This window comes from Helianthus annuus, chromosome 15 (genome assembly GCF_002127325.2).
Source record: "Helianthus annuus cultivar XRQ/B chromosome 15, HanXRQr2.0-SUNRISE, whole genome shotgun sequence".
Taxonomy (NCBI): Eukaryota; Viridiplantae; Streptophyta; class Magnoliopsida; order Asterales; family Asteraceae; genus Helianthus; species Helianthus annuus.
The window spans coordinates 28,646,185-28,718,273 of record NC_035447.2 but is presented as its reverse complement, the minus strand read 5'-3'; the positions used below and the strand labels follow the sequence as shown (position 1 = coordinate 28,718,273).

Sequence of the window (72,089 nt, the reverse complement as noted above, 5' to 3'; positions counted from 1 at the left end):
GACGCCACGCCTCTATTTCGACAGAATGTGTTGATGTTGGTGCTGCATATGCCCAGCTATAGTTTTAATCGAAAAACGAACTTCAAAGTGTCATAACTTTTTGTCTACTTATCCGTTTTACGCGATTCTTTTTCCTACGCGTTCGTAATTTAATTCTCCATCTCATGGAGTAAAAATCCGACATCTGAATTTACAAATTTTAGATTTCAAGCTCTTGGCTTGAAATTCAATTTTAACACTTTTGACCCGTTCGTGATTTTATCAATCAAACTTGTTTATTATCTTTAAAATACCATGGACATCATGTTATATTCACTTACCAATGTTTAAGGTTCAAATTACGGGTTTCTTATGAAATCTTAACCCGTTTTGCATATCTACTCATTTTGACCCATTTAAAGCGATTTTCATGCATTTAAGCATCAAACTCGCACTTCTCTTTCTACACTTCGTGTTTCCATTTTTAAATAGCCTCTTATATTCCACCACAACTATTTTGTGGTGGATTTAACATAATGGATCGTTATCCTTAATTTTACCTTTTGGATAGTCATTCTACGTAATTGACCCGTTCTTAGGCATTTGACCCTCAAGGTTTATACTTACAACCCTTACATATATCTAAGAGTTACATAATCATAATACTAGCATCTAAACGACCTCTAAGGGTCGTTTGCCCGCTTTACCTATCAAGGGCGTTTTGGACATTTTTAGTCCCTTATTTACGGCGAAGGACTCTCACTAATTATTTGACCGAAATTGCATGTTTAACTAACTTATTTATGCGTACCTGGCCCGGGTCATAATATCGACCCATTACAACCCTTTCACTATTAATCACTAGCTAATAGTAACGCGAGCCTTATGTTAATTCCTGTGAATCACAAAACTCAACAAGCGATTGTCAAATGTTATTGTCAAATGGTGTTAACAACACCATTTAACCCATTTAGTCTAATTGACCATTTGTCCGTATGAGATGGTATTTAATTACCATTTCATCCCTTTAAACCTATCCTGGTTTTCTCTTTGAACACTTTTACTTAAAAGTCGTTTCTTATTAGTTTGTCATTACATGACTTAATTTACCCTTTTTACCGTAATCCATGATTTCTTACCATTTTCCCTTGTTCCAACTTTCATTAGATCATATCGGAACATCATATACCAACCACTTAATAGCATTCATATACACTACTTACAATTAAGTATTTTGTAAATAATGTAAGGGGGCGTAAGCTTTACTTACCTCTCGTCCGGTTTACGCTTTTCTTCTCGCATTTGATTCGTTTGACCGCTTCTTTCCCAAGCCTCCACCTAGCTCGTTAAGCGTCAAACTATTGTCAATATCTACAAGGCGGTTAGATTAGTCATTAACAATCACGACTATTCCACCTTACTTATTTTCTGTGTCGAAACTATTATTCGACTTTATAATTAGTTAACTTAACTTATCAAAAGTTAACTACTTTCGATCACTTGGTTTGCACAATTAAGTCTAAATCAACATGATATTTAGAAGTTTTATCGTTTCATATTTCGCATAATTTGCCATATTATTCAAATGTGCGTTTCACTCGAAATTTCAACAATTTAGCTTTCGTTTAGGCATTTTAACAAACATCTAATGGGCATAATTTTACATCTTTACTAACTAGTTCATAACTAATCATTTTTACCAAGATTAACATCAAATTCATCCTCTATTATGTATGATCAAATACTCGAACTTGCAAATTATTCAAGTGTCTTCCTTCAACTATCATTTATGATGACTTCTAGCACAAACATATCATCACCTTCACTATTTAGTCAAAACACACTTTCTAGTTTTTACTTGTTAATCATCTTCAAGTAATATTACATCAAATTTTTCATAGTATCATCCTAACTAACGAAATTAAACATACATAGACATTCAATTTCGACTTTGGATCGTAACCCAACCATCTATTTGCAAGTAACATACTTGTCTAAATTTTCAACTTTAACCAATCTAGGTTTTATGATATACCTTGTGATCCCGATGACTAGGTGATCCTTTCTATGTATTCATGCATCGATTTTGCCCTTGAATCAAGCTTCAATTTGATGATTTGTTGAGTTTTAGGGTTTGAACTCTTGGGAGCACCCTCCTCGTCGATCTTCACACACGCACACACTCACCTTAAGTGTGTGTTGTGTTATATTATTATTTTTTTTGTTTATAAAACCCTTTTTCAAGTTATCCAACTTTGGTCCCTCATGTTTTGGTTTGTTATTAAGTAGGCTACCTATTTCAAGTTTCTTTATTATTTTAACAACACTCATTTAACTAGGTTGGTATTCCTAGTTACATAGTGGGTTCGGAGAAGTTATAACCCGTTTTTGTTTTAAGCCCCGTTATATCGGGCCTTCTATATACTTTGTTTTTCTCAAAGTATTTATCCTCCTTTTAATTAACATCAAGTTTATTTATTTAAATTCTAATATTTACCGGGTTAATTTTTACCACTAACGGTATTTTACCCGCCGTCACTGTCAACGTGGTTTGATTACCAAACCCGTTTTTGGGTGTTACAGTTTTTAGTTCTATTATTTTTTCCTTGTTTACCAGACGTTTTAAATAAGTTTTACAAAACTGTTTTAATGTTTTAAAGAGGTATAGTCAGTTTTACAAAACTGTTAAGAGGTATTAAATTATTCAAACATAATCGAGCATCACAGTGTTTTTGGACAAATCAATCATTTTTTCCCAAATTTAGTAACTTAAGTTTAAAAAAAGGCCTTTTTTTAGTTTATTTTTGGGTTTTCGGTTTCATTATTTTTTGCTTGTTTACCAGACGTTTTAAATAGGTTTTACAAAACTGCTTTAAAGAGGTATTAAATGATTAAAACCGAATCAAGCATCACAATTTTTTTGGACAAATCAATCATTTTTTTCTCAATTTAGTAACTTAAGTTACAAAAAACAATTAATATGAAATAATGACACAAAAACTTATTAAAATAAATTAATGTCAGCTCAAAGATACTAATAGGATTCAAACACCAATCTCATAGGTAACAATAGAAAGATCTAACTAACCTGTTATAGTCTAATTTGGTTCAAAATGTACAAAGTATAACTTTATGCCTCTATGAAAATCTTTAAAATCTTTTTTTTATTCACATACGAGATGTACGAGTCCAACAGAAAATAGTTTACATGGTAGGATATTAATTAATATTAATAAATAATAATATGTAAAAAATATATATTTCTGAATTAAATTTACTATCTTTTAACTAAACTAATAGTAAATGATAATGTAAAACAAACGTAATTTAAAAATAAAGTATGTTGTTTAGAAAGCCAAACCATTAGAACGGTTTAGTTTATCATCGTACCGTTTTATGATAACAAATAAATACTTTATTTTAAATATAACTTTGTTTTTAACAAAACTTAAGGGAAAAAATCAAACACAACTATGTACTTAAGTTTTTAGAAAAAAATTATAAATGTAAACTATTAAAGAAGTATCAAATTAATTGATAAATTGATATATGTTTTAAAAAAAGAAAAAAAGAATTATCAATAAAAATGGTAAAGGTGATATATATGACTTAAAAAAAAGAAAAAATGTGTTATTAAAAGTAACTATAATAATAAACTATTATAATATATTAAACAAAAAATTATATATTATTATAAAAATAAAGTTACTATAGTCAAAAAAGAAAAAAAGAATTATTAATAAAAATGGTAAAGGAAATATATAATTTAAAAAAAAGAGTGAATTTCAAGGATTGTCCTTTATCTTTATGCTCATTTTCAAGCGATGTCCTTTATGTTCAAAATTGACGAGTTTTGTCCTTTATGTTTTCATATCATACACGTTTTGTCCTTTAGACCTAACCCAGTTAGTTTTTTCAGTTAAATTTGATCATGTGCTTTGCACATGAGGGCATTTTTGTCAATTCAAAGGTTGCAGAAGCTTTGAGCTGTAAATCTGCCGTTGAACTTACCAAAGCTTCTGCAACCTTTGAATTGACAAAAATGCCCTCATGTGCAAAGCACATGATCAAATTTAACTGAAAAAACTAACTGGGTTAGGCCTAAAGGACAAAACATGTATGATATGAAAACATAAAGGACAAAACTCGTCAATTTTAAACATAAAGGACAGCCCCTGAAAATGGGTATAAAGATAAAGGACAATCTTTGAAATTCACTAAAATTAAAATTTAAAATATCTTATTAAAAATAAATATAAAATAATAAACTATTATAATATATTAAATAAAAAACTATAAAAATAAAATTATTATTTATCATCCTTCACCAACTGTGGATACATTTTTACATTTAGATTAGATAGGGTATTAATATGCTGATGCAATATGCCGTCACTAAAAGACACCAAGTGGACGAGATCCACACGTATTAAACAACCTCGTGAAGTTGACGGAGACAACTCGGGATTTTTGAGTCCCACGTGTTTTGTAGCGTTTGAATCTCACGGTGCTTTATCAATGGATCTTACGAACTGAATGGAGCATCAAACTGTACGTAACGTACACGCTCCACGAATGTGAATGTTAATTTACACAAAGGCTGTAGGAACGTGGATACGATATTTCTGGACGTGGCGTACGTTAACTCTTATGTTAATCTGGTCAACCTTCTACCATTGACCACTCATTTGGGTTTTTCTTTTTAACTAAAAAAAGTTATGTTTTGTTATAAGCTAATAATAATAATAATAATTTACCATGTGTTGCGCGTATAATTTCTTTTTTTAAGCAGTAAAAAAATTACATCGTATAATGTCTTTTTTTACAAGCTTAAAAAAGAAGTTGAAGCAATGTAATGTCTTTTTTTAATTAGAGTTAAATACCATTTTAGCCCCTGTGGTTTGGGCCATTTTTGACAGTTTAGTCCAAAAGTTTTATTTTTCGTTTGTGTGTCCAAAAAGGTTTTATCGTTGCTATTTTAGTCTACTGGGTTAACTTCATCCATTTTTTCGGTTAACGAGAAGGGCAATTCGCTCATTTTATATGGCCGAATTGCCCTACTAGTTAACAGAATTATATATAAAATGACTGAATTGCCCTTCTCGCTAACAGAAAAAATGGATGAAGTTAACCAAGTGGACTAAAATGACAACATTGAAACCTTTTTGGATCCACACGCGAAAAGTGAAACATTTGGACTAAACTGGTAAAATGACCCAAACCATAAGGACTAAAATGACATTTAACTCTTTTAGTTAATTTAAATAGGCGGTTAGACATTCCTACATCAAGTAAGTCAAATTTTGCAATTTGGTGATGTTTGATTTAGTGGGTTTAGTGTAATTCGTGCATGTAATGCTAAATTCAGTATGATTAACGGTTTCTAAGAAGGTTTAGACATCCCTAGATGCTAAATTTTGAATATGAGCATGATTAGGGCAAACCCCACTTGCATGTCAAGTAATGCTTAGAAATTGTGAAGTTTTGTATGTTAATTTGATTATTGATTAATGAAATTGTTATGAATAATTGATTTAGGACTATGTGCTCATGATTTGAATGGTAGATTTCAAAATAGTAGGATGTCTATGTTAATCAATGAAAGAACTATGAAAATTGTGCTTAGGATGCTTGTACATTGTGCTAAACTAGTGATACGCACACAATGTGTTCGACGAAATGCCTAAGTGAGTTTAGTTATGATTGTTTACATGGATACTTGTTAAGTTGATGCAATTTCTTTATGACAATGATATATGTTATTAGTAGACGCCATAACATACTATAAGGATTGTGAAAGTAATGTTTATGAAAGCTAAAGTATGAGATTATGACATATAGGCATAAAGAAGGAAGAATGCGCAAGTCACTCGAAGGCACAAGCATCTCAAGATCGCGGTAAGTTCATATGAACTTTATTTACTCTAATGTAGAATTATGAATGGTAGCATTTGATTCTATAGATTTGTTGTAAATTCTTCATAACGGTTCAATGAAGTAAGTATGTTGAAAAGTATGGTATATATATTGATTCATTGCGAATGAGTCGGAAAGGGATATGTTGGATGTATTCGGATGGAAGTAAGGTTGATAATAAGAAAACATGACATGATAATGGATGGAACGATGATAGGTAACTAAAAGATTTAATTTGTTATGTGTTATGAACTAATAATGTTTTGTTGTTATGAATGATAGGTAAATCCCTTGCCTGATTGCAGCGCGCCCGGATTGAACACACAATGTTGACTTTTTACACGCTTCCGGTTCAAGTGGTTTATTACGTATGGGTCAAAGTTCTCATTTTGTGATATGGTGTCAAACTTATATTTAGTATGTTAGAATGTAGTTGGATTTCTAAACTTTTATGTGTGGCTTGTATAAAACGTTTATGGTGAACCTAATATGGTTTCCACTTGCTATTTTGAAAATGTTGTAGAACTTAGTTAAACTGATAATATTAAAAACAGGTGGAAAAGTTTCTAATGCAAACGGGTCATGTCGAAATTTTGTAAAAATATAAGAATTTTATGTTGTTAGTCAAATGAGTAAAATGGTGGCGTTTCAAGTTGGTATCAGAGCCTAGGTTTGAGGGATTTAAGCATCAAGTGCTTGAACTCAAACTGAAAGCTCGTGAGAAGTGTGTGTTCGTTCCGCGGCGCAAAGCAAGTAAGTATTTCAAAAGTTGAAATTTTTGCATTTAGAATAATTTAGTTACGGAATGTTATGGAATGGTTACGGGATGTTGTGGAAAGGTGTGGGATGAATCGGATCAGTTTGGGGCTTGGAACGGGTCAAAAATGGGGTAAAAGTATGAAAAATCAATAATAGTACGTTGGGCGCCACCGTAAGTTACGGTGCTACCGTAGCTTACGGTAGCACCTGGGAGAAAATGGCCACCGTAACTCAGTAGCCCAGCACCGTAAAGAAAAATGGGCCACCATAAGCTATGGTAGCCACCGTAGCTTACGGTGGAGGCCATTTTCAGCCATTCTGAAATATATTGTTCTGTTTATTGTTTTATTCATACGGAAAGTAATAAGAACGTTATAATGAGAGCTACGTATTATTAACTTGGTTATGATAGAAAGAATGAATGAATGTCTAAAATAAGAATGATACGATACGATCGTCAATGACGATAAGGCATGAAGTATGAATAATGAATGGAATGTGTCATGATAAAATGATGTTAAAACATGATGGTGGGAAGTATGAAATGAAATCTAACGAATGTAATGAATGTTTTATGTAGATGGCTGATGTGGTGAATGTAAATGATGACGATGAAGCACGCCGAAATGAAATAAGAACAATGATTGTGGAAGAAGTAAAGAAAGCAATTGAGGCTAGTATACCCCGACTAGCTCAAGAAGTCGAAGGACAAGTATTGGAGGTAGTTAATATCTCGGTAACATCCAAGGTGGAAGAATTGAAAGAAATGATTAGTGAACTGCAAGCGAAGAAAAGTATTCAGAGATGCACGTACAAAGAGTTCATGGCATGTAACCCCTTGCCATACAAAGGGGAAGTTGATCCGATAGCTTGTCAAAGGTGGATTTCAAGTACCGAAGCCGTGTTTACACGAAGTAGATGTGAAGCGGAGGATCAAGTGATGTTTGCTACGGGCCTCCTACAACTTCAAGCAAAAGATTGGTGGGACGCATACTCGAAGGAATTGGGGGATGATCAAGTACAATCGTTAACATGGCAAGAATTCAAGGAGTCATTTCTGAAATATCATAGTCCACAATCCGCAATTAATAAGATCCAGGAAGACTTCTTACGTCTTAGACAAAAGGATGAAACGATTGACGAGATAACGAACAAGTTCCTTGAGAAGGTGAAGTTTTGTGGGGAGATAGCGGGAACTGAGAGGCTAAGAATTATACGTTACCATGCTATGTTAAAGGCTGAATATCGGGAATTTGTAAATCAAGACTTGATATTATCAGAAATGCCCAAAAAATATCATATTCGTAAAGCAGAAACATAGATGCACTTCTATAAACGTGGAAAATATACCATGTCTGCCACGTAAGATATGATCATGTTATCACAAATATAAGAAATCAAAGTATTTTGGCACTCTGTCAGAGAAAAAAGAACGAACGGATCTTGTAGGATTCCCAAGAAATTCTTCGATTTCTTCCGGAAGCATATGATTAATCATCTGCATAGCATTAAATTATAACGTATTATATATGTAAACCCATAATTTATGACCCATTTTGTTATATCGTCAACGTCTATGTAATTTGACAAATAAACAAAAGAGTTAAGTACACAGATGGACCATGTGGTTTATTGCTAGTTTCGCCTTTGGTTACTAACTTTTTTAACAAGTTCAGGTTTTATTGGTTTTAATTTTGTAACACCTTTGGGTACTAACACCAAACCTAGTTAATTTTTGTGTTAAATTTCAGTAAAATTACTAAAATACCCTTCCATTTTAAAAGGATCAGTTATGTCATTACTCTATTTTTAATTCCAATGACCATTTGTGTCATTGCTCAATTTAATTACAAGAAGCACCCAAATCCAAACTGAGAACCTCCGTCGAGGCGGCCGCAAGAAATGTCGCACCCTCAAAATCCACATGCAGAGTTTTACCGCGAGGCGTGTGACTGACTAGAATCAAGTCACTAATCATGCTGAACAAATATTAAAGTTATTAAGAATCATCACAATCAACATGAGTATTGATTAAGGTTTAAATGTCCAAAACATAGTTTAAATCAGCAGCGGAAGCAAAACGTAAAAATCTAGACATAATTTGAAAACCATAATGTTTAATATAATTTGAAACCAATAGTTTATTTCAGCCACGACACTCCAAATGTTGCAAGCTCTCATGTTGTACCTAACGACCTGCAAAGCATGCAATAGTGTGTCAACATAAAGTTGGTTGGTTCACAGTTTTAGTTAAGCGTAGAGCGTAACCGTAAGTTCACATGTAAAAGCGTTATAAGTATGACTCAGGTAGCTAACCCTCATCACATGACCAAACTGTGTAGATACCGAAAACTGACGTAGTAAGTTTTTGTGCCCTCCATCAATGTCTATCCGCATTGATGCAATAAGAAAGGTCAATAGTTCATGCCTGGCTCCCAGCACGGTGTGAGGTTTGTCAAACCTAATAGCGCTATCAACTAATACCTTGTCTGCCAACCCGGGAAACTATCAGTATAGTGTGTTGGACAGCTTCCTGTTTTCGTCACCCGATCCCGCAAACGATTATCTAGTGAACCCCCGACACTAAAACATTAATCATAGCATGTCATGTGTTGTGTATATCAGATTTATCATGCTCAAACATCAAGAATATGAACCCTAATCCATATACATATGCCTATACTGTAACGTTTCGCACACTTGTACTTTCCCGATTTAGCAAGTATTGTTGTACATTCTATTTTTAGACACTTGTACTCATGTCGTATTCTATCTCGTTTCATTTTGTAATCTGAGACAATTGATCATAATGAAAACGCAAGTATTTTATTCATATTCATGTTATTTACGTTGGATTTGTTTGTATATTTATACTCACAATCGACATTTTAAAACACTATTATACATGCATACTACACATTTATGTTCGGTACATGTAAAACTGGTTAAAACACATAACATAATCGAACGTGGACCTCGAGAGGAAGGGAAAGACCCCTCTCACGCGAATGCCCCTCTCGCGGGAATGGGCCTATCGCCCATACTATAACAACTCTCCTAGAACCCTTAACGTGACCCAAAAAACGTTCCTAATATACCTCATACGCGAGAAACGAACCCAGAATACCCTTGTACTTATAAAAAACGAGAAAAACAAAGTTTAGGAGCCGCTCGCGGGGCGCGACCCCTTTAGCTTTGTCTTTCGCGGGCCGCGACTGGCTTGGATTGCGGGTCAAGGCATACCGCCACGTGCCAGGTGACTCATCGAAGCTAGCCCCTTGACTCGACCAAGCTATAAACGACACGTACTCTCTCGCGGGCCGCGAGAGAGTTAGAGGAGTTCTTCGCGGGCCGTAAGCCGCCTTGATCAGGCTTATAAATAGGTTCGATCGGCTCATTTGTTCAATCGTTTAGAAATCAATTTCTATATCAAAATTCTCTAATAGTAGAAGTTATACATGGGTATTATACCCCTATAAAGCGAAGCTCTGCCTCGTTGTAAGTACTATAACCCTGCTATTACCCTACACGATCGATTTAGGGCTCCATAACACATGTCAAGGCTCTGCCTGACTCAGTCGTTGGAGTTCTGTCTCGTGTTACACCCGATTGATTTAAGACTCCGTAATGCATGTCAAGGCTCTGCCTGACTCAGTCATTGGATAAAGGTCTCGAGTTGTACGGTTAATATGATTTGGGTTATTTTACTAACACGTGTGCATTGTTTAATTTTAATAGATAATAACCAGGAGAATCACTAGGAAGCTATAGTAGTATCACCTAAGTCAACAATGTAAGTACATTCACTTTTTCTCACTATTTGAGAGTACATTTTTGTGAGTCAAAATGTTTTACCAAAACCTCAAAAGTTTTCAAATACAATTACCGTGATTAAGTCTTTGTAATTCTACAATTGCTGCCAGTATTATGGGGTTTGTATACAGTACTTGATAACCTTCACAATTGGGCACGGGTATCCAATGTGTGATATGACCATAGTCACAGATCCGTTGAGTGACACATACTGACCGAGTATATGTGTAGATATAAACATTGTAATCGCCCTTAATACTTTAATGTGTAAACAACTGATGCTTTACAAAATGGAATTACTTGCCAGTATTTCTTGTTGATAAATTGTTTTTAAAACGCGTTTCAGGTAACACAATGTGAAAGCCAATAGAAGCTAGCTGGAGAGCACTGAAGGCTTGGAAAAGTGGCTATAAAAGTTACCTGAATAAAAAGGAATTTTTGTTTTCAATAATTAGGGTTCATCCCTACAAATGTATTGTCAAATGAACTTGGGTTTTATCCCAATGATTTGTTATAAAAAGTTTGGTGTTTAACTCTGATAAAAATATTTCCTAACTACGGTCCTGATGTATTCCGCTGCCAAATTAATAAACACCGATACCATCTATCTGATCTCGCGGCACCCGCTCCTGGGGTAGGGGTCGGGAGTTGCGACAGAAGGTGGTATCAGAGCTACAGCCACTGGTTTAAGCCAAAGAAGTGTTCTGCTGACACTTAAAATTCTCTGTTAGGAAATAACTTGTGTAATTACATGTAAATATTGTTTTGAGTTATTTGACTATTTGTTAGTTTACAGTATGAGTGGGCAAGGAACATCAGACGCTTATCGTCATATAGCTAGTTCACCAAAAGATGAAGGAACATCATCTCAACCTAATCCCTCAGGATACTCAGTCGATACTGAGGAAGGGATATTTATATTTAAGGCACAGTCTAAGGAACCATTCACTACTAAAAAGAGAGGTTGGTTTAATAGAGGAGCACATGAGAGAAGAAAAAGATTGAAAAAGTTACAACAACAGAGAGCGATAGTCAGAGCAAATAGGGAAGCCAAAGCACAAACTCAGGAAACAGTCAATAGGCCACCTTGGGAAGAGGAACTAGATAGACAGCTGGCCGATTTCCATATGTTAGCCGCTACAGCAGTAGATGCTAACTTAAACCAAATAGCCGAACCGCCACTGTTACCTTTATTCCCACACCAACAAATGCTAGAACCCAACCAAGAAAACCAATTCCCGATACCTGCATTTAACCCCAACGAGTTACCTAGAATCCCAACCCCAATGCCTTTAGAACATGATCCATGGTGGGATGATGATAGAACATTTTTTGAAATGAATAGTGCAGACCCTTATGAGGAACCCATACCTCATCACCCTGACCCAGTAAAGCCACCAATGAGTCGAGAATGTGTGCAGGAACTTCGTCAATATGGAGAAAATTTAGTGAATGAAGGGAATAGAATTCGACAGATAGGGGAAAATTAGTTTGGAAGTATGATGAAAATGAAATGCAGTACTGGATGAACGGTACTTAGAAAATACCTAGATATATATGTAATTTTGTATTTTGATAAAAAAAAATCAATAGATAGACTAAAATTAGATACGGATGCATAGCTACTAGTATATTTGATTTCCAGTTGTAGTATCTAACCGATGCATATATATATAGAAAGAGTAAAAGTCACAATGATCGACATTTTTGATCAAATTGTCTATGTGACTGTGTATAAATATTTGTACTAAATTTATTTTGTGATGATTAATACTTGATAAATGTTCACGATTCAGATGGACAACGAAGTAAATCAGGAAAACCAGAATAATGAGAATAATGGAAACCAAATAGATAACAGTGTCATCCAACATATAGTAGCACAAGGAATTAAAGATGTTATGCCCTATATTATCAAGACTATTAAGGAAGCAGAAAATAATAAATCTGCAAATGTAAGTAAACGTCAACACACTGAGCCAAGTCACAGTGTGAACGATAATAACGGACCAATTATCCAAGCTCCAATTCCTAAAAGAAGAAGAACTGGTTCTTACGGTTGTTCTTATAAAGAATTCTTGGCCTGCAAACCAATAGAATTCTCAGGCAATGAAGGAGCCATTCCAGCCTTACGTTGGATAGAAAAGACAGAAGCAGTCATAAAAATAAGTAAATGTGCAGATGAAGATAAACTTTAGGACGACTTATCATCCCCAGACTGATGGGCAGAGTGAACGTACAATCCAAACTTTGGAAGATATGCTACACGCGTGCACGATCAATTTGGGAGGTAGCTGGGATGAACATATACCCCTTATTGAATTTTCTTATAACAACAACTATCACACTAGTATAAAAGCTGCTCCTTTTGAGGCTTTATACGAAAGAAAGTGTAGAACGCCCGTCTGTTGGGCTGAAGTTGGTGAAATCCAGCTCTCTGGACCTGAGATTGTCCTTGAAACAACAAAAAAGATTGTGCAAATCAGAGATAGACTCAAGGCTGCCCGAGATAGGCAGAAGAGTTATGCTAATAAAAGGCGAAAGCCTCTTAAATTCCAAATCGAAGATAGAGTAATGCTCAAGGTCTCGCCTTGGAAAGGCGTTGTGAGATTTGGAAAGAAGGGTAAGCGAAAGCTTATATACATTGGACCATTCGAAATAACAGAATGTGTCGGGTCTGTAGCTTACAGACTTAAACTACCTGAAGAGCTAACTGGAATCCATGATGTATTCCATATCTCTAACATGAAAAAGTGCTTAGCTGATGAAGCACTTGCCATGTTGTCAAACCCCAACCGATGGCGGAAACATCGGGGCGTGGCACTAAGCGAATCATATTGCTCAAGAGATTCCACAACACTAATTGTTTCGATAATGATTAATCAAGTTTCATAAAATTGTCTAAAACATCAACCACAATTCACAACTACAAAAGTATCAAATAACATAACATTTAAATATTGTTCAATTTCCTGATTTAACTAAGATGAGTTTCTAAGCATCATCCTAGCTTGTTTCTTGATTTCCCAGCTACTATCAACCTGCAACATGTATTAAACTAAAATCAACAAAAATGTTGGTGAGCATACAAGTTTGAATACGTAGCATAATAGTTTAAAAACTCATATCCAACATGAAAACATATAATAAGTTTCACCATGCTAGTTAACGCGCTCCAAGTGATAGCCCAAGTTTCCAACGCATTAGAGTGCCTTTCCCAAAGACTAACGGGAGGTTAATATGTCTCATCCTAACAATACCCCAAGACTCAAGGGGGCGGGCGTTACTCCTATAGCACTATAATTGTTAAGGTGGAACTACACACATGGATTAAACGTTCACATAGCATAAAAGTCTCAAGTATCACAAGTTTCATGTTTCATGTTTAAATAGATAGAGTATGTTTCAAATAAGTTTCAAGTGTCAAGTGTTTTTGATACAGAATACATGATTGCATCCCAAAAGTGTTTAAAACAAAAAGGGATCGAGTATTCTCACAGTGGGTGGTTAAACCAAACACTTCTAAGATTGGATCGAAGGGAGCGCTGGATCAGCCTGCGTGCGGGGCACAGATCATAAGTCCTCTAAGAGTTGATTCGGTCAGGAACAGAGTGTCGAATGGCGCGAAAATTGATATAAAGTGTGTGACAGAATACCTGAGCGGATAGTCATCCGTTCGGATGGTCATCCGGACGGATGACCATTCAGACGGATGTCCATTCGAACAACGGGTGTTTGTGAACTGTTAAAATTTTCGATGTCGTGATCATAGTGTCATGTAAAACAAACAAGTGTCGTCATAATCAGATCATCTGGACGAATGGTCATCCGATCAGATGGCCATTCGGACAGATGGTCAGTGAGTGAAGTTTCGTGGAATTTTCTAAGTTTCGGTTTAACGATGACGGTGTGACGACGTGTCAAACAACGGAGACATACCAAACACAGCTCGCTCGATCAGATGGGTATCACCCCTTTTCTAACCGTCGAACAGTTTCTGATGAAGTTTTGTGTTTGGACCCGTCAATAGGTCCATTTTCCAGTGGAATTCAGTTTTCAAGCTGACTCTCGACTAATAAACGAGTCGGAAGTCTGTTTGAGTTTGATTCCTCCAAATTTTTTGTATAAAAAGTTGAAGAAAAGTTCGAAAATCAGTTGTAAAACGTGATGTTCATCAAATCTGAGTCGGAACATGTGAAACTCCGTCAGATCTGGTGTAAAAGTGTGAGATCCTTTTAGGTTTTGTATAAAAGTTGTGAAAATCCTTTAGATCTGGGCCGATCTTGATTAAATGATGCACCACCACAGCTTGTACAAACAACTAAGTAGAAACCATCTTCAAGAGACCCAAATCAGTCGGTTTTCATGAAAAAGTTGAAGTATTCGTGTGATTTTGATGAAGAATACTGTGTAGAAGTGATAAATGATGAAGGTTGTACAAGAATCGGGGGAGAATACTTACGAGTTTGCCTTGAATCTTGATTAAAGTGGCTAAGAGTGCGTGTGGTTAAATGGCAGAGGCAAAAGTGTGAAATGAAGGGTGAACAGCCCTATTTATAGGTGATGTTAGCAACTAAGTCGATGTGGAGTGCAATGGATCGGATGGCCATCTGATGTGATGGTCATCCGAGTGGATGGACGTCCGATCGGATGTCACACCCCAACCGATGGCGGAATCATCGGGGCGCGGCACTAGGCGAATCAGATTGCTCAAGAAAATCCACAACAACTTTATTGCGACCGTATTTAATGCGTTCATTATCCCATACTAATAAACAATACATTCATATAAGTTATCACAGATTTCTTGTCCTCTCGAACAATACAAATCCGACAACATAGAATTTAGGTGAGTTTCTAGACTTCCTAGCTTGATTTGATGTAGACTGCGACTAAATCTGCAACATACGTTAAAACAACGTCAATACAAAAGTATTGTCGAGTATACAAGTTTTGATAGTAGCAAGAAATTGTTAAAAGTGCTTGCGAATTACCAAATACATAAACGAGATACCTCAACATACATGCATACAAGACTGATACTACCAGCTAAGTCACTCGAGCTGCGATTGCGATTGATATTCATCCTAACTAGACCCCGTCGGGTGCTATAGTACTATACTAGTTAAGGCGGGACCTCGCGAGTATAAGTCCTAACACATATGTAACTAGCATCACGTGTAAATATGTATAACAATTATTCGCAAGTAATAAACAGTTTGATTGAATAATTCATTTTGATAAATTCGATTTAATAGGAACGTATGTTACACCCAAAATGCGATAAAAAGGGTTCGAGTATATTCACAGTCGGTGTTCAGCAAGTAAACACAACTAGGTTGAATTGAAGGGAGCACGTCTGAGATTAGCCTGATTACAGATTGATATCGTAAGCGTTGAATAGTGTGACAAACGGTGGCGATGAACCAAGGGTCGGATGGTAATCTGATCGGATGGCAATCCGATCGGATGGCCAGTCGATCGGGTGGCAATCCGTTCGGATGGTCATTCGATCGGATGGCCATTCGATGGGGTTGTCACCTCGTTGGTAAGGATGTGTTTGTGTATGATGGTTTGACTTTTGAAGTTTTCGTTGTGGCATTTTGAAAACAAAGAAGTATCTCTACCCTTCAGGTCGATCGATCGGACGGCGGTTTGATCGGGTGATGACCCGATTAGTAGGACACTTAGTGAGAACAAGTTCACAACAGTTTGTCACTCGATCGGATTGCAATCCGATCGGGTGGCAATCCGTTTGGAACTGACTATGTATTAAATATGTTGAAAATTGTTTAAGTCCCAAACGTCACATGCTCGGATGGTCGTTCGATCGGATGGCAATCCGATCGGACGGTAATCCGTTCGACGTTCAAAACCTTGTAAAGTTGGGAATAATAGTTTAAGTGAGTAACCAAGTGCAAGCCGATCGGACGGCTGTCCGATCGGGTGGCAATCCGATCGGACGGAAATCCATTCCAACTGCTTTGATCATCTTGACACTTGATTGTTTTGAAAGTTTGCGGTTTTGATCGAGATAATGTGATAACGTGTTAAACAACAGAAACTCGTCAAGACTCAAGTGACACGTTCGGACAGGAACCACCCTAGTCCGACCAGTCAGCTGTTCGAGACGTTGTTTCATGTTTAACCCGAAATCAGTAATCTCTTGGATAGATTCCAGATCTTGAGCCAACACATCACTAAGAAAGTGTAGAAGATCAGAACAAGCTCCGATTCTATCGATTTTGAGTGCTTTGAGTGTAAAAGAGTTGAGGGAAAGTTAGAAAACCATCTTTCAATCCTTTTCACCTTGAATATGTTCAGATCTATGCAGGATCTTTGTTTATTCATGTGGAAATCGTTCAGATCTAAGCTGTTCTTGGTGGATTGAAGCCAAAACAGGAAGTTCATAAGAACTCCATGATGACATCATCCTAGAACACCTCAAATCTGGTGATTTCACGGTTAAAAGTTAAGATTTGAAAGATAGAAAGGTGAACGAGTGCGTGTAGATCATGAAAGTACTAGATTTGAGGTAGAAACTTGCAAGAATCGTGAGAAATCGAGAGGAAATAGCCCCGAAGCTTGCTGGTCAAGTGAGAGCTGTCATATCACTTGAACAGTGATGTGACAATGGCTATTTATAGGTGAAGAGGAGAAAAGGAGATGAAGTGCAACAGATCGGGTGGCAATCCGATCGGGTGGCTGTCCGATCGGGTGGCAATCCGATCGGGTGGTAATCCGATCGGGTGGCCACTCGATCGATCAGTCACTCGATCGGTGGTCTCCGGCGTGTTGCGTTCTGATGTTTCATTTTGTTCGTTAAGCTTTCGATAGTTTGGCCACACCTTTTCATACCCACATTCATATATTTAGTATAATTAGTCACATATGGTCGTATAAATATCCATATTTCAAAGTTGCGATAAAATAACCGGGTTTCGTTTCGAATATGCGTACTTTGCGATGTATCACGGCCATCGAGGAGGGTAGAATAGGTCCTCACTCAACGTCATCGTGAGCGTTAGTGTGTGCGATGTGATGTGCTATAGCGATAAAGTATGCGTAATATACGAAAATACTGCGAAATAGTGATGTATGCGATATAGCTACATTATGATCCGAATCTCTGGTGCTAGGCGTAACGAGTATAACGAGTAGTAACAACGCACGAACGTACGGGTTGTTACATCGGATGGTTGTCCGATCGGATGTCCATTCGGACAGCCGAGACCTGTTTGCTAGTTTTCCGACTTTGGTTTGTTTTGCGAGCTAGGTTAAGTGTTGTGTTGCGTATTATTGTGAGTAACCATTACATGGTATTATTTGATAATTAACACAAAAGTTTCCGTGTTTCAAGTCTGTGTTTAAGCTAGTTTCTCGTTCAACTAAGTATCAAGTTTCTCGTTCAACCAAGTATCAAAGTTTCTAATTTAATAAGTATCAAAGTTTCTCGTTCAACAAGTGTCAAGTTTTCAAAGTATCACAAGAGTCAAGATTCATACTGTTCATGTATAAAAAGTATCACAAAAGCATCACGAAAGCATCACATAGGATAAAAGTTTCACATAGTTTAACATAATTAAGACTCAAATAGTATCATTAAGTATCACAAGGACGAGACTTGCCAAAAGATAAAAAGTTTCGAAACGCAGGGCGTTACAGTCTCCCCTCCTTTAGAAGATTTCGTCCTCGAAATCTAAGAGGAAGACTGCTCGAACAGCTGTGGATACTTGGTTTTCATTTCACTCTCGAGTTCCCAAGTGAATTAGGCGCCACACTTTCCTTCCCATCGCACCTTAACTATGGAAATTTTGTTGCGCCTTAACCGCTTGGTACCTCGGTCCATGATTTTGACCGGTTTTTCCACAAAGTGAAGAGTCTCGTTTATTTGCAAGTCTTCGGTGGGAACCTGAAGTTTATCATCTGCTAAGCACTTCCTGAGGTTAGAAACATGGAATGTTGGGTGTACGTTACTAAGCTCTTGAGGTAAATCGAGTCGGTAAGCCACCTTGCCAATCCTTTCGAGAATCTTGAAGGGACCCACATAGCGAGGCGCAAGCTTTCCCTTTTTACCAAAACGTATAACTCCTTTCCAATGAGATACCTTGAGCAGACGATCTCATGAATGATCTCAGGGGCAGTAAGTTTCTTGTCACCAATCTCATGCCAACTGAGAGGAGATCGGCACTTGCAGCCGTATAAAGCTTCGAAATGGGCCATCTGAATACTGGAATGGTAGCTGGTGTTGTACGAGAACTCGATCAATGGTAAATGTACATCCCAATTACCACCAAAGTCGATGACACAAGAACAGAGCATATCCTCTTGGGTTTGTATAGTATGTTCAGTCTGTCCATCTGTTTGAGGATGAAAGGTTGTACTAAGATTCAAGTGAGAACCCATAGGGGACTGAAAATTTTGCCAAAGACGTGAAGTTAAATGACCATCACGGTCAGAGATAATGTCAATGGGTATACCATGATGACATATGATTTCATCAGTGTAGATTCGAGCAAGTTTCTCCACTTTGAAATCTTCGCGAATAGGAAGAAAGTGGGCTGATTTGGTCAAACGGTCGATGATAACCCATATACTATCATGACCGGCAGGTGTAGGAGGTAGTTTAGTTATAAAGTCCATAGCGATGCTATCCCATTTCCCAAATAGGTATTTCTGGCTGTTTAAGAAGACCTGAAGGACATTGATGTTCGGCTTTGACTTTTGAACAAGTAAGACACTTCGAGACATACCCGGCGATATCCTTCTTCATGCCAGGCCACCAATAAGTCATACGTAAGTCGTGGTACATCTTATCAGCACCTGGATGAATCGAGTATCGGGATTTGTGAGCCTCATTCATAATGAGCTCACGAATGTTGTCGCGATCTGGCACCCAGATGCGATTGAGACAGTATTGAAGTCCATCAGACCTTGTTTCAAGTTGGTCAGTGGATGCACCTCGTATTTCAACGTTTAGACTACCTTCGTTGGCTAACGAGTACTGAGCTTCACGGATACAAGAATGAAGATCACTAGTGACCTAAGAACAGCGGATGCTACTAACATGAGTCTTACGACTAAGAGCATCGGCCACGACATTCGCCTTGCCAGGATGGTAGCGAATCTCGCAGACGTAGTCGTTAAGCAACTCTACCCATCGTCGCTGATGCATATTCAGTTCCTTCTGGTTAAAGATGTGCTGCAGGATCTTATGGTCAGTGAAAACCACACACTTAGTACCATATAGGTAGTGTCGCCAGATCTTTAACGCAAAAACAACTGCGCCAAGCTCTAAATCGTGGGTAGTATAGTTTTTTCTCATGTATTTTGAGTTGTCGGGAAGCATAAGCGATGACCTTGTCCCGTTGCATGAGCACACAGCCAAGACCATGGTTTGAGGCATCGCAATATACCACGAAATCATCATTCCCATCAGGGAGAGCAAGTACAGGAACGTTACAAAGAAGATACTTGAGAGTTTGAAAGGATTCCTCTTGCTCAAGACCCCAAGCAAAAGGTTTATCTTTCTGAGTCAATGAAGTGAGAGGGACAACGATCTTTGAAAAGTCCGAGATGAATCGACGGTAATAACCCGCCAATCCCAAGAAGGAACGAATCTCAGAGGCAGATTTAGGCGTACTCCAATTCTTCACTGCTTCGATTTTGGAATGGTCAACATGGATTCCTTGTTTACTAACTACGTGCCCGAGAAATTGTACTTCATCTATCCAAAATTCACACTTAGAAAATTTCGCGTACAAGCATTCACCACGTAAAAGTTCTAACATAAGGCGTAAATGTCGTTCATGATCAGCTCGGGTTTTCGAAAGAATAAGAATATCATCAATAAAGACTATCACAAAACGATCCAAATAAGGTTTACAAACACGATTCATAAGGTCCATGAACACGGCGGGTGCGTTGGTCAAACCAAAAGGCATAACCACGAACTCGTAGTGCCCATAACGAGTGCGAAATGCGGTTTTAGGTATATCTTCTTCGAGAATACGGAGCTGATAATAACCGGATCGGAGGTCGATTTTTGAGAAACAACACGCGCCTTATAGTTGGTCAAAGAGATCATCGATACGAGGGAGAGGATAACGATTCTTAATGGTGAGTTTGTTAAGTTCACGGTAGTCGATGCACATGCGAAACGAACCATCTTTCTTCTTGACGAATAACACGGGAGCACACCAAGGTGAGGTACTCGGACGTATAAAGCCTTTGTCGATCAGTTCTTACAGTTGACTAGATAATTCTTGCATCTCAGAAGGTGCAAGTCGGTACGGAGCTTTGGCAACAGGAGTCGAACCAGGTATGAGATCAATACGAAAATAAACAGATCGAGGAGGAGGAAGGCCAAGAAGATCTTCAGGAAAGACATCAGGGAAATCACACACTACTGGAACATCGCTTACGCTCTTTCCCTTGCCCTTTTGTTCCACGATGTGGGCCAAGAAGGCAAAGTACTACTTACGTAAGCACTTATTCGCTTGAGTGCAGGACATCAACCCCAGTCCTCTAGAAGGCCGGTCTCCAAAGACGTGCAAAGTATCACCATACGGGAGAGGTAAATGGACGTACTTCTCGTTACAAGCGATTTCAACATGGTTCTTGCGCAACCAATCCATGCCGACTATGATATCGAAGCTACCCAATTGCATGGGTATGAGATCAATAAATAGCAAAAACGTGATCGTTAAGAGTCAGGGAACAATCACGGAGGATAGAATCAACTAGAATTGACTTACCATCGGCAATCTCAACAGAGAACGACTTAGGTAGTTTAGAGCATGCACAGTTTAACAAAGATTCAAATTCTAAGGACACCAAGCTTTTGTCGGCACCAGTATCAAATAGTATCGAAGCGTAAAGGTTATGAATGAGAAACGTACCATTAACGACATCATTGTCGTTACGCGCCTGATTTGCATTGATGTTGAACGCTCGTCCTCGAGCGGCTTGCTGTTGCTCCTGATTCGGCTGGGGACACTGGGGATGGAGGTGAGTAGTGTCTCCACACTTGTAGCATGCTCTCACGTTGTTTGCTGGTTTGGGTTCTCGTTTAATAAGTATCAAAGTTTCTCGTTCAACAAGTGTCAAGTTTCAAGAGTCAAGTTTCAAAGTATCACAAGAGTCAAGATTCATACTGTTAATGTATAAAGTATCATAAAAGCATCACGAAAGCATCGCATAGGATAAAAGTTTCATATAGAGTAAAAGCTTCACATAGTTTAACATAATTAAGACTCAGATAGTATCATTAAGTATCACAAGGACGAGACTTGCCAAAAGATAAAAAGTTTCGAAATGCAGGGCGTTACACGTGTCTCATTATGATGTTCAAATTAATAAAAGCTTAAAGTTTATTGAAAAAACATTGTCCATTGAGAACCGTGAAGTCAAGAAGCTTCGCAAGAAAAAGGTTTCCCTCGTCAAGGTGAAATGGGATTCCTATCGTGGCCCTGAATACACTTGGGAGGTTGAATATGAAAAGAGACGGAAATACCCGCATCTCTTTGAATAAATCTCGAGGACGAGATTTCCTTTAAGGGGGTAAGGATGTAACACCCCGAAAATTCTGTCCAATTATGTGACGACACGTGTCCAATATTCCAGCTAATCCCGTCTACGTGGAGGGAGAAACCTCCGACTAATCCCGACTATGTGGAAGGAGGAAGGACGTACATTGAACGTTAACTAAAACGTATCTTTGAATCTCCAACTAATCCCGAATCTGGGAAGGAGAAATAAAAATTATTCGTGCGTTAGCTAAAACGCGTTCTGGATCTCCGACTAATCCCAAATGTGAGGAAGGAAAGGGACTAAAAGTGCCAAATGGCCAAAGATATAAAGTCCAAGGACTAAATGTGCAAATTTCTCAAATTTTCATGCCCTAATGATCGTGTTATTGTTAAACGGTGAGAATGATTTAAAGTGTGAAAACGGTGAGAACAATTTTCAGCCACAAGATCTTTGTGATTTGTGGCTAAGATGATGCGGTGACATTTTTGTAAATAATGAGAACCTTAGAACTACCATGAGGGGTAAAATTGGAAGATCCAAACAAAGGTCTACATGCTAATCACATGCCATTTTCCCCCATCATATTTAAACGCCAATAATTTTTTTATACGTGATTATTTTTCTAAAAAAATTACACTATAAAACTCAGCGTTTTTTTATCTTTCCAACGAGCATACTATTGATATACTTTCCAAAAAAAATGAACTGAGTTTTTTATGGCGTTTTCAAATTTGTATTTTTATGGCGTTTTCACCTAGTTTATGGTAGTTTTCTGAACTATGTGCTTTTATGGCGTTTTCAACTAGGTTTTTTATGGCGTTTTTCTAAACTGGGCGTTTTTATATCGTTTTCAATTAAGTTTTTCATGGTGTTTTTCTGAACAGAGTGTTTATATGGCGTTTTCAACTTAAGTTTTCATGGTGTTTTTCTAAAGTGGGTGTTTTATGGCGTTTTCAATTGAATATTTTTCATGGCATATCTTCTGAACTTGGTGTTTTATAGTGTTTTCAGCTGGGTATTTTTCATGGCGTTTTTATTGAACACCCAGTTCATGTCATTTTTTTAATTTAAAAGTATAACAATAGTGAAGAAACACTGACCTACACGGCAATAACGGGCTAGGACTTCAATGATCAGTGACCCGAACAGTTAGCTGCAAAACAGAAACACCATTAGGACTCGTTACAGGAATGGGGTTATTCCTGTAACCACCCTCCGGCGTGAGAATAAGTCTCGGTTTTTGGGAGTAAAGATTGAGAGAAGAAAGTTGTATAAGAGCAAGATGGATCATACCTTATACGTTTACCTTTATTTATAGTTTTTCCATTAGGGTTTCCTCTAACTTAGGATAGATTCCGAAAAGTTAGGGATTTGCATGATCTTCCCGAAAAGTTGGAGATTTGGTTGTGTAACTTCCATGCGGAGATGGAAAGTTCTAGAATAATCATTTATAATTATCTATTTATATTAAAATAATAGGTAATGACCGGGTCGGGTTGGCCGATGTGGGTCATACCTCGTCAAATAGTATACTCGTTGGAAATATAATAAAACATTCGATTTTATGGTGTAATTTTTTTTAAAAAATAATCACGTATAGAAATGTTACGAGAGTTTAAAAAAATGGTGGAATATGCATTGGACTTGCATGTGCATGGTCTTTGGCATGTGGATGAGGTTTTTGACAATATTACCCTTAGTGTAAGTTAGCATCAACGTCACATGTCAACACCAAAATCGTTTTCACACTTTTAGCCTATATATATATATATATATATATATATATATATATATAGAGAGAGAGAGAGTTCTGTACAATTGGCCTTAACATACGAGCGTATGCGATGAGTATTCCGCACGTTATAAAACCTCAAAATCATAAATCCGCGTGTTGGAATTTGCCCGAGTTTGTGAACCGCAGGTTGGAAGTGTCCGAGTTTGTGAAACCGCATGTTGGAAGCTTCCGAGTTTGTAAACCGCATGTTGGAATCTTCCGAGGTTGTGAAGTACGCATGTTGGAATCGTCCGGTTTTGTGAAGTCCGCGTGGTGAATCTTCTGGGTTTGTGAGTCTTCTGAGTTTGTACGTTAAAATCCGCATGTTATAACCTCAAATCCACATGTTATATGTTCATCGCGTACGCGTCGTATGTTAAGACCAATTGTACGCTAACTAACCCCTATATATTAGGTTTAACCTCGAAATCAAAATATATGAAAATTAGGCAATTTCTAGATGTCTCGAATTAACAGAAAGCAAATAACTATTAAAATCTCGTCGATCGTGTAATGCTACCCATCAATTTCAAAAATTTAAGCTTAGTAGATATAGACGTGTACATTTCATCACAGAACCGTATGGCATGAGATTCCCATTTGCTCATAATTCATAACTAGTGAGATGAGTGGCGGATCCAACCAGTTTTTTTCACTAGGTTCCTTTTTCTCAATTACATCCACTCGGGTTGGTGAAACTTCGCCAATCCGAATTTGCTTGCGTTGCCCTAGGTCAGATTCCGGAACTAGTTGTGTTTAGGGCCTTCTTCGTTCTTGTATGGAAATCCCCTTTCTTTACCTTTGACCGGAGGGATACCGATGTGTCCTGTCTTAGGGACATTCCTACCAATTCTAGAAACAAGGATTGGAAGAAAAAGTTTTTCTATATTGATGCCTCTATTATTCCCGGTGAGATGTACTGGAGGGAAAAGGGGCCGAAGGATAAGGTCAAGGATGACGGTCCTTCGGAGGATTCGTATGTGTCGAATGCCCTGTACACGAAATTGTGTGGCCGTCCTTTCGAGTGCACAGTGATCCCTGAAGGTGCCCTGGTGATGGTAGGCATGAGTTTGTTGTGGCGTGATATTAGGCAGTATCCTTCGTTTCAAAGGGATGATGCAGGTATGTTCAATTACCTTTGGTCACATTTGTCGTAGATTTTAAAAATGATGTACTTATAATTCACAGGGGAATAGAGTATGTTTGATTTTGTTGATCATTCGCGACACCTTGCGTTGAGGCCCGCTGATCGCGTGCTGGATGAAGGGGAATTGGGTGTATTAGGGATGCATCTGGAGCAGTTTATTTTACCCGCTATACCAGCGGACCCTGCTGTATACATTTCCCCCTGGCATCTGTCCCAAATACCGGTATTCCGGCTTTGGAAAAGAGGTCCACCCGGGTAAAGCTTACTGGGAAGAAGCATACGGCGACCAATGTAGCTGTTTCTTCCATTGAGGAGACCGCGTCTCCTAGAAGAAATATTCCTGCGACCGGCGTTATGACGAGCCCTGTTCGCGCCTCGAAGAAACGGAAAACATTTATTGCCCCTACCTTAAGTGCATTTGAGGCTGTACAAGCTGCTTATGCTCTGCCGCTAGGTACGTATTGATCGCCCTTGCATGTTGATATGGTTTATGAGCTTCGTGTTGCTGAACCATGCCGTTTGATGTGCAGGTATCTCTGGCGGGACTCAAACTGAGAGTGTTACATCAGTCCCTGTATCGTCTGTGGGGGTGGCGTTTTCTAGTTCCGGTACTGGCGGCCCAACAGAGCCCAAGACCTCGGCCAGCGTTACCACTGTTATTAGCTGTGCCATGCCGCTTCCGATGCCTACCGCCTCTGTGGTTGTTACAGTCGATCCTGTTTTCACACCACGGACATCCAGCGTTGATCCGTCCCTGTTTGACTCACCCCTAAGCATTTTTTCTGTTGCTGATAAGGAAGTTACTGCCGTATCCGCGGCACAGGAAGTTACCAGCATCGGTGGTGCTGCTGCTAGTGAAGCTGGGGGGTCAACCAGTGGTATTGCTGATGACGGCGCCCGTCTGATTGATGACCTATTCTTGCCTACTGTCCGATGGGATCCCAATGCTCAGGATAAATGCTATTAAACCCAATGGAAAATCGTCGAGTCTTCCAGGCTGATTTTCCCCCCCGTGATTCAACACTGGGTTGAGCGGGCGTACCCTCCAGCTGAGGCGGCATACGTTGAGGGTTTGAACAACGAAAATCTGATGAATTCCACTATAGCGGATTCCGTGAGCCAACCTCGAAGGCTAGCAGAAATCCGGCGTAGATGGATGCATGATAACACCCAGCTTCACCAAGCGCGGTCTACTATTCAAGAGCTGAAAGATGACAAGTATCGCTTGGAGAGTCAACTTCAGGCTGTTGGGTTAAGGGAAGCTAGGTTTTTGTCAGAGAAGAACAAAGCTGAAGATGATTTGAAGAGAGTGACTGCCCACCTTGCTGAGGAACGAATAATGTGGGCCCGCGATATGGCGGAGAAAGACCGGGTTCTAGCTCAGGCCAAGAGTGTGCAGGAAGAATTGGAGCGTAAGGCTATAGCTGAGGCTCAAAAGGTGAGACTCGAATTATCTACTCACTTGGAAAGGTTCCGAGTTGACATTGATTTTGTGTCTCAGGTTCAAGAGCGATACCATTGATTGACAGCTGAAGTAGAAGCTTCTCTTGCCAAATACGATTACTACAGGTGGAGCTGGAGGAGCGAGAGGGAAAAGTTAAAGAGCTTCAGGACCATTGTGATTCTCTTGTTACCCAGAATAACAGGCTTGTTACATCGTCGGCTTCCCGACTGAAGGAGGTTGAAAATGCGTTGGCACCATCTAACGCCGAAGTGGATGACTTGACTAGTCAGCTGGCGGCTATTCGGGGTGACAGGAATTGGTTGATAACCAATGGCTTGGTGGGAGCGTTTGAGTATCTCCGTGAATCGCCCCCCTTTACGGCACTGATAGATCGCCTGTCTGCCGCTGCCTATCAATCCGGTCATCATGATGGTGTTTATAAAGGCTATATGGAGTGCCAACAGTTAGACAAAATAACTCCTGACTTTCACGCGGCCAAGGGTAAGCTTCAAAGTGACATGTCAAACGCTCTCGAAGCAGCATATACCGAGCCATTGTCCTGTTATGGGGATTTAATGGATAAAGTGAATGAAGATGGTATAGAGTCGTTGCGCTTGATGCTGGACCCCGCGGAGGAGTCTGAAGAGGAGTAAAAAATTTGTCTACTTTGCTTATTATGTACTTTTATGGTTTTGCTGATAACACTGTTTTACTTGAGTTTGGTGCAAATATCTGTTTTGATTTGACAGACGTTTTAATGCTAATGTCATGATTTCTGACACCGCCGTATTTTAGAAATGTGGCAATGTGACGTGTAATGATTATTTTCCATTAATGTTTCTAACGTCATCACTGTCAAAACTTTTCTACCCTTCTATAAATTAGCCTTCCTTTTCCTTATTTGGTAGTTGGACAGGATGGAGCGAAAAAGGTATAGACAACGAATTTCTGAAATCTTCCGGCTACTGGATGCTGCTGACGGCTTACTTCAGTTGCAGTATCCTGTAACGAAGTCGATGCTTCGGAAAAGAAGACCACTCCCCAATGTTGCTGCAACCCGAGCGAATCGAGCCTGTAAAAGTGTTGTTCCTGAGAATCCTCAACCAGTGGATTCTGGTTTGCTGTCCCTGTCAGCTGATGTTTTGACAGAGCTTATCCCAGTTGATCACGTCCGACGTTACCGTTTTACGTACCAACGTCGTTCTGGTGGTTGTTCCAAGAAGGATCTGATGGACGATTCGGGAATGGTGGCTCCGGCAGTGGACGGTGAATCATCTGGCAGCTTGGCCGTTGATCCTTCTACGTTTATTGATGGTGGTGTGGTACTGCATACCCCTGCAGAGGTGATGGCACCCAACTTCCATCAGTAGGTGTTTTGTACATGTTCTTTTTTGGTTCCCATGTGTTGGCTTTTAACAACAGGGACAAGTACTTGGTTTGTTTAAGATAGGTTATGTGCATGTGTAAAAATGCCTATCTTTTTTGTGGCGGTTCGTGTATCTATTACCAAGATACCCGCTGTCAGCGCTGTATGTATTAACCCTATGACTTATGTATTCGAAAATATTTCGTGTTTAAGGGTATTGTTTGTAATTTTACCGTTTTATGCAGTCGTAGTGTGATGGTAACTTATAGTAAAAAACAAAAGTAAATGACTTTTATTAAGCTTGAACTGAAATAAAACGAAAAGACACCGCTGTGGGTGGGTTACAATTGTGTTTCGAAGAAAGGTTCACTCTTGCTGTTAGGAGCAAGGCATTACAAGTAACATTTCCTTAATTGAGCGATGTTCCAACTGCGTGGTACAGGTGTACCATCTAGTCGAGATAGGCGATAGGCCCCTTTACCCAAGTCTTCTTGGATAACATAGGGGCCTTCCCAGTTTGGGCCTAGCTTGCCCAAGGGTTCCATCCTACTTGCTTCGTTGTCACGCATAACATAATCGCCTATTTTGAAAGTCTGCTTGGCCACCCGCTTGTTGTAGTATCTTTCTAATGACTTCTTGTACTTTGCTTCGCTGATGGCGGCTGCTTCACGCCTTTCTTCCAGTAAGTCTAGGCCTTCCCTTAAAGATCTATCATTGTCTTCGCCTGTAATGAGGCGGCATAGTGACGGCAGTCCCGCTTCCACGGGTATCATTGCTTCCGCTCCATAGGTTAGGCTAAAAGGGGTTTCATTGTTGCTCGTCTTAGGCATTGTTCTGTGTGCCCAAAGAACGTTTGGCAATTCTTCCACCCAGGAGCTTCCCTCATGACCTAGTCGTCTCTTTATGCCATCCAACAGGCTTCTATTCGTTCGCTCCACCTGGCCATTCCCTTGGGGGTGCGCTACTGATGTGAAGATTTGTTGGATTTGGAGGTTGGCGCACCATTCTTGAAAAACTCTATCTGTAAACTGTGTTCCATTGTCGCTTTCCAGGTATAGCGGCAATCCAAACCGGCATACTACGTGTTCCCAGAGGAATTTTTTGGCGTTATCTGTCGTTATTTTGGCCAAAGGCTTGGCTTCCACCCACTTGGTGAAGTAGTCAACGGCCACAATTAAGTACTTTAGCTTTCCGGGAGCCGGCGGGAAAGGTCCAACAATATCAACGGCCCATTTTTGGAAAGGCCATGCTGCTGTTACCGGTACTAAGTTGTTCTTGGGCCTTATTGTTTGAGGAGCGAATTTCTGGCAACTACGACATTTCTGAAGTTCTATCACGGCGTCTTCGTGCATCCCAGGCCAATAATATCCGGCGTTATGGATTTTGGCCACCACCGCCCGGGGTCCGGCGAGAATGCCACACAGACCTGCATGAATCTCGTTGATAAGATACTTTGCTTCTGTTGGGGAGACACATCGCAACAGCGGTCCTAGGTAAGACTTTCGATATAGGATGCCGTTATTGACCTCATATTGCAACGCCTTCGTTTGTATCTTCTGTGCTTCGCCTTTGGCGGGAGGTAGCTCCCCTGTCTCAAGGAATTGTAACACTGGGGTGTACCAGCAAGGCTCTTCCGCTGCAACGGCGGAAACATTCCGTGGTTCGATTGAGGGTGTCTGCAACGTCTCGACTTTGACTTCTTTTTCCATACCTGAGGTGGCGAGTTTGCTGAGAGCATTTGCTATCTGGTTCTTACTTCTATGTACGTGATTGAGCGTGACGTTATCAAAGGAAGCCATAATTTCCTTTGTTTTCGCCAGGTATTTTGCCATCGATTCATCTTTGGCTTCGTACGTTTCGTTTACTTGATTGTTGACCATTAGCGAATCAACATACGCGTCTACCCTTGCTGCTCCCATAGATTTCGCCATTCTTAAGCCTGCTAGTAGTGCTTCGTATTCTGCTTCATTGTTAGAACATTCGAAGTCGAAACGTAAGGCATACATCAGCCTGATCTCGTCTGGACTTACCAGCATTAAACCGGCTCCAGATCCTTTTCCACTTGATGACTCGTCGGTGTATAGTTTCCAGGTCTGCCGGGCAGTGCTGGATTCCGGGATGACCTGGACGACAGGGTCCACAATAGCCTAGCTTCTCCTTCGGGAATTTCGGCTAGAAAGTCGGCGATTACTTGTCCCTTAACTGCTGTTCGTTTCTGATATTCAATATCCAAAGCGCCTAGTTCAATTGCCCACTTGGCCAGTCTACCAGAGATCTCTGGCTTGTGCAGGACTTGCTGTAGCGGGTAGTTGGTTAGGACCTGTACGCGGTGTGCTTGGAAATATCTTCTCAATCACCGCGTGGCGTGTACAAGTGCTAAAACCAGCTTTTCCAGCGTGGGATATCGCGTTTCGGGTCCCGCCAATACCCGGCTGATGTAATATATTGGCGTTTGTCTCCCATCTCGCTTTACCATAAGCACAACGCTTACTGCGGTGTGAGCTGCTGCTAAATACATCTTTAACACCTCATTAGGCCTTGGTGCTGTCAGCATGGGTAGTCCTTCTATGAAACGCTTCATGTCTTGCAAGACTTTTTCCGCTTCGCTGGTCCGTTTGAAATTCTTCTTGTTGAGGCAATCTTTCAACGTTTTAATGAAAGGCAAGGATTTCTCAGCATGCCTTGCCAGGAATCTGTTGATCGCCACTAGCCGTCCATTTAAAGCTTGGGCTTCCTTCAATGTTCGTGGGGAAGGCATCCGTGCTATGGCGGCCACCTTTTCTGGGTTAGCTTTAAAACCATCTCGGGTGACAACTACCCCTAGGAACTTCCCTTCTTCTACCCCGAAAGAGCATTTCTTTGGGTTGAGCTTGATGTTATACTCTCTAAGCCTTTGGAAAGTTTCCTCAATGTCCTCTAACATTTGCTTTTCTTCCCTGCTTTTGATTACTAGGTCGTCGACGTAGACCTCCAAATTTCGTCCGATTTGTGTTTCGAACACCTTGTCCATGAGTCTCTGATAGGTAGCTCCAGCATTTCGTAAACCGAAAGGCATCTTTGTGTAATAGAAAATGCCCACATCGGTGTGAAACGCCGTTTTTTCTTCATCTTCTTTGGACATCTTGATCTGATGATACCCTTTATATGCGTCTAGGAAACACTTATATCTGTAAGGCACCAGGGAATCGACCTTAAAATCAATTTCAGGCAGTGGGTACGCGTCTTTGGGGCATGCTTTGTTTAAATCTTTGAAATCAATGCACATTCGCCACGTTCCGTCTGGCTTTTTTACCATTACCAGGTTGGCTACCCATGTATGGTATTGTGTTTCTCTGAGGATTCCCGCTTCCACCAATTTTCGTACTTCTTTGACAACCGTTGCCTTTCGATCTGGGGCCATACTGCGTTTACCTTGTGCGACCGGCTTGATGCCCGGGAGCGTTGCTAGCTTGTGCTCTGCTTTATCGCGGGGGACTCCTGTCATGTCAGAATGTTCGAAAGCGAAGATATCAACATTTCTTCTTAGCAATTGCTTCAGGTCGTTTTTAATTTCTGGAGAAAGGGTGTCCCCGATTGTGACCATTTGGTCCGGATGGCGTGTGCTTAGTACCCACCTTTCTGGACCCGTAGCTCCAGTGGGCCCTTGGCGGCATCTTTTGGTATTTAATACCTCTCCAATCTTGTCACGGAACACTGTTGCAATACCCCGCGGGGTAGGGAACTTCATGAATCCTCGTGCTGTAGAAACTATAGCATCCAACTTCCCCAGGGTGAACCTTCCGATAATCACATTGTGGTATGACTCAGCGCGGACCACAAGGAAGGTTAGGAGTATGGTTCTTTCTCTGAGTTCTTGTCCAAATGTTACCGGGAAGGTAATCTGACCAATAGGGTCAACCTTTTCCCCTGTGAACCCTTTAATGGGAGCATGCACTGATTCAAGCAGTTTCCTATCTTCTGGTTGCATTCTGTTGAAGCAATGCTCATAGATAATGTCTTCTGAGCTCCCGGTGTCAACCAGCATTCGCCTCATGCGGTAATCTCCCACTGCAGCGGATATGATTAGGGCATCAGTTGTAAGGTGTAAGTCCTCCATACGAGGTTCTATAGTCATTGTTGCTAACATCCAGGGTTCAAGCGTGGAGAAACTCCGTTTTGCCCCTTTTCCCATATCCGCATGTACCATATTCAATTCCTGCGGCCTCTTGCCTGCCGCCTTATCGTTTTCTTCCTTGACGACAGGTGGACCCTGCTTGATATCTCTTACTAGGTGTGCCAATTTGCCCACCTTTACAAAATATTCGATCTGTTTTTTAGCTGAAAACAGTCGTTGGTGTCATGACCGCTACCTTTGTAGTATTCACAGTACTTACTCGTATCTTTGTTGGGATTATCTTTCAGCAGTTTTGGAGGGTTGAACTTGAAGTTTTCCGAGGCTAAGATTTCTGCCGGTGTCTTGCTCAGGTTGGGGTATTCGGATCGAGGTTTCGACGGCTCGCTTCTTGAATAGGAATTTCGGTGTCTATCGTACCGCGTGTCCGCTTTATCATTCCTTTGGTATCGGTCTCCCCTGCCTTTACCTCTAGACCCCCGGTGCTCTCTTTCCTCCTGATTTTTTAGAGCTTCTTTTTTCCTATTGGCCGCGTGACTAGCTGCCACTGCCTTCTCTTGTATGACATAAACTTTGGCTATTCGAAGTATTTCATCGATTGTTGGGGGCACGCCGTCCCTTCCATGAAGCGTCCTCAACAACTCATCATCGTTTACACCTTGAAGGAAGGCTCCACATGCTAAATCATTTGTCACGCCTGGGATTGCTAGGCTTTCCTTATTGAACCTGATAATAAAGTTTTCCACCGTCTCATTGTCTCGCCGACGGATGTGGAGGAGCTCGTTTCTATCTTTCGTGTGTCTACGCTGCTGGCTGAACTGTAGGATAAATTTGGATTCTAAATCTTCAAAACTGTCTATCTCGCCCGTAGGCAGACTATCCCACCAGACTCGGGCCGCGCCTACTAGCGTTTGCACGAACATTTTGCACCATAAAGGCATGGACCAACAGGCTACCTCGCCGGCACTTTTGAATAAGTTGAGATGGTCATCTGGGTCGCCTAGGCCATCATATTTGCCAACCGTTTGAGGCATCTTGGGTTTCTCCTTGATAGGGGCCTCGGCTATTCTTCTGGTGAACTTAGACCGGAAAGTCGCGTCTATCGGCTTGTACGGTCTGGTGAGTTTGTCTTCTTCCACATTTATAGGTTGTACCGGAGGAGTGTCTATACCCAGGACGATGTCTGGCATGGGATTGGAGCTTCCTATTGGAGAGACCCGGGGCCTGACCGCGTTTCCTCTGTCATAAACAAGTTCCGCCGTTGGCGGAGTCTGAGTGTAAACTGGTTGTGACGCTGGAAAAGCCCACCAAGGCGGCATGTAAGCCGCGTATGGCGATTGAGTGCTACCCTGCGTGGTTCCTTGAGGTGGGTACGTTGAGCCTCCGTATGAGGGTAAATACCCATATGGGGGTGCATAACAATACCCGGGAAAGTATACTTGGTTTCCTGGTGTGACGGGAGCGTTCATAATTCCGGCCGGCATGATAACCGGTTGGTGAGGTGGTGTTGACAATGCCGCTGTAAGCGCCGCAGAGTACAGCGGCGGCATCGAGCTGGTAACCAGAAGTTGATAGTATTGGGGCATGCTGGTTTGTGGAATGATGGTGCTAGGGTTTGCCCATGTAATAAGGGGAATGGAGCCAAGGCGTGACGACTGTGCACCAGTGGTTGTCGCTGGGGTGAACATGTTACCGCTAGTTCCCCCTGGCCCCCTCGATTGCAACTGTGAGGGCAAGTAAAGGAACGGATCCGTCACCACAGTCTGAGAAGAGACAGTGGTGATGCTGCCAAAACCTGGCGGTGGTCCTTCCGCCTCGAACTCCAGGTCTAGTGACCTAGTAACGGCCGGGGGAGACTGTGTGGTAGTAACGAGGCTTGTTCCCGACGTCAGGTTGTTGCTTATCATCGCTTGATCTGGGGTTACTGCTATGTTCTGATCACTTGCCATGGGGTTCTATCTGACTGTTACCGAATAGGTCCCACGGATGGCGCCAATGAAGAAACACTGACCTACACGGCAATAACGGGCTAGAACTTCAATGATCAGTGACCCGAACAGTTAGCTGCAAAACAGAAACACCGTTAGGACTCGTTACAGGAATGGGGTTATTCCTGTAACCACCCTCCGGCGTGAGAATAAGTCTCAGTTTATGGGAGTAAAGATTGAGAGAAGAAAGTTGTATGAGAGCAAGATGGATCATACCTTATACGTTTACCTTTATTTATAGTTTTTCCATTAGGGTTTCCTCTAACTTAGGATAGATTCCGAAAAGTTAGGGATTTGCATGATCTTCCCGAAAAGTTGGAGATTTGGTTGTGTAACTTCCATGCGGAGATGGAAAGTTCTAGAATAATCATTTATAATTATCTATTTATATTAAAATAATAGGTAATGACCGGGTTGGGTTGGCCGATGTGGGTCATACCTCGTCAAATAGTATACTCGTTGGAAATATAATAAAACATTCGATTTTATGGTGTAATTTTTTTAAAAAAATAATCACGTATAGAAATGTTACGAGAGTTGAAAAAAATGGTGGAATATGCATTGGACTTGCATGTGCATGGTCTTTGGCATGTGGATGAGGTTTTTGACAATATTACCCTTAGTGTAAGTTAGCATCAACGTCACATGTCAACACCAAAATCGTTTTCACACTTTTAGCCTATATATATATATATATATATAGAGAGAGAGAGAGAGAGAGAGAGTTCTGTACAATTGGCCTTAACGTACGAGCGTATGCGATGAGTATTCCGCACGTTATAAAACCTCAAAATCATAAATCCGCGTGTTGGAATTTGCCCGAGTTTGTGAACCGCAGGTTGGAAGTGTCCGAGTTTGTGAAACCGCATGTTGGAAGCTTCCGAGTTTGTAAACCGCATGTTGGAATCTTCCGAGGTTGTGAAGTACGCATGTTGGAATCGTCCGGTTTTGTGAAGTCCGCGTGGTGAATCTTCTGGGTTTGTGAGTCTTCTGAGTTTGTACGTTAAAATCCGCATGTTATAACCTCAAATCCACATGTTATATGTTCATCGCGTACGCATCGTATGTTAAGACCAATTGTACGCTAACTAACCCCTATATATTAGGTTTAACCTCGAAATCAAAATATATGAAAATTAGGCAATTTCTAGATGTCTCGAATTAACAGAAAGCAAATAACTATTAAAATCTCGTCGATCGTGTAATGCTACCCATCAATTTCAAAATTTTAAGCTTAGTAGATATAGACGTGTACATTTCATCACAGAACCGTATGGCATGAGATTCCCATTTGCTCATAATTCATAACTAGTGAGATGAGTGGCGGATCCAACCAGTTTTTTCACTAGGTTCCTTTTTTCAAATCATACAAGGTTTACACTACAAAAAAACGTTTTTTTTTTTCCAAATCATACAAGATTTACACTACAAAAAAACATTTTTTTCCAAATCGACTGGGTTCCTGGGAACCGTAAAAAGGCTCTAAATCCGCCCCTGAGTGAGATTCCCTTCGCGCTTTGCGGCGGGAGTTCGGTCGGTATCTGTTCGTTTCGTTACAGTACTTGTACTTGCAATAGCTTATAGTGATCAATAGAGAAAACCTTACATCGTTCAAAACAAAAAAAAAAAAACGAATATCGATACCAGGACCTATGAGTTAATATCGATTCGATTGGTTTGCGTTCTATGTTTATTTATTTTTTCAACATTGCGATATAAATTTTTTTGATAACGAATATTGTGTCGCAATCATATCAAACCGAACCGGAACCGACTGAACAACATTTGTATCGGTACCAACATTTATTTATTTTCATTTTCTTTCTAATTAGTTAACACTGTATCGCTACAATATTGTACCCAACCGAAGAACATCATTTTCAGTTTAGGAGTTTATTTATATATTTTTTCTTTCGATAAACTGACATGGTATTGCTACCCTACCATACCGAACATCAATAACGTTACCAGTACCGTGACACTCAAAACCGATCGGTGTCGTACGAACAACATCGATGCTAGTACCGATGTTTGTTTTTATCGTTTTCGGCAATGTAAAACATGTGTTGATTTCTATACCAAGTACATGTATCGTTTTGGTACAGTAACGAACTGAACCGATTCCGATATAATGAACGCGGTAACATACCATCACAACGCGTTGGCAAATAACTTGAAATGTTAAAAAATAAATAAACATAGACACGGATTTATTTATTTATTTATGTAAAAACTTAACACAAAAAAGCAAATTAAATAATTAATAAAATATAACCAATAAAAAATAAAAATACTTAAAACTTATCTATTACTATTTATTACTAAAAATAACACGTAAATATTTAGAAATTGTGATCTACTGTTCATCACAAGTTTTAATTAATATGTATAGTATAATATAATTATATATATGTTTTTTCTTTAAAACTTAAAAGTCTATACAATCTATATAAGTCTATTTTTTAATGTGACTTTTGAAAGAAATTATAAACAAAATGTATTCTTTTGCCTTGTATGACTTTTGTGTACATAAAAGAAATATGTCCTTTTATGAATGTACTTACTGTTAAATACATAAATAATATAAGGCTAAGATTTAATTACTTGTAAATTTGTTAGATGTAACTAGGAAGATAATGTCTCGCTTGCGTTGTGCATATATAATATGTATATGTGTGGGCGATTGGGAGGTAAAAGTGAAATGATACTAACTTTAACGTTATTTTACTAATTTCGTGAAAATAACGTTAAAAGCGGCGGATGGTTAATCATGCATCATGTGGCGATGTTGATAGCTGAAAGACACAGGGGTACATGCACCAATCAGTCTCTATCTCGATTGTTTGAGTGTTATATGTCTTAGGTCCAAGGCTTGATACAAAACTACAATCTAGCCGGGGGTCTCACTGGAAGCAGCCTCTCTATTCCTACGGGTTAGAGGTAAGACTGTCTACATCTACCATTCTCAGACTCTACCTTAGCTTTGCTATTGGTGAGATTTACTGAGTATGATGATGATGATGTATTATTTAGAAAAATCAAATATTTTGTACTTAGTGTTAAATACACAAATAATATAAGGCTAAGATTATATGTGTATTATTTTAGAAAAATGAGATATTTTACGACAACGAATACCTTAGGTGTATGTGATTAGTGAAGTACCATTAATTGGATGGTCCACCATTTTGTTGTTGGCTTAAGTTCAATATAATATTCTCTCATCACCATTTTCTTTGTTATTTTAAATGCGAGTTTTTATTAAGAAATGCCCCAACAAGGAGCTAGAGCCATAAAACCATCAAACATACATCCATCAATTCAAAGAATACTACGAGGACTACCCTGAAAAATACCCTTTTTTTTATTTTTTATTTTTTTACCTAGGAGCTAACCTTAATTTCCTTGACAAGCTTGGATGAGGAGGCATATTTACCGTTAGAAGATTACATCATTCCTTGCACGCCATATAAACCAAGCGGTTAATATTAAGATACCTTGAAGCATCGTTTGTTGTTTTAGACAATTCGCGAAGATCCTTGGCAACCCCTATATTTCCTCCATTTGAATTGCAACAGGTAGTCAACAATTTACATCGGGAGAAGATAACGAACCATATTTGCCAAGCAAAGGAACAAGAGGCTAAAATATTATTGTCAGATTCGACACATAAACTAGAAAGAACATTGATCGTGGGTAACCTAGTGATGGTTGTTCTTAAACCGAAAAAGTTGATCTTCACATAAAGCCAATTTATCTAGTTGTGTGTGTACGTACCCCTCTTGATTGAAACAATTGTCATCCATTATTCCATTTCGACCCTACTGGTTTTAATCATGACTCTCTCACAATATCACCTAGCCACATTCACGTACGAACCCATTCAGTCATGGATAGTTACAAATCTGTTAAAATTAATTCAGTGATGTGGCTCATAAACGCATACATGTTTGGGTTTTAAAACACTGAATTATTGCAAGAAGAAACCTACATTTTTTAGTTTCTATTTTATTAATGGTTCATTTTTTTATAATTTTATCTTGGGAAAATGTCACAGAAATGTAACTAAGTTTGCCAAATGTTCCAATTAAATCATTCAAACTCTTTTTATCTCTATAAAATCACTAAACTTTAGTTTTGTGTTTTAATAGTATGTAATTATCAGGTCATCAGGTTACCCTTTTTTTATCTTAATTTTTTATTTTGTTTTAATACTTATGTGGATATTATTCAAAGTAAATAAAAAAACACCAGTGGGCAAACTTATTCTTCACAATCTTAAATCGTCATCCTCTCCAAGACACAAATCGAGAAACACCACAACCCTTATGTTGCAAATCGTCGGCAACCAACCTTAAACCCTTGCCTAGTTTCAGCAAATCACAAGCTTGTAATATCCGGCGAATACGATGGTCAGAGTGGTATTAAAAGCCTATATCCGGTGGTATGTTGGGATGATTTGCTAAAAGCAAGTGAAATAGGTTTGAAATATTCAATGAATAAGATTCAGATCTGGGTTTGGGATTTTATGAACAAAAAATGGGTTCAATAAATCAAAAAAATGGTTTCTAAATGATTTGAAGAATAACGTAATGGGTTGTAGATTTGATGAGTTAAAAGAATTAGGTTTAGAGAAATGTTATTTTTTCAATAAAGAAAGAAACGAAAGTTGCAGGTAATATTATTTTTTAAGAATAAAAATGAAAGTTGAAGGTTTGAAGAGTTAAAAGGATTAGGTTTAATGAAACGTTATTTTTTAAGAATAAAGAAACAAAAGTTGCAGATGTTATTTGAATATGAAAACAAAAGTTGCAGGTTTGATATAAGATTTAGGTTTAATAAAAAAATGTTATTTTCTTAAGAATAAAGAAACTAAAAAATTAATTTTTCTAAATGTTTTAATTAGAAAAATATGGCATTTTCTAATTTAAGCTTTTAAACTAAAAATTCATGTCACTATTGTTTTAATTCACGTAAGCATTAAAAATTATAAAAAGAATTTATTACCTGACACATCATCAAGGTAACTTGATAACCTACTAATTACACAAGATTGGAACAAGATATAAAACTTGAGTTACTTCTAAGAGACAAAAAAGTTTGAGTGACTTAATTGGAACACATAAAAAACTTAGTTACTATTTTACAAATTTGCCCTCATGTGCGTTAGGTGTAATAAGTTTTAGGTATATATTTTAAGCCCTTTTTACACTTTAGCCAAGTTTTAAATTTATAAAACACGATATTTACTAACACTAAACACACATATGGGCAAGTGCACCCATCGTGGACGTAGTATAGTGTTGGTAAGATACCGAGGTCGTCCAAGGACACACGAGCTTTTAGTACCGGTTTATCCTCAACGTCTAATCAAATCAAAATGCTAGAAAAAAATTTTAAACTAAGAAAATAAAACTAACTAAATGCTGGAAAATAAAATAAAAATAAAAACAGATAGACAAGATGAATCACTTGGATCCGACTCGTGTGTTAGTATAACCTTTGATTATTTTCGCACTTTTGCACTTGTTTAAGAGATTATCTTAGTTATTGTAGTAGGCCCCTCTTTTGAAGGTGACGTTACCCTCAACCCAGTAGTTTGAGTCAGCAAGGATACAATCCTAAAGGGTCGGATTATTGAAAGATAATTAATTAAGTTATTAATGCAAATTATGGTAGGCCCCTCTTTTGGAGGTGACGTTACCCTCGACTAAGTAGTCTGAGTCAGCAGGGATACAGTCCTAAATAGCCGGGTTATAGTATTAATAGTAGTTAACTTATGAGAGGATCAAAGGGTTTGGACCCCCGCCATCCAATACCTTTGGGTATTGAAGGAGGTCCTACTAAATTTGACCCAGGTCCCTTGCAAGACCTCTAAACGCTGAACAAGGGCAAGACTCTTACCAAACCGTTCCCTTAACCTCCGACCAGGTAGCCAACATACCTCCATATAGACCGTGGAGATATGAATGGTGAAAATCTTTTATTTTATATAGAAGTAAAATAATGTCAAGACACCACGGACAAACGATAAGGAAGAATCGCCTTCAACATAAGAAACTAGTTATTAAAGTCATTAATACAAAACCAAATAAAAAGTGCAAAAGATTAAAAATAAAAAGTATTATACTAAACACTTGTCTTCACCAAGTGATGTAAGAGACTTAGGCAAACATGGCCTTGATTGTCAAGAACTCTTACGATCAATCTTGGATCCCGAGACGACTCACACACTCTATGATGGACAATGGATGATGGTGGTGGATGATGGTGTTATGGTGGTGGTGGGTGGTGGGTGAAGTGTGAGAGAGGTAGTGTGCCAAGGGATGAGTTGAAATGGCTCCAAGCACTCCTAGTTATAGGCTGAACAGAAGCCTAGGCACGGCCCCGTGCCCGTCTGACACTCTCTTTCTTCATTAATTGTAATTCGCAATTACAATAAATGCGCCTGCAGTACTTTGGGCACGCCCCCGTGTTCACTGGGCACGGCCCCGTGGTGAGCAATAGAAGCTTCTACAGGTTTGTCTTTTCTGCTGCTTCTTGGGCACGGCCCCGTGCTCGCTGAGCACGGGGCGTGTTCAGTCTTCTGCCTTCTCTGTTTTGCTTGGGAGGATGCTGTCGAGTGGTCGGGCAATCCACTTTTGTCCTTTTTCTTGTATTTATGTTAGATTTTGCTGTCTTTTTGTTTCTTTTATTAATTTGAGCTCATTTCATCGTGAAAATACAAAAGGAAGACAAAAACACACTTTTTCCAACATTAGTACTAAAAAAGGGTTAGTTTTATGCCACAATTGATATAATTTATATGTTACATTTTGCGCGTATCAGCCCCTTTTATCTTTAACATAAAAATGTGTATATTATGCAGTGGCGGAGTTTGACCAAAAGTTCCAAGAGGGCGGAAAGTCATGGTACCCAATTTATATATTGTATAAATATTTAGGCAACATAATTGGGGGGCAATCCTATATAATTTTAAAATTTTCGGACGAAAAATAGGAAATTTTACACTTCTAAACGAAACATTCAGGGGGGGGGGGAGGGGGCACATTACACTAAGCTACGCCCATGAGATTATGTACATAAAAAAATGTTAAAACTAATTTTTGTTGTAAATTTTTGAAAATAGCATTTTTCATAAATATAGGAAAATGAATTTTTCCTATTTTGGACTAGAAATAAATATAAGAAAATGAGTGGGTTTTATATATTTATTTGTGGGTTTGTGTTCTATGTTGGCAGAGCTTCGCAACGAACTAAACCACGTCCAAAACAGAGCTAAGATGAATGAGATATTGATGCTCAAAATTTGGTGTTTGAAACTTGAATGCTGAAAAAGTGGGAAGGTGGCGCCTTGTCCCACATAGGAGGAGAGATGAAATTTAAAGGGGTATTTAAGTGGGGACTCTCCATCCTTATTCTTTCATGGAAGCACACACTAAGTGTACTCGCGAAGGGTGCAGAGCACCCTAACTCGCACTCGCCCTCGCGCGCGCGTGGCGTGGGCGATGAGGCGCAATGTGGCGCTTTGATGGCGCACTTTGCACTTCGCACGCTCGCATCGCCACGAGAGAGCCGCCTTTGTATTTTTGACCGCGTGCGCGTGGTGGAACACAAGGGCTGCAAGGACCAGGTGGTTGGTGACGTGGCATGCAGGCAATGTTGTAGAAATCGGTTTTAGGCGGCGCCTAGGCGGCGATTAGTCGGTCATCGGAGGTCTGCCGCCTGGATTTGGTCAAATCGACCAATCTAGGCGGTCAAAGTCAAAATTGGCCCAAAATCGCCCAAAATTAGGTCAAATTGAACCAAATCAATCATGTGGAACGCATTCTTACCTTATTTCGAACAAAGATCAATGCAATGAACGGTTAGAATTGGTGCTAGGGTTTGTATTTTACTGTGCGTCTGGCAGGGTGAAGGAGGGAGAGGTCGCGTACAGGAAGAACAGATGGGAATTAGGGTTTATTATGTTTAAATATTTAACATTTAACCCCCTACATCTTTACTAGGTTATATTTAGTCCCCAAACTTATAAATTTCTACATAAAAAACATAAACTAATGTTATATATATATATATATATATAAATTTGAAAAATTATACATTAAAAGTTCATCCCGATTAATCCCTATTAATCCCGATTAATCCCTAGGCGGTACCTCGCCGCCCGACTAGCGCCTTCTACAACATTGCATGCAGGCGCATGACCCTAACTGAGCCAGTGTGGCGCACGCGCGCACGGAAGTGAGCTAAAATGACGCACGCGGGCATGAGCGGGCAGACATGCGCGCAGAATCTTCCAGCAGTTAATGCCAGTGCAGTTACGTTTCAGCATTTGAAACTGACGAGTCAATGCTTTTGATTGAGAATTAAATGATGAATTAAAGTGCATTGAAGACGTTTAATACAGTTTAATTCTCCAATTTAATTCTTTTTCAGTTTCGAGTTCAGACATGCTGTATAAATAGGGAGGTTTCTGCAGCAGAACAAACACACCGAATTTCACATCAAATACAATCTTTCTTTCTTCTGAATTTTCTTCATCTTCAAGCAGCAAGGTACACCTTCGGGTTGGAGTCAAGACCGGCAGTGCAACTGCTTCGGGCTGTTGTATCCTGGAAACAAACGTGTTCTCCTGGGAGACACGAAATTTGTTTTAAGGGACCCGTGTCTAACACGATCCTCAGCCAAGAACGTGTTTTCTTTTGTAATTTAGTTCTTGCTTTTCCATTTTAATTCAGTTGTAACCTGTATTTCCTTTTACTGCTTTCCTATTTCGAGTTGTAATTCAAGTTAATAAAAATATTTATTTATTTTGCACGAACGGATTCCTACAATTTTCTCGTATGTTTTTTTAACTTTTAAACGTTTACTTACACATGTCTAGATTCAATAAATATATGAAAATTATTCAGATATGTATACACATATTCAAAGTGATGAAAAATCATTGAATATTACAATTTTCTAATACTCCTCACGACGACCCCGCTAGTCCGTTAAAAAGCAGATATAAGCGATGCTAATGGATTTTCCCGTCAAACATGTTTTCTCCATTGAAACAAAATTGTGAATGCATACAAAGGTGTACACCTTATTTAGGGTGGAGGGAGTGGTCTTGGGGAGTGGGTTGCCGCATGGGGAAGGGGATGCCGGTGTTGGAGCGGTGAGCGGGGAGGGGTGTAGGCAGTGAGTAGTCACCGATGCGGGAAGACAAGATAGAGAGGAGAGAGAGGGGGTTAATGATGGGTCTCAACCCCTTTCAACCAATCACAATTTTTTTTTTAAATTCTTTACCACTATCCATGTGTTTGACCATTGCAAGTGATTGAGTGCAAAATGAGAAGTGGAGTGGGGACTTGACATGGCATGATATTATTGGCTAGAAAATAACTTCAACACTCACCAGTGATTGACCACTCCCTCCACCCTTAGATGGATGCAAATTTGAACATGTAATAAAAATGTTAGATATATTTATTCATATAATACATTATTCAAATATCAATAAGAATGTAAAAAAATAAACATATTAAAGCAAAGAGTAAATGTCAATTTACGTCCCCAAGTTTTACGCCAAAACGCAGAAATAACCCTCATTTGAAAAAACACAACAATCAATTCCTTGTGGTTGTCGATTGCGTTCAGTAACGTCCCTCCTCATATTTTCCAATTATTATCTGTTTATTTAATTAATAACTTAAAGGGCAAAATGATAAATTCACCTAAAAGTCGGACTGCCCTTCCATATTAATCCTCAAGCTTGTTTAGAAACTCATTTTCAATTCCCCCACCCTTCTTCCAGCCTTCTTACCTCACCGGTAGGGCTGCAAACGAACTGAACTTTCAGCGAACAGTTCATGAACCGTTCGGCGGGAAGTTCGTTTGTGTTCGTTCGTTTAATAAATGAACGAACACGAACAAAAAATTTCGTTCGTTTAGTTAAATGAACGAACATGAACAAAGGCCATGTTCGTTCATTTGTGTTCGTGAACGTTCGGTAACGTGTTCGTTTACATTCGTTTGTGTTCGTTTGTTTATGTTCGTTTGTATGTTCGTGTTCGTTTGTGTATAGGAATATATACATATATATATATATATATATATATAATTTATTACCCAACTTATATTATATTATACTGTATGGCCCAACTTATATTTTATCGTTTGTTTATGTCATATGTGTTGAGCTTACTTGATGATGGTTGGACGAATTCAAGTTTATTTTGGTTATAGACGATCTCAAGGTTATTTTGGTGGATTAAATGGAGACTTGAAGTTTTGAGACACTACTTTGTGTTAGTTATGTTTATAAAAATTATATATTAAGCTACTCAAGTTTGGATAATTAGCTTGGTATATTTTGGGTGGATCTACTTAGTGTTTTTTTTTTTTTTTTGTTATGATCATCTTCGAAAGTAAATATATGTTCGTTTGTGTTTGTTTATGTTCATTAACGTTTGTTTGTGTTCGTTTGCGTCTGTGTGCGTTCATGAATGTTCGTTTGTGTTCGGTACCTAAATTAACAAACGAACACAAACGAACACGAACAAGTTCATTTCCTTAACAAACGAACACGAACAAAAAATCTCGTTCGGTAAGTGTTCGTGAACTGTTCGTGAACACATGAAATCCTTAACAAACGAACACGAACAAGGCCGTGTTCGTGTTCGTTCGGTTCGTTTGCAGCCCTACTCACCGGAGTAATTCCGTCCAAACGAACAGGCGCTCTACCAACAACGATGAGGCAATACTCGGTAATCTTGTTTACATTCCACGTGATGGGTACAACATTTGTCTTAATTTTGAATTTAATCTATGATTTTGATATACGTACCCGTCGTATAATCTGAAATATGGGTTGGTTTTCTTCGAATTCCAGTCGGAATTCGTGTGCAGGTGACTCGACGACTCATTAGGATCCAATACCGGGTCCTTTTGATGGGTGGAAGGGTTTAGGATAGAGCTCTGTTTTAGCCGCCGACCATGTGTCGCAGCCTCGGACCCCACCCCGGGAGCGGGTGCCGCGAACCAGTCAAATTGTATCGGTGTTTATTAATTTGGCAGCGGAATACCTCAGGACCGTAGTTAGGAAATATTTTTATCAGAGTAAAACACCAAACTTTTATAACAATAACTGGGATAAAATCCACGTTCATTTGACAATACATTTATAGGGATAAACCCTAATTATTGAAAACATAAACATTATCAGTAGAACAATGGTTGTTTATCATAAGCTATAGCGAGTATTGATACTGTACTGGTACCGCGATGAATCGAACCGATACCATTCCAACAATATCAGTAGAACACGATTCTAATCGACAACATCGGTGGTATCGATACTTACGGAACCATTACTAATATAGTTTCCCGTCTATGTGTATAAGTTTCGATATCCTTTTAGGCATATCAAGACTTTCTTTTATCGATTTTCTTTTTGATTGCTATATGAGTGCCATTGTCATCCTGACACCGTAATTAGCCGAATCAAATTCCCGCTACAGCGCGCGAAGGAATTCCACTAGTTGTATGTAAGCAACCACTTTCATCAACATTGGCCTAATGTCGGTTAAAAAAATCAAATTTAGCCTAATATATTGCACACTCAAACTCGTGAATTCTAAGACATTTTTAGTCATCGTAACTTTTAAACACATTTCATATTTTCATGTAATATTCATTTAAAACACATGAGTTGTAATTTACGAGTGATTACCCTAACAAAATTGTTTGACTTGTAATTACTAATCACTGTCATTTTATTAGTGAAAAGATAGAGTGTTATCACTAGCAAGGATTATGAGAAGAGAATATGTGATCCCTACTTTGTAACCCTAGCCTCCGCCACTGCAAACCCTAGCTAATACGAAACCCTAGATTCGGTTCAGTCATCGCTGCTACAAACAAGTAGCCTTGCTATTTCCCTCCCCACACCATACAATGATGGTTGTTTATACAACCGGGAAAAAGAACGACAAGGGGAAACAAAAACCCAAGAAAATGCGTCATTGGAAGAAGGGAACAAAACCCTTGGTGACGCCAATAAAGAGGCGCCGAAGTGTAGTCGACACAATTGCCGACAAAATAGAGTCGTCAGAGAAAACAAAACAATTGCTGCAGGCATTCGACTGGGTGACAAAACCCGAGTTTTTGATGAAGTTATTGGGTGGAGAACAAACAAGCTGGTGATTATTTTTCGATTGGAATAAGGGCGGTGGAGAACAAACACCTGAGTGGTGTAGCTAGGGATGGATGGAAAGTCAAAGTAAATAAAGGGTGATGAAGAAATAATTTAGCCTACATACAATTTGGGTCCAAATTTTGTGTGGTGGATCAATTTTTAAACATACACAGAAAGAGGAGGAGACGTGTGACTGACGGAAGTAAGGCGGAGAAGAATGAAGACCTACTATCTTTATGTTTTTATTTTTCAAACAAAGGCGCTCCCGTGCTTAGTTTGCGGGGGAGTATTAGACAAAGTATTATAGTATAGAACTAGATGTGTAATATGGTGTTCTATATAAACACCACCTCATGTAACTCTAATCACACAATTACAATATAATACAATTCTGATTATAAGTTTAACTATGAGAAGTTGCTAAGGTGATCTCAATCTTCTAAAGAAGAATTCTTAGTGAAAGCAAACTCATGATGAAGACCATTGAGTAAACGTAAGGTGCATTAATTAACATCTATTAAACCACGATAAACTATGGGGTTGAGTTATTCTAGAAAGTAGTATAAAAATAAGAAATGTAAGAAGCCACAATAAAAAGGACAAGTGTCCCAAAAGAAATCAAGTGGAAAGGGTAATTTTGTCAAAGAGAATAAAGAGATGATGCACATGCAAGTTACATGCTATTTCCCCTATTTTTTAAACGTCCATAATTTTTTTATACGTCATTTATTTTGTTAAAAAAAATTATACCATAAAATCGAACGTCTTTTTATCTTTAATATGAGTACCATATTGTTATATTTAGAAAAAAAACTGAAAACCCAATTGCGTATTACACAATGGACATAACGTAAACACAATGAGAAAACCCGGTTACGTATTAGACAATGGACATAATATAAAACACAATGAGTATCAAACTAAAAACACAATGGAAAGTAGACTAGAAATACAATCAATGACAACAGATAAAAGACATAATAGACATAACGTAAAACACAATGACTATTAAACTAAAATTAAACTAAAAATACAATGGAAAGTAGACCAAAACACAATGGAAAGTAAACTAAAAACACAATTAATGACAACAGATAAAAGACACAATAAGTGAGATCAAATAAAAGACACAATGAACAACAAACTAAAACACAATAGACAACAGACTAATACATAATGAACAATAGCTTAAAACACAATGAATATGAGAATAAACACAATGACCAGAACCTAGAACACAATATATAGAGTACCCAAATATAACACAATCTTTATTGTGTCATAAATTGTGTTATAAGTTTTGATAAAAACGCAGTGGCCTGAATCCAAATTAACATTGTGTTATAAGTTTTAATAATAACACAATGTATAGAAGTCCTGGTAAAAATGTAATGAACAAAACCCAATTAAAAGACACAATAATATGAACCTTTAACACAATGCAAAAAAAAAAAAAACCCCAGTAAAAATGAATTTTTTTATTTTATTTTTATATAGCAATATCATACTCATATTAAAAATAAAAAACGTTTGTTATTATGGTGAACGCTTTAAAAAAATGTCATATGAAAAAATTATGGACGTTTTAAATTGATGGGGGAATTGACATGTGTCTTGCATACGGAGAGAGAAAGTAAATAAATGTATAATTCCTTTTATACCATTCCATTATTTTTTTAAAACTAATCTCAACTCTCCAAATCTTAGATCAATGGACTAAAATCCTTCTTATCCTTTTTATTTGTTGTTTCATGTGTATTTGATCCTAATCTAAACTATGTGTTATTGTGTTGATATTTTGTTTTACTTTAAATTTATTTATTATTGTCTTGCAACCATGATGATATTTTTAAGTAATATTTTATTAAAAAAACAAAGATTTTTTCAGAAGTAGTCATAAAAATTAAAATTAACTTATTCATCTCGTATATAGGGTAATTACAAAAGCAATGTAAGATTCCTGAAAAAAAAAACAATTGTCATATTGTTGAAGGAGATTTGGGTATCAAAACATATATATAAAAAAAACATAACTAATTGCCAAAAACCAAACTGTTTTCTTTGATGATTATAAGAGCATCTCCAATAAGGCATTATTTAGGTGTTTTTAGGGAGAGAGAAAGTGATGTGGAGGAGAGAGGGTGTGAGGTGGAGGAGAGAGGATGTGAAGATGTTTGTGAGGAAAAATGAGAAAAAATGGATGAGTGTGAGTTATGTGAGTGTAGTGGGGAGAGAGGAGAGAGAAGAGAGGAGAGAGAGAAAAAATGTGTTTGTGAGAGGGGCAAGTGAGAGAAAGAATATGATTGGTTGGGCATGTGCCAACTAGGCACCCTAAAGAATGAGAAAAAATGCCCCTTATTGGAGATGCTCTAATGTACATTCGTGTAAGCCAACAGCCATACTAATTCTGCATAATGCTCAAACGCCATTCAAAGTTTCTATTTAAATTATTATTTGACTATCTATATTCTATAATCAAACCATCATCAATTTCATTTTTATAAACACTTATTTAATTTTAATTTTCTATAAATTCTTTTTATAAATATTATATTTATTTAGACTTATAAGGTTTATCTCTTTTACTTGTATCAATTATCAAATCAAAGTGCATGAAAAACATATAAAAGAGTTAAATTTGTACTATTTTCCGTTCCTGACATTTTTGAAACATGCCAGTTCCATCTAAAAACTAAGGTTAAATCGAATAATTAGACAAACCACAAGGACGAAAATGGCAGTTAACTCATGTTTTTTTGGACGGAACTGACATGTTTCAAGAATGTCAGGGACGGAAATGGTACAAATTTGAAATTTGGTCTGAACTGGAATAATTGGACAGATCACGAGGAGGAAAATGACAGTTAACTCCATATAAAAAGATTCAACTAACTTATGCGTAATGTCTGTTCAAATAAACAGTTGTACATATTGTTCTATATGTAACACATAAAACAAGTTTTCAAAGAGATTTCCTTCTCCCTCCCATTAACGGAAGGAAACACTCACGAGACCGGATGCGGATAATGACGTGGAGCAGTGGGCCCCAATACCGTATTCATCTAGTATTCGATACCGAGGTTGAGGATAAAAACCGGGCTATCATACTGATCATTCTTAATGTCTGTCTCTCCTCTTCTATATCTTTCTCTTCTCCTCTCCTCTTTCTCTCTTTTTATTCAATATATAAAAAAATACGTTGAGGATGGATCTTGTAGGCTTGAAGATGAGATGAGAAAATAATGATATGAAGTTGATATAACGTGAGGATGGTAAGGATAAATTTACTACACTATTTCGTAAAATTATCTAAAAAATTCAATTTATATGTTAATTATTAAAGGAAAAATTATAAATTTTGTTCTTTATCTTAATATCATATATCAGGCGGTGTCCTTTTCAACGAATGTTGACAATTGCACTTTACAAGAAATTTTGTTGCACGTTTTGTCCTTTACACCCAACTCGGTTAAAAAAGTCTGTTAAGTTTGGTCATGTGGACCCCATATAAGGGTATTTTAGTATTTTTAAATACATAACCCCCACCTTATCCTTTCTCTCTCTACAAACGAGACACCCACACTCTCTCTCTTTCTTTCTTTCTTTCTAAACACCCAACTCCACCCATCTACCACCACCCAACCACCACTGTCACTCCTCCCTGCAACCACCATCTACCAGCGCTACCATCACCTAGATACCTATTCTCTTTCTCTACCACTCTGTACCCCTCTTACCACCATCCACCACCAACCCTAAAACCCCAAACCACCGCCTCAAACCCAAAACAACGACCAACATCTTTAAAATCTTCCAAAATTCGCCAATCCAAAAAAGGAGTCACCACTCCTGATTTCTGGCCAGAAAACAACCACAAACACCTTTGTTGCCGCCGCACGTGTTTGATCAGAGTATAAGTCGTTGGAAGGTCGAATTCACAACCGGAGATTTAGAGTATCCCAACCCGCCGCTTCCGTTTCCACCTCAGGGCCCTCCGCCGTCGATCTGAGTCCTTATCTTCGTCATCGAACCCTAACCCCATCACCACCGTCTCTCCGTCCGTGGTTTTATACTTTCGCTCTCTCTCTCTCTATATATATTTCTTTCTCTCTCTAGGTATATTGTAATGTGTGTGTTGTATGTATCTTAAAAGATAAGAAAGAAAAAGAAGATTGGGAAACAGGTGACGGTGATCGTTGTGGTTATTTGGAGAGAAGGGGTGATGGTGGTCGTCGGTGGAAGTAGTGGAGGGTTGTGGCAGGTAGGGGTGTTGAAAATAGTGGATGGTTGTGGCAGGTGGGGCCGTGGGGGTGGGGGTGGTAGGAAGAGAGTAGTAGAGAGAAAAGGAGGAAAGATTGTTTTACCCTCGTGTGCTTATCACGTGACTAGACTTAAACAAATTTTATTAACTAAGTTGGGTGTAAAGGACAAAACGTGCAACAAAATTCACTATAAAGTCTAAAACTTGTCAAAATTCGTTGAAAAGGACACCGCCTGATATATGATATTAAGATAAATGGACAAAACTTGATTTTTTTTCTGGATCTCTTTCGCATTTGTTGTATTCCTTTTTGTATGTACAAAGTTTAATGCATTAGGTACATGTATGGTTTGACTTTCAATTTTTCAACTTACAATTTCACCTCTTATGGAACCCGCTTAATTTTCAATTTGCTTTTTCTTTGATAATTTTCATTCGTTATCTTAAAAAGAAATTAATACGCGGTTGTGTTTAATTTGTTCCTTAACACTCTGGTATAAATTTTATTGAAAAGAGAGTCGTATCCGAAACAAATTATTTTTTGTATCGTAACATATAACTAGTGCCGATAGGTGTTATCGAAACCGTCACCAGTATCGTTCTTATACTTATAAAGGTTCTCGATTAACATAAAGTATGCGTCGATAACAATATCAACGTCCCCATTGCATCACTTTCATTTTCATCTCTTACGGTTGCTATACCGATTACCAGTACCATAAACCACAAAGAAGCAAACATATACCAACCAGATTCTCGCCACAACGCCGCCTTAATATAAGCCTTAAATATATTAGTTGGGGGACAATGAATTTAAATTACAGATAAGCAACGGTAAATACACGATTTGAGATATTTTAGCAGTAAACCGAAATCAATAAATCCAAATTTCATAATAAAAGTAGCTCCAAAGTCGTTTTTACATTGAAAAAAAGTTGGGGGACAATGAATCCATCATCTCCACAATAATCAAGAAACCCTAGAACAGCAATAATAATGGTGGAGTATTGATTATCCCCCAACTCAGCTACCATTCTCTCATCATATATCCAATTCAAATCATCACTCATTCAATTTGCTCCTGTTTCTACACTCTTCTTCATCGATTCTGTTCAAATTTTAACCTAATTTCATCCAGTTAGGGTTTCAATTCGTTTCGTTTCCCCGATAAATTAGGTCAAAATGTTGAAACACATGTTCTTGTGTCTATAGTTTTGTCTTGATTAATCGATTTGATTCAGCTTTTGTGATTAATTATTAATAATTAGGTCAAATTGAAGCTGTTTGTGTGCTGCACTGTGTGTTTAGGTGTGGTGTGTGTGTGTGAGAGAGAGAGAGGAAGCTGGTGGAATGAGAGTGTGTGGATCGCGAGTTGTAGATTGAACCGAACTTCAACCAGTTAGGGTTTCAATTGAAGCATATGTTGGTTGTTGTATCTATAGATTTGGCTCGATTAATTGATTTGATTCAGCTTCTGTAATCAATCATCAATAATTAGGTCAAATTGATCAGGATAAATTGTTGGTGATTTATTTGTCTGCTGCACTGTGTGTTTAGGTGTGGTGTGTGAGAGAGAGGTAGGGAGGGAGAGGAATCAGGTGGAATGGGAGTGTGTGGATCGAAGGAGCAAGGATGCGTGCGAGTCGGAATAGGTTCTAGGAAGAAGAAGAAGCATGGGGATAGAGCAGATGGAGAAGCGGCACCGAGAGTTCATGGAAGAAGAAGGAGAAGATTGGGGAGGAAGAAGGCAAATTCCGGTGCTATTCGTTATTCGTCTCGGAGTAAAGTTGATCCTTCTGGTGATGTTTGTAATTCGATGGATCGGTCGTATCGTAACCCTACATTTCAAGGTAAATTGAAATCAATAATTATCATCAGTTTTCCTTGTCTAAGTAGATTGAGATTTTGATTATAATTATCTAATTAATTTGAGCTCAAATAGCGAGACTTGGATCATGATTATATTTGCCGAAAGAAAATTGATGATTGTGAGAATTTTAAGTTACATGTCCTAAGCATCACTAGCTCTAAATTCTAATAAAGGATTGATTATATGTCCGACTCTTTAAATTGCACATCTAAACACCCCTTGAAATTGATAAAACTGGTCTTCAGGGGAGTTTGGATGTTCATTTTCAAACGGATTGTTACAATTTGATGATTTAGTATAGGTGTTAGCATTCAGTTCGTAATAACATTTATCCCGATCATTAGTTTTCTTCACATACATGCAGAAAAACTATAATAATCATCTTAATCACATTAGATATTTATCCAAACACCAGTTCTGAGGATTAGAGTAATTAAGTACTTTAAACTATATGAAGTTATAAAAAAATTGTGGAGCTAAAAGACTAAAAGGTTGACTTATGTTTGTATTTGGGAAGTATCTGGTTGAAATTTATGCATTATTAGGAGTCCTCTTTATCGTGTGTTATATTTTCTAATTATTTTGGTTCTATCGGTTTACACTATTTGATTTTTTTCAGGAAGTACGGAGTGGTTTGATACTGCTACAGGGATCGAGTCTGATGGCGATGACGAGTTTTACAGCATTCAGGATGGTAAGAAGTTTCTGTGTGTTTTGTGGGAAGAAAATTTATGATTCTGGTTTCCTTTTATTTTGTTGTTGTGAACCAAAACCTAACTAATAGTATTATATTATGAACCAAAACCCGAGCCTGTTTTAACTTGTTATACCATCGACATTCACTGATTTTTGATGGAAATTTTACAGATGTTATATCTCAAAGCAGTTCGGTTAGTGCATCAGTAACTCCAAGAGCTTCTGATCATGTCCCTGGTTCTTCCTTTTCTGCATCCGAGTCACAAATGAAACCCAATGAACAACTGCCACCTGTCGCCACACATGGAACCTCTGTTGTATACGACTTAAACAATTGTCTGCCTTGTCTTACCTGCACTACCTCTGCGGATGTAAAGAGCAAATCATCATGTTCAAGCCCTCCAAGTGCAAAGAAGAAAATTACTTCAAGGCTTTCCTTTAAATGGAGGGAAGGACAATCTAGCGTTTCCATATGTAAGACTCATGCTTGCTACACATTTTCTCTTTCATATGGGCTGAATTAGAGGTGGCAGTTGATTGTTTAAACAGGCTATTTAAAAAAATCAGCTTAAAAGCGAACGGGTCAAATGGGTGGAACAGGTTAAATGGATCGAAAGTTTCCCAAATATATTCTTAATGCAAACGACTTCTTAAAGCATTCTATTCAAAAAGTTATATCACTGTTATAAGTTTATATTAATATAGCTCTTATAATCATGTTTAACCCACGAATTATCTTTTAAAAAAACTAAAAGGGGTAATTCATTTTCGTCTCTGAGATTTGGCCAGTTTTGCGACTTTCATCCAAAGGTTTGTTTTTCCTCATCTGGATCCAAAAGGTTTGAAATCTTGCATTTTCATCCGGCTCGTTAACTCCGTCTATTTTTCTTCGTTAAGTCAGGGGTATTTCTGTCTTTTTTGTCAACTTAAAGGGAAATTCGGTCTTTTTAGGGGTATTCGGTCTTTTTACATAAAGTGAAAAAGACCGAATTGTCCTATAAGTTTGCAAAAAAGACGGAAATACATTCCACTTAACAAAGAAAAATGGATGGAGTTAACGAGCCCGATGAAAATGTCAAGATTTCAAACCTTTTGGATCCAGACGGGGAAAAATAAACCTTTGGACGAAAGTCGCAAAACTGGCCAAACCTCAGGGACGAAAATGACATTTTACTTGGACTAAAAGTAAGTGTTTGGGGTCAGCCTGCCCATTTTGTGACCTCTAGGCTGTATGATATATCTTGTTGTGTCATGGTTATAATTTTGCATATATTTGATCTGTTTCAGTGTCTCCAAGAGCTATTTTGCAAAGACCAATGGCAGGCTCTCAAGTTCCGTATTGTCCGATAGAGAAGAAAATGTCAGATTCTTGGTCACCACTTGATCCAAGTGCCTTTAAAGTGCGGGGGCATAATTATTTAAAGTAAAATAAGCTTGACATTAAACTATTTCTTTATTTTTTCCTCTAATTTATATGGGGTTTGCATTTGTCTTACCAAAGTGGCATGTGGTTCCTTCTGTTTTACAGAGATAAAAAGAAAGAATGTGCTTCAAATCAAGCTGCTTATTACCCTATTGGTGTTGACGTATTCTTATCTCCCCGTAAGATTGATCATATTGCACGCCTTCTTGAACTCCCAAAAGTTGAATCATCTGGAAAAATCCCTCATTTGCTTGTTGTAAATCTTCAAGTATGTCCCTTCTAACCATTAATTTTTTTATTTCATCTCGTACATAAAAAAATCTTAAGATCAAATTTCGATGCGTATGTATTTTTAGATGAGTTCATCGTTTACCTTTCTACTTAACCAGATTTTTTATGTCTATAAATTAGATACCTTTATACCCCCCTACACTATTTCAAAATGAATATGACGGAGAAGGAATGAGTTATGTTTTGTACTTCAAGTTATCTGATAATTATGAGGAACTTCCGCTTCATTTTAAAGAAAATATGAGGGTAAGATGGTCAATTGGTCATGTCTCATCTTCTCACCGTTCAAGCTTTCATATGGTTATGATAAACATTTTATTTCGAGTATTTATGTGTTTATTTATAATTTTGATAGAAAATAATTGATGATGAGGTGGAAAGGGTTAGAGGTTTCCCGGTAGATACCATTGCACCCTGCAGGGAAAGATTGAAGATCTTGGGCCGACTCACAAACTTAGAGGATCTTCAGTTGAGTTCCGCTGAAAGGAAGCTTATGAGTGCTTATAACGAGAAGCCCGTTCTCTCACGTCCCCAACATGAATTTTTCTTGGTAAATATATTTATTCCACATGTTTTTTTACCTCATGGTACTTTTTGACGCATATTAAGCGTTTTTTTATTAATACTTATGACCCCATCTTGAGCAACACAAAGAACTGTACATGTGGTAATACGGCACGAGGATTGGCTGGGTTACGGGTCAAAACGGGGTCAGGTTGTAAGGGTCAAACGTTTAAGTAATCTTGAAATGGGTCGGGTCAGCTTGGGTTGACCTGTATACACTTGGTCAAGTTTTATATTTTTCGGGGATAATGTGTTTTGATTATAAGTATTGTTAAAATATATACACAAAAGGGTTAGCCGTTATGATCTGATAAACGCATCTCTTTTTATCTTCACTAAAAAATAATATTATTGCAATAATGGCTTTAATTTAAGTCTTTTAATAAAACCCGTTTGACCCATTTGATATATTTTTCTTTTAGGTAATCTTTTTAGTTTGACCCATTTCACCATCTACCCATTTACAAGTAGGTGGATACCAAAGTGTAACCTCTAAAGAACCCACAAAATGTTTTAGTTTTTTTTTTTCTTTTTCTTTTTGAGGTGTTAAAAAGATACCAATCTCTCTTTGGTTGCATTATTTGCATTTGTATCGTCTCAATACTATTTAAATTTAAGTGGGCTGTCATCGTATCTAAAAATTAGGCGTATTTAGATGTGCTTTTTGAAATTTGAAATAAAAGTATTATATGAAAATGAAACTTAATAATTAAATATAAGATAATCCTGCTTTATGAGAGTGTCTGGAACTCTAGTTGTGATTTTGTTATTTGATGATGTAATGCTTTTAAGGCTTTCTTGTTCGCCGACATTTCTTCTTTTAAGGTGGTAATAGATAAGAAATGATAAAAAAAAGTAGGTAAATAAGTAACATTACCTTCCCCTTACAATAACCAGTTCTCTTGCAGCTGATTATTTGACCACTAAGTATCCATATAAATATATAATCATAAACATAATCTCTTTACCCAAAACACACACCCAAACGCCCCTTTTGTGCAATTCATCGATAAAAACATACTCTAATATTTAAAATCTTGCAGGGAGAAAACTACTTTGAAATTGATTTGAACATGCACAGATTCAGTTACATCTCTAGAAAAGGTTTCGATGCTTTTCGAGAGAGACTAAAACTTTGTATCCTCGATTTCGGCCTCACTATCCAGGTTCAGAAACAGACACACATACACTATCCTCTCGGAGTTTACAATAGTGGCCTAAAATGAAGTTTGTTGTTATTGATACAGGGCACCAAAGCTGAAGAGTTGCCAGAATGTATTTTATGCTGCGTTCAATTGAAAGAGATCAACTACAAAAATTATAACCAACTCGGGTTCTAATTTCAAGTACCCTTCATTTTCATAAACTTGAAATTCAAAGTTCGTAAACTATTTTCTTGTTTATTTCCAGTACACACATCTGTTTGAAATAACGTTGAGTAATAGAATACCTTCCCGAGTGTACAGCCTTAAACTCTTATGAAATCCAAAACGACACTTTCATCCGTCTTTTTTTGCTGTAATAAAATAAATTATCTATATATATTAATTCATAACATTGGGAGGAATAGTGATTTTTTTGTCTTCTATGGTTTCGTCTTTTGTGTGTGTGTTTTTGTAATAAAACTTTGATTTTTTATAGTTTTGCCACAAAAATTAAATGAATTTATTTTTTGTTACTTTTGTTTTACGTTTTTTCCCCGGATTTGGTCGAAGTTCGGTTGGTATTTAGCACCGTGTTTGGTGGTCATATTTGGTCCCTTACGTTTTTTTTACCCCCTCGACTTCTAATATGTGAGTCACTTGGTGTTAGAAACTCGTGTTTTTATTTTATGTTTTTCCTGGTTTTGATTGTCGTTTGGTTGCTATATCTCCCTACAACGCTGGTAGCACAGTTTTACGCCCCTCACCACAACGCTGGGAAGACTAGTTATAATCATTTTAACATTATAGTAGAATTTTTTCCAGCATGTGGACCAGTGTAAAAAAAATAATATAATACATAAATCTTATCATAGTGCACTCTTTGGAATTCTTTTACTGTATCAAAGTTGTATTTTATTTTAAACGGGTCAAATAAATCCAGTTAGTTGAAATGGAGACGGGTCAAAAGGATTGAAAGGCTGCTGACGTCTATTGTAGCTGTTTTTTGAACAACTTAGATTTTCAGGATACATAACACGAATACTTGCATGCTTTAGGATTCGAACTCTCATCCTTTTGGTTTTGGAGTACATCACTTAACCACAACGATGTCCCATTGGGGATGTCTATTTTAGTACCTACAATTCTACATGGCTTTATTCAAACGTTTTTATTATGATTATTGTAAATTTTCTTAATAAGAAGCCAACCAAAAAGTGACCGGTGACCCGTTACCCAACTTGTCTGACACTCGTTATAAATTCTAATTTTACCATTTAAAATATGAACTAAACATTAGCAACAGAGACCAGGAATTTAGAGGGTAGCATACTAGCATATAACTAAAAACTAGAACATAGGTCGATCTAGAACCGTGTGCTAGAGAATCACCCGTTACACCCGTTCTTAAAGATCTAAGGCTTGTTGTTCAGAACTCAGAATATCCATCCAAAAGCTGAGGGAAGTCCAACTGCATTTCTCGATCACGGTTTAAAATGGACTCAACAAAAGAAACAGAAGCAGTATCAACCTCTAAGCTGTTCTTTGTGTGATCTACCCCGAACCCATTGTAACTATTCGGGCATTCACCATCTGTGGGTAAAAACCCGAAATTGGGTTCGTTGGTACACTCTTGTTCTTGGTCTCCAATAAGATAATCACTCCAAATAGAGGGAGAAGATGGTAAATTCGCTTGAACTTTAGATGCAGGTGATGATGTAGAAGATGAAGCTGCTTCATTAATAACTGGGAAATAAGCAGTTACCGAATTCATTGGAGTGGGCCGGTCTTGAAACGGGTCCATTGTTGTTAATGAACTGTCGGCCCGAGAGAAATCCAAGGGCGAGTCGTGGTGTCTTTGATCTGAAGGTCTCGTGTTTTGTGGGATGGCGTCGCTGATGCTTCCGTAATCAGAAAGAAGCTGACTTAACGGCTTATGGGTGATCGGGTCGATTCCCATTTTAAGCAGCTTCTTCTTTAGTTTTGTGTTCCAGTGGTTCTTCACATCGTTGTCTGTTCTCCCGGGGAGTTTCTTTGCAATCAACGACCACCTGAAGATTCAACTGTTTCAACCCATTGCCCGGATAGATTTAAAATTAAACAAAAAAATCGACTAATTTCCGTATTAAAGTGTTGAAACACAAAGTAGTTAGTAAACTTACCGACTTCCCACGGCCAGATGGTACCTCAAAATGAGCTCTTCTTCAAGAGGGGTGAAACTTTCATGCTTGAGATCGGGTCTTAGATAATTTGTCCATCTTAGTCTACAACTCTTTCCGCATCTGTTAAGACCTGTTCAAGCATACACACACACGACACAGGCCGCCGGTCATTATAAAAAAACTTCAATCATGATTAGTAAGACGGGAGAAAAAAACAACCTGCTTTTTGCGGTACTAATGTCCAGTTACCGATGCCATGACTAGCAACATGTGCGAGAATCTTTGCGTCTTCTTCAGCTGTCCACGGGCCTTTCTTGACGTGTGATTTATCACAACATGGAGGTCGTCTTCCCATCGATAAGTGTCGTAAATCACACACAGTAGATGGGATGGTGGTGATGAGAGGTCATATAATGGAGGGGAGTTGAGGGAACATTTAACAAGTGTTAAGGCAACAAAAGCATGTAGATATTGGCTCCCTAATGAACATATTGCATGCATGATCTCTTCATTCACCCTTAACAATGACATGAAAATAATACTCTCTCTCTCTCTCTCTCTCTCTCATGTGCTTGGCTCCTCTCCATAGATCAACTCCAAAAACAAAATAATAATAATAAATGTTACAATGACTTGTACTTCCGGCATCAAAAGTTGTGTACTGGTGTTTATTTGTTATGAAGATTCAAAATACCAACAAGATGCTTTGTGTGAAAGGCAATGCAATGAAAATGAGTGAGATTGGATGGTTGTGTCAAAATGAATAATAGGTCAGCATGACATTATATTTTATCTATCAATGAGCTTAAATTAATGCATTTTTTTAGATTTGAAGAATGTATATAAAAAATGAGTGTTCAGATTTTTTAAAATAAGATAAAATCACAAAAAAAATAGTTGTTTTCTTTAATGTGTCATAAAACTTTTTACGTGTTCACCATCCTGCTTGTCATTCTCTCTATCTCTCTCCCATCTATAGATGTAAGTGGATGGTGAATGATGGGTTGAGTGACGGATGTGAATGATGCCATGATGGATGGGTTAGTGAGGTGGCGCTAAGGTTACGTTCAGACGCTCAGTGATGGATGCTTACACAATAGGATATTTGAATCTAATTAGTCTAATAATTGTCATGGGCAGACATAGGCTATTTTGAGGTTATATAAGCTAAATTATACATATGACTATAAAACCACGTATCTCATTGCTATACTATATGTCTATATGTATGAAGTCGTACTAACATAATCATTAGGCAAAACACTATCATGAATATAAACCAATTACGAGTTTGTAAAAAAAACCTGTCATATCATTATAGCATCCACAATCAAGAGGGTTCACAGACTATCTGTCTTTTCCATGTCTTTCACGGACCTCACCCTCTTTCTCTCTCTCACTCTCACACTACTCAACCCCTCCCCTCCATGAACTTTGGTCGTCTCTATCCTCCCCTCATTTCTCCATGTCGTTTGTCTCAGCCACATATGTCCATGGGCACCGCATTGTAGGTAATCTTATGACTGCCCATTGTTTGATTGGCCTTATACCATGAGAATGATCCCAATGTGGCTCGTATCTTTTTACCATTTCGTAATGCATTATTTGCATAGACTCCATTTTTAACACGATGATAATGTTATATGAGACGTGACATTCAAAAAGTTAATATGAGAAACCAGTGGAGATTAGTTATATTCAAAGTTGAGGTAACTATTAGAGAGGAATCAAGTGTTTGCTCTTGTGCAATATCCATTGGAAAACTGAAAACTGATTATAGTTATAGTTCGATTATCTGCGGTTATACACATAACAAAGATCAAGAACTTAAATTACCAAGTACTATAAAATAATAATATGATCAATATTCTATTCATATGTGTGAGCCACCTTATCCCTTAAGTTATGGGATTTGCTTGTCTTTTAAAGGAGGTTATGCCAAAAATTCAAATACTTAGGCAACAATTTAGCCACTAAAAACATTCTATAAATATATTACAGGATTTAAAATTATATCATTCCACCTAAAAAAGTATGAAGCCAACCAGCTTATTTGTTCTTTCCATTGTCTTCTTCTTGTCAGGTAATTTCCCGTTTGAGTCAGCGAACTTCTTGTAACCCACTTATCGGCTAAATTTTCAATTAAAGATATTATAAAGACAATCGTTTTCTTGTATTTTGACGTCAGTATGTGTAGAAACACATTTTTATTATGATGTTGCATGTGAAATTTTCTGTTTCCGCCACTATTACTTTGGCAAAAAAATATTTTACTCCCTGTTACACATTTATAATATATTTTTATTTTCTACGAGATTTAAGTGTGTGTATATATATTTATTTAAAAAAAAAATAAAAACTGGCTAACCAAGAAAAATTCGTCGGTAGAGGTTCACATAAAGTCATTCTTTCGTAAATAATCCCTTGGTAATATGTTAGTAAACCGTCTCAATTGCATTGCCAACCTAGTTCTGAGTAGCCTATCAATGATGCCACCCGATAGTTGTTTCGCGGCAAGTTCCATTGATAAATACACTATCGACGCCATGTTTCACTGACGTATTACCAACGGATCGCTGAAAACCAGCTATTATTTGTAGTGGGGGTAAACATTCACATATATTTTTAAGGATAGTTTATATATTCTTTTAACTTTCAAATATTTTAGTTTTTTTTTTTATATTTAATATGAAAAAAAAAGAGAAGTTGTATAAAACATAACACCTAATTATGTGAAGTCCTAAATATTAACAGGAAACACTATAGTTGAAGCATGTAACTTCCACATCATCAACAAATGTCCATATCCAATATGGCCGGCAAACGCGGCAAACGATGGCCACCCGGTGTTAGCCTCCGGCGGTTTCTACCTTCCACCAGGCGAACAACGAAAAATTCAAGCTCCGGCTGATTGGGTAGGGCGGATATGGGCTAGAACAGGTTGCAAATTCGGTTCAGATAAAGTACCCGCGTGTGAGACAGGTGATTGTGGTGGGAAATTATGCTGCAATGGGCTAATCGGGGCCCCACCCGCAACATTGGTCCAAATTGCATTACAACCGGACAAAAGCAAACCTAGTTTTTACGACGTTAGTCTAGTTGACGGTTATAATGTCCCGGTTTCAGTAACTACTATACCTTACTCAACCAAATGTCATATTGGAGGGTGCAAAAGGGATATTAACGATTGTTGTCCTCAAGAACTCGAGGTTTTGAACGATAAGGGGGAAGTCGTTGCTTGCAAAAGCGCGTGTTTGGCTTTTGACAATGACAAGTTTTGTTGTAGGAACGCGTATGGGGCACCTAGTAAATGCAAGCCGACTGTGTATTCGAAGATTTTTAAGGATGCCTGCCCGTCTTATTACAGTTACGCCTACGACAATCCCCCACCGTTGGTTAATTGTCCTTCGGATGACTATTTGATAACGTTTTGTCCTTCGCCACGGGTTAGTCAAGTAGAATCTGCATAGGTTTGTTATGAATGATTGTGTTTTGAACTATTGGTGTCACAATAGTCTAATACATTGATTATTATGTATTCATATGACCTGAATTTATATAAATATATTGGTTTGAAAGAACAAAACTTTAAACAATTATACTTTGTAATAAAATATTGAAGTCTATAGGAAATATTTATTTAGCCATTTTCGTCATTTTTTGAGAAATATTTTCATTTTCGACTTAATCCGTTTGTAACCGAGTATTGAACACCCCTAAAAGCGTTATTTGATCAATATACAAGGCAATGTTTATTTCAGAAGAGAGTTTAGTGTGAGAAGAATATGAATAAACCTAAATTGTTAAAAGAAAATTTACCAATAATTCATACATTTATATATATATATTTTTTACTTTTTATATACAAGCTAGTGTTATTACCAAATATACGATTAATAGGTTTTGGCGTTTCATATGCGGCAAACTAGTTGATCCTTGTATAATATAAATTATTTGAAACTTTAATATTATTAACCATTACAAAATCAATTCCGACTATATTATACTAATTTCTTAAATGTCATAAAAGCTATCTTAATTGTGTCGGGTTGATGGCCTGGCAGGTTAAGGGGTTGAAATGTTTAACCCGCACACATATAAATTCAGGTTAACCCGAACCTGACCTTCTTAACCTGTATTTTTAAATGAGTCATACAAGTTGACGATTTATGAACGAGTTGTTGGGTTTTAAACGAGTTATCGATAACATGTTTAATGATGAGTATGAGTATGACAAGTAAATAATATAATGTGCCAAAACTAACATTATTATGACTAACCATGTAAAATAGAAACGAAAAAACATAAACAAAAATAGATAAGTTTTTTTTTTCTAAATAGTTAAAAGGGTTAACGTGTTAACCCGAACCCGATCCTTTTTTTAAATGGGTCGTGTTAGTCGACCTGTTGGGTTATGTAATATCTGCTGATAATGAAAGCCAAAACTCAAGGGAACCACTTACATGCCTAATGGAATAAGTTAAGATACAATCTCAAGACCAGAACTTTCCCCCTTGACGGCTTCCCAAAACAACTGCCCAAACTACTGTTGCATACAACTGTTGCCTTCAAGAATAAATAATAGAAGAACAAAGTGTTGGTCAACAAGTCAACAGTCAAAACAACTAAAGTCAAGGTTGAAGACTAGAAAACCAAATCAACAAGTCAAAGACCAGAAGTTTTGTATTCCCAGAAGTGCTAGTTCTCAACCAGCAGTTATATGAAATCAAACAGTTCTCTCTATCGCACATTAGAAGCAGTAGTTCAATGTAACAGTGTAACTATCCAGAAGTTTTACTAACTGCTGGTAGTTACATCATTTAAAGAGTTGTTAGGGGTCGATTTCATGGTGACATTACCGACATTTCTCTCCTCGTATATATAGTTCATTGTATTCAATGTAACGGTAACACTAAGAGCCTTTGAGCATAAGGACTTAGTGATAAAGAGTGCACTTGGTGAGGATGAGTACATTTTTGTACCTTGTGATTGTATTACATCAATTGAATTCAAAATGAAATCATTTTGTAATCATTCCCAAATCCAGTTGTGTTAGACTGGTGTATTTATTGCAACTGTTTGACTGAATTTTTTAATTTGTTCAACTGTTCAATCAAAATCCATTAAAATGCCCATGAAAATTTTATACGACCCGACTTGACTCGAACCTGACCAAAAATATTATTACATAGCGATAGACAAACGACACCTAAAAGTTTCCGCTTTAGGGTCCGCCATTGGTGATATCTGCATGGACAACTTTAATGTCATAGTTTTCGTATGATTTTTCTCTTTATTCACAGTTTGTTTTTTTACACATGACTAAAAACTATGGCATTAAAGATGTTCATGCAAATATCACCAATGGCAGACCCAGGAGCGGAATTTTTTGGTGTCGTTTGTATATCGCAATGTAATAATATTTTTCGGTTCGCTTTGAGTCGGGTCGGGTCATATAACATTTTATTGAGTATTTTAATGTATTTTGATAAATAATATTACTTTTTTATTAAAATGTCTTTAGTGAAACATATATATCGAAGAACTTATTAAAAATAATAAATATTAAGCTATATAAAGAGGAAATAAGTAATAAAAAATGTAAGAGTAAAATACCAAAATTGTTGATAGGTTTCAATTTGCTTGTTCCATCAAAAAGCACAAAAAATGTCCTTCACTTTAACAAAAAAAATAAACCTATTGATTTGGAGAGTAATGCAATAAAACGCAAACCCGAAGAACTGAAATGCACAAAAAAATCATTTTGGTTGGAACAAAATACAGCCAAACCTTAGAGACGATTTTGGTATTTTACTCTAAACTATATCTTCTTAGAGCATTCGCATATTGTTCATCAAATTCTGAGAGGCTCCTTCATATTATAGATAGTGATTATAAAGGGTTGTGAGTAGAGGAAAAAGAAAATGTTAATGTTCATCTGTAAATATGAAAAAACATTGTCTATCCCTATAATTTTTTTTAATATTTTTAGAAAGTGGTTGTGAGTCAAGGAAAGAGAAAATGTAATAATAAAGGTATAAAAAATATTATTTAATTAAAGAAGAAATAAAAAGATAGTGATTTTTAGTGTAATTATAAAGATAAGAGTAAACTGTAATTTTACCCCCCTGGAGTTTAAGCCAATTGGCACTCTGACCCCCTCCGTGGAAAATATTGCTATTTGACCCCCAACATTGTTGTTATGTCGTAAGATTACCCGCTGCCGTTAAAAAGTGTTAAAAGTCAACCTAACTTATAAACGGTCAAAGGGTATTATTGTCATTTACACTAGGTTTTTATGGCTTACTCAGTAAAACACCCTATATATATATATATATATATATATATATATATATATATATATAATAAGTATATTATTTATATATAAAATACTGGCCGAGTTACATCAATATCGCAGGTAAGCGAACAACAAGCTGCGCCGCTACCCCTTTCTGAATAGCAAACCCTAGCCTATTAAAGACAAACCCCTTCACCCCTGTTGATGAGCAACTGCTGTGGACAACCTTTTGGACCCTAGTCAACAAACGGATAGCTTCTGGAGCTAGGGAGCCAAAGGTGTCAAAGGCGAAGGGGACAAATGCATGTTGGTTATCAGCACATGCTTTAGCGTGTTTATCCACCTTTTTAGATTCCGCTTTCCTTATAGCCTGTCCTGCTACAAACCCGCTTTCCCTTAAACCAGCTAAGGGGGAGACTCCTGTGAGATCCACACAAGCATGTTTCCCTCCTGCCCAGCCAAAGACAAGCAGATCCGCTAGTCTCAATGTAGATCTCCCTTCCATCGGATCTGTAAGGAAATTCACAGGGGCCTCCTTCTTGGCAGAAATCCCCGCTCTCCTCAAGATGTCCCCCAAAACATCTCTCACCCAGTCGTGCCGATATTTAAAACCAGGGAGCTCCTTACAATGAATAGCATGCTCCCCGTATTTATCCATGCAGGCTTTACGGTAAATTAGGCAGGTTTCATCTTCTGAATACATAGGGATCATCAGCCGGTATTTGAGGATAGCCCTATACTCAACAGCCGACATGCATTGCCCCAGCCCCTCGATCGGGATAACAGTCAAAAAATCTTGCGCATGGGGGCCTTTCAAGCACTCAATCACCGCCTTCTGGCGGGGAGACAAATTGAATGTTTCTCCCAGACTCCGAGCAATTTTGTCAAATAGGGCATTCGCCAAAGTTTTTTGTGGCTTGGGGGGGGGGGGGGGGCGGTGTCCATATTAGAGAAACCGCTAATATCAAAGTCTGGAAGAGAGATACTTAAGTACTCAAGGGCCTGTTGGTAGTCTACGTCAAGCTTAACAACCCCACTGTTCCGAAGGATATGGTCTTGCAATACACACGACTGAGCTCTAGATGTCACAAAAGCATAAACTCGAACATCCCGAGCTGAGAGGAGGCCCAAACCACCCAGACGCATCGGCAAAGATGCCAACCACCACTGAAGGTCACCGAAGTAGGACCCCCCGCAAACAACAATGTCTTCGATAGCCTCTCGAAGACCATCATCAAAATAGGATACCGCATTGGCCATCAAGTGGGGTTGGCAGGTCCGCAGCCCAAACAGTAACTTAGCTACCCCCATGCATGACCTTAAAAGAAGAAGCTCACACTGGGGGTCCTGGAGGCAGGGCAAGAGTTTCATAAGGTCAACCGCTGTCAATGCCCGCCGCCCTGCTAATTCCCCGATAAAAACAGAATCTCGGCTAACCGCCCCCCCAAGGAGCTTAACCCCCCTCTCAGGTCTACCTATCCCTCTCGGGAAAAGGCCGTCCTGAACCTTGAGACCGTCACACGATGGCCAGTACACTTCCGTTTTCTTAATATTGAGATGGAGCCCTAGGGATGGTCCCTCCGTGTTGATGATGTCCAAGGCTTTAGCAACTTCCATTGCGTTACCTATAATCGTGCCATCATCCAAATACCAAGCATGAAAGGGGAGGTTACAGTGCTCCTGGACACGGAGAATAAGTGGGTGTAAGGCTAGGGCAAAGAGAAGGGGCCCCAAGGGATCTCCTTGTTGCACTCCAGTGGTGGCCCTAATACAATCGCTGCCAACATACAACCTAGCGGGTTGGGCGTACAGGAACTGGACCCACCGATAGATAGATGGACAACGTTGGTGGACCTGTTGGAGGAACGCTGAGCGGTCAACCATGTTGAAAGCATTGGTGAAGTCTACCGTGAGCAAGGCCATGGACCCATCTTCATGAAAAGAGTTCAGGAACCTGTTCGCACTATGAAGGACCGCCTCCGCCCCATTTGGTGTACCAACCCCGAATTGAAAATCCCCCAAATACTGGGCCATGTCCTTCCCAACCTTCTTCATAGCCACCTTAGAGACCAACCTACGCCAGATGCCCCCCACGGCGATAGGCCTAATACCATTATCAGGTTTCAATAAGGGGGTGAGGGGGGCTGAGGCCACAAACTCAGCCAACACCTTAGGGCAAAGCCCCTCAAGCCATAGGTTGACAACTCCAGTAATGGCTGTGAGCAGACCCGAGGAACTTACTGAACCCTCAAAACCAATAGCGTCCAACAAGTGTTAGGCCCGCATCCCATCTCTGCCACAAGATGTCCCTCTAGGGAAGGATTGGATACATTTAAGTACGCAATCCTCTGCTGCAATAGGGTTGGAAGGCAATGATGGGGGTGGCACTGTAACAACTGTCACTAAAATCAATAATTAGGACGATAATTAGTCAATAAGAAAACCCTAATTGAGACACCCAAGTAATTCTGCATTGGCCCTAAAATTTTCAGAACAATCGGAAACAGGATCAGGGCCCCTAAAACTCAAGGGGGGCAAACCCTAGTTTAACAATTATCTAAATTAAACGTTTCTAGCATCTGATTGGCCAAATTGTTGAATCACCCAAGCTATACCCGAGCCTAGGCAGCCTATGAATTAGACTGCTTAGCTTACGGACCGCAAAGGAAAGGGCTTACGGTCCGTAAGCATGTCCCAAAAATCACTATAAATAGCCGACTTTGGGACTTGAACTGAGAAATGAAAACGACGTAAAGTTGCTGTCTGTACGTCGAGTTAAGGCTGTAATACTACAATAAACACACACACGATCACGAGGTGTTGCCGCAATCAGGGTAATAACTCGATCGCTATTACGATTCAACGTCCGATCGATTATAACTATCCAACGATTGTCTGGGTGCTGCTCAAATTGAGCTGATACTTTGTTATTCATTGTGATTTCGACTTAAATGTTTGAGTGCTGTTCAAATTCGGACTATGCTCTGTCATTCGTTGTTAATCCATTGAATTATTAAGTATTGCACTTATTAATTGTTGTGAGGGTTTAATCTCGTGAATTGACGTAACTGCTGAATTAGTTACTAACCCGTTTGTGTGTACATTGTTAATTAAATTAGGTTAATCACAGGCAAATCAGTAAGGCTTAAACTCTGCTCGTAAAATCTGCAATGTGAGTCATTCTCTTTTTATCAACTGTTTTACAAAACTCCAAATTATTTTCAAAGTTATAATTACAGGGATTAAGTCTTTGTAATCACCAAGTTACAGCCGGTATGTGGGGTTTTGTATACATTACTTGATAATCTTCAACATTGGGGCAGCCAATGGGTGATATGACCATAATCACAGACACCATTGGACAGGTGGGCCAATGGGTCGAGTGGTAAAATACCGTGGGTAGTTGCTTTGATATCAGAAACATTGTAATCGCTCTTAATACTGTGAATTATAACTAATGGGTCGTTTTAGTAAAATGAATGATTCACTCAGTATTTCCCCGCTGATAAAACCTTTTTCAAACATGTTTCAGGTGATATGTTGTGAGCAAAGAAAGAGAAGTGCCGTGAAGCACTCCCAACTTAGAAAAGTGGCTCAGTATAAATAAAAAAAAGAAACATGTTTTGAAAAATAAAGATTTCCCTGGGAAATCACATTGTTGTAAATTTCGGGAATTTATCCCTAAAGTTATAAAGCGAGCAGTTTAAATTATTGAAAGATCCTGTTTTAAAAAGACTTCCGCTGTCGCCAAAAATTTAAATACCGCAGGATTTCCGTCCCGCGGCTCCTGAAACGGGTAAAACCGGGTCAGGGGCCGTGACAGAAATAAGGTGGTATCAGAGCCACTGTTTTAAGCTTACTGATTAAGCTCACTGTTCTAATTGATTTAAGCCTATTGTTGGGATTGAACCCTATCAGAGGAACAGATAATGTAAAGCCAAAACTGGATCAGCTCAGTGGATTCAAAATAAGCAGATGCTGATATACATATCTCTCCCCTTGAAAGTGATTACAACAACTGATGACCTCCTATCTGCTGATCTTACTAACTGCTGACCAATAACTGCTGCACAATTAAAGATCTGATGAAGACTCAAGTCCTGCTGATTCAATCTACTACCTTGAGTCAAGCACTGCTAATCCGGACAAGTGCTGCTGGGTTCACAGTAGTAGAAGGTTGCAGCAGTTGTTCTATAGTCTGTTATGTAATAGAATGTAATAGCAGTAGTTAACACAAGCAGTGTCTGTATAGATCAGAGGTTAGAGTTTGTTAGGAGGTTAGATGTCACTTTCATGGTGACGTCAGCTAAAGATGCTCATTAGTTTGCAAGTGCTTATAAATAGTACAGTACTTTGTACTGTTCTATTAGCTCTTCACATCATTCGTCTTCTTTGCACGAACAAACTACTGAGCTCGGGCTGAGGGGGAGTTTGCATTCATACATCATCATGTAATCGTGTTTGAAATAAATTCAATCATTCGGTTCTTTGTGCACAGATGTTTGATTAAAAGTATTACTCTCATTTGATTGTATACAAAGTTTGTGTTCATCTTAATTTCCGCTGCACACTCATTCATTTCCATCTTATTTTACAAATAAAAGTACAATCAAAAGGAAACTCAGATCCAACAATTGGTATCAGAGCTAGAACAGTCAAATTTGATTTAACAATCATTTTGACGTAAATAGTTCAGCTCAAAACAGTTGATACTGATCGTTTGTTCGTCGTTGAAAAACAGAGTAAGGATTAATCACCATTATAGTTGATTTTTCAGTACCTGTAAAACAACAAGAATGACGTCACAATCTCAGGACGATAAAAACAACATTGGCTCGCTTTTTAAACCACCTATGCTAAAAAGAAATGAGTACAACATCTGGCAGAGGAGGATGGGTCACATCCTTGCTCAACAAAGCACAGGTTGTTGGAAGTCTGTTATCTTTGGTCCTCATGTTCCTACAGTGCCAAGCGCTGAAGATGCTAAAAAATTTGTTCCTAAACCTGTTGAAAATTATACTGAGACGGATTATCAAAAATTTGAACTAGATGCTAAAGCATTTAGTATTGTTGCATCAGCGCTCCCCAACGAAATATATGCTGGACTGTTACATTGTAACAGTGCCAAAGAGTTGTGGGACGCACTTAAGGAACAGTTTGGAGGTACCGAAGAGGTCATAGAAAACAATAAGGAAACTGAACCAACAGTATGAAACATTTTGTCATGTTAAAGGTGAATCACTGACTCAACAATTTGAGCGTTTCAGTTGTCTTATCAGTGAACTGAGGCTTGTTAAGGTCACGTTTTCAAACTCGACTCAAAATAGCAGGTTCCTCAGATCACTGCCAGAAAAATGGGACACAATAGCTATTGTCACCAGAACTGCACCTGAGTTCAAGGATCTGACCTTGACCTAACTCCATGGTCGACTCCTGACCTTTGAGAGGGAGTTGAACCAGAAAAGGAAGTTACAAGAGTCAGGGAAAACCGTTGATGATTATTCATTCGGTAACACTGCTCTTCTGGGTCAAGAAGAATCTGGTGGTAGTGGTAAGGATCAGGGTTATGATCACTTCATTGACATAACTGCTGGTGCAAACTTCAACAACCCTGATCCTCACTCTACAGGTTATGCATTCACTGCAAATGAAAACCAGATGTCAGACAATTTAAGCTTTGAACTCAATGATTTACAGCATTTCGACCCCACTGACCTAGAAGAAATGGACATCCTGCACCAACTGGCCTTGCTAAGTGTTAGAACTAGCAAGTTTTATAAGAGAACTGGGAGAAAATTTCCAGGTCTTCATGGGAACTTAAGGGTTGGGCTGGATAAATCGAAAATCAAGTGTTTCAAGTGTAACAGGTTGGGACACTTTGCTAGGGAATGTAGGAGTCAAACAACTGGTCCCATAGTTACTCACCCTAGTTCAAATCCTAGACCTCAAACTCAAAACACTGTGCACTATGCCCAATATGCCCCAGCAGCACATGTGAACACTGCTCACTATGCTGTTGCCCCTATGCCAGTGCATTATGTCCAAACAACTGCTCCACAGATCCAATTTGTTCAAACCCGTGCTCCCCAGGCACAAGTGCAATCTGCACCTCAAACTACTGCTCCAGTAGTTACACAACCTGAATAACAAAGTTTCTTTAGTCAAGAGTTTGTTGACTGGAGCAGTATGCCTGAAAATCTTAATGATGAAAATTTTGCACTATATGCTTCAAATGATTCTTCTCACAATGAATTTTGTTTGATGGCATTAGAGTCAATACAGGAGGGGGTTGAATCTGAGGAGGAACAGCTGAAGGTTGAAACAATGGAAGAGGTGACTGAAGCAGTGGTTACTGCTGTGACTGATGAAATACTGCTGGGAGAAAGTTCAGGTGCCCTGATTGAACCAATGATAGATCTATGGTCTGAAGAAGACAAGAAAGATGAAAAGGCTGGTGAGGAAGAAGAGAGAGCTGATGAGGAAGAGAATCCTAAATGTGATTGTACAATGATGGCTGCTGCCAAGGTATCACCTCAAGTTCTAGAAAAACTATGTTCTGACAATTGCATTATTGCTTTTGCCAACATCAAAGAGGTGAATGAAAACCTTAGGAACAAAATCTTAACTGATGAAGTCAAATTTGAAAGATCTTTAAAAGAACTTAAAAACAAGTTGTCTGAAAAGGAAAAAGAGATTAGCAGTTTGAAAGAAGAGCAAAGCATAACCAAAACCCAACTCCAAACTATGGTAGAAAAATACCAAGTTTGCAAAAAGGAGTTAGAATCCACCCAGATCACTTGTGAAAAATGGGTGGAATCATGCAAAGGGTATGAGGTTATGCTTGAGAAACAGATAAAAAGCAATGTAAAATTTGGGGTTGGTTATAGAAAACATGATGATGAAAACACTGCTTTTGGAAAATCTGTTTCAACCACTGATGAAACTACTGAGTTCATCCCAACAAACAAGGATGGCCAAGAAGTGAAAATCACTGACAAACTTGGTAACAAAATCACACTTGACAGACCAGTGGGTCCCTCTGCATTTGAGGAGATTGAAAATCATCAATTTAAACCAAGATGGTCTGATGAGTGTGATATCCTTGAAAATTTCAAGCCAATGGACTTTACATCAACTGATGGTGTTAAGGCTCCAAAAGCTAAAGTCATTCCTCTTAAGGACATTCCAGCAGTGGTCAAAACCTCTGCTACAAAGGAGTCTGAAAAGAGGAAGAAGAAAGAGAAAATTGATAACTTGTTTTGTGAATTCTGTGAGAAGAGGAACCATCTAACAAAAGATTGTTTCCATCTAAAAGCTTATGACTTAACCAAAACAAGTGTCACTACTTCTGCTGAAAGTTGCAGTG

General features: G+C 38.4%; 5 protein-coding genes across 5 annotated transcripts; 2 read left to right on the top strand and 3 right to left on the bottom strand.

Moving 5' to 3' along the window:
- Positions 1–30,083: 30,083 nt before the first annotated feature.
- LOC110913490 lies at positions 30,084–33,790 on the bottom strand. Its single transcript, XM_022158316.1, has 2 exons — positions 32,104–33,790; positions 30,084–32,047 (listed from the first exon to the last, which is right to left on the bottom strand). The coding sequence occupies exons 1-2, from the start codon at positions 33,788–33,790 to the stop codon at positions 30,084–30,086; spliced, it is 3,651 nt and encodes a 1,216-aa protein (XP_022014008.1).
- A 17,407-nt stretch (positions 33,791–51,197) lies between these two features.
- Positions 51,198–56,631, top strand: LOC110911152. Its single transcript, XM_022155736.2, has 9 exons — positions 51,198–52,127; positions 52,767–52,841; positions 53,015–53,317; positions 54,131–54,266; positions 54,372–54,534; positions 54,678–54,803; positions 54,913–55,107; positions 56,165–56,287; positions 56,369–56,631. Exons 1-9 carry the CDS (start codon positions 51,881–51,883, stop codon positions 56,459–56,461), a joined length of 1,461 nt encoding a protein of 486 aa, XP_022011428.1. The 5' UTR covers positions 51,198–51,880; the 3' UTR covers positions 56,462–56,631.
- Positions 56,632–57,512: 881 nt separating this feature from the next.
- On the bottom strand, positions 57,513–58,845 carry LOC110911153 (transcription factor MYB35). Its single transcript, XM_022155739.2, has 3 exons — positions 58,645–58,845; positions 58,426–58,555; positions 57,513–58,314 (listed from the first exon to the last, which is right to left on the bottom strand). The coding sequence occupies exons 1-3, from the start codon at positions 58,778–58,780 to the stop codon at positions 57,693–57,695; spliced, it is 888 nt and encodes a 295-aa protein (XP_022011431.1). The 5' UTR covers positions 58,781–58,845; the 3' UTR covers positions 57,513–57,692.
- A 1,554-nt stretch (positions 58,846–60,399) lies between these two features.
- On the top strand, positions 60,400–62,021 carry LOC110911151 (thaumatin-like protein). Its single transcript, XM_022155735.2, has 2 exons — positions 60,400–60,508; positions 61,180–62,021. Exons 1-2 carry the CDS (start codon positions 60,460–60,462, stop codon positions 61,893–61,895), a joined length of 765 nt encoding a protein of 254 aa, XP_022011427.1. The 5' UTR covers positions 60,400–60,459; the 3' UTR covers positions 61,896–62,021.
- Positions 62,022–65,548: 3,527 nt separating this feature from the next.
- On the bottom strand, positions 65,549–66,778 carry LOC110913489. The gene has a single exon (XM_035984283.1). The coding sequence runs from the start codon at positions 66,776–66,778 to the stop codon at positions 65,549–65,551; it is 1,230 nt and encodes a 409-aa protein (XP_035840176.1).
- Positions 66,779–72,089: the final 5,311 nt, after the last annotated feature.

What these genes read in the sequence shown, in the direction of transcription:
- LOC110913489 (XM_035984283.1), bottom strand. Translation starts at nt 66,778, where the DNA reads ATGAAGAAGGTTGGGAAGGACATGGCCCAGTATTTGGGGGATTTTCAA.
- LOC110911151 (XM_022155735.2), top strand. Translation starts at nt 60,460, where the DNA reads ATGAAGCCAACCAGCTTATTTGTTCTTTCCATTGTCTTCTTCTTGTCA. An exon ending in CATTGTCTTCTTCTTGTCAG is followed by an intron (nt 60,509 to 61,179) that starts GTAATTTCCCGT and finishes AAATATTAACAG; the next exon opens with GAAACACTATAGTTGAAGCA.
- LOC110911153 (XM_022155739.2), bottom strand. Translation starts at nt 58,780, where the DNA reads ATGGGAAGACGACCTCCATGTTGTGATAAATCACACGTCAAGAAAGGC. An exon ending in ATTAGTACCGCAAAAAGCAG is followed by an intron (nt 58,556 to 58,644) that starts GTTGTTTTTTTC and finishes ATGCTTGAACAG; the next exon opens with GTCTTAACAGATGCGGAAAG. An exon ending in CATCTGGCCGTGGGAAGTCG is followed by an intron (nt 58,315 to 58,425) that starts GTAAGTTTACTA and finishes TTGAATCTTCAG; the next exon opens with GTGGTCGTTGATTGCAAAGA.
- LOC110913490 (XM_022158316.1), bottom strand. Translation starts at nt 33,790, where the DNA reads ATGGCAAGTGATCAGAACATAGCAGTAACCCCAGATCAAGCGATGATA. An exon ending in TAATCCCAACAAAGATACGA is followed by an intron (nt 32,048 to 32,103) that starts GTAAGTACTGTG and finishes GACTGTTTTCAG; the next exon opens with CTAAAAAACAGATCGAATAT.
- LOC110911152 (XM_022155736.2), top strand. Translation starts at nt 51,881, where the DNA reads ATGGGAGTGTGTGGATCGAAGGAGCAAGGATGCGTGCGAGTCGGAATA. An exon ending in ACAATCTAGCGTTTCCATAT is followed by an intron (nt 53,318 to 54,130) that starts GTAAGACTCATG and finishes GATCTGTTTCAG; the next exon opens with TGTCTCCAAGAGCTATTTTG. An exon ending in CCCAACATGAATTTTTCTTG is followed by an intron (nt 55,108 to 56,164) that starts GTAAATATATTT and finishes AAAATCTTGCAG; the next exon opens with GGAGAAAACTACTTTGAAAT.